Source organism: Tachypleus tridentatus, chromosome 11 (genome assembly GCF_004210375.1).
Source record: "Tachypleus tridentatus isolate NWPU-2018 chromosome 11, ASM421037v1, whole genome shotgun sequence".
In the NCBI taxonomy this organism is placed as follows: Eukaryota; Metazoa; Arthropoda; class Merostomata; order Xiphosura; family Limulidae; genus Tachypleus; species Tachypleus tridentatus.
The window spans coordinates 3,029,564-3,093,280 of record NC_134835.1 but is presented as its reverse complement, the minus strand read 5'-3'; the positions used below and the strand labels follow the sequence as shown (position 1 = coordinate 3,093,280).

At 36.7% G+C, this 63,717-nt stretch overlaps 2 protein-coding genes across 2 annotated transcripts; both read left to right on the top strand.

Annotated features, from left to right (window-relative positions):
* The first annotated feature begins 3,379 nt into the window (after positions 1–3,379).
* Positions 3,380–13,785, top strand: LOC143232636 (uncharacterized). The gene is made up of 2 exons (XM_076468295.1): positions 3,380–3,898; positions 8,799–13,785. The coding sequence occupies exons 1-2, from the start codon at positions 3,380–3,382 to the stop codon at positions 8,820–8,822; spliced, it is 543 nt and encodes a 180-aa protein (XP_076324410.1). The 3' UTR covers positions 8,823–13,785.
* Positions 8,938–10,273, top strand: LOC143232635 (zinc finger BED domain-containing protein 5-like). Its single transcript, XM_076468294.1, has 2 exons — positions 8,938–9,267; positions 9,959–10,273. The coding sequence occupies exons 1-2, from the start codon at positions 8,938–8,940 to the stop codon at positions 10,271–10,273; spliced, it is 645 nt and encodes a 214-aa protein (XP_076324409.1).
* Positions 13,786–63,717: the final 49,932 nt, after the last annotated feature.

The following is a 63,717-nucleotide window of genomic DNA, read 5'->3' as shown; positions in this document are numbered from 1 at the left end:
TCACAACAACTCATTCATGGCAACCAAACAAAGACATAATACACTTAATTAAAAACAGACGTATACTCCGCAGACAGTACATTCAAAATCGCAACCCCACACTTAAAACACAGATCAACACTATAAGAAATAAGATACGACATTTAATTCGACAACAAAAAACTGGGACACCTGTTCAGAAATAAATAACAAAACTGATCCAAAACAATTCTGGACACACTTGAAAAGATTTACGAATATAGGAACAACAAACACAATGTACCCACCACTTGAACTGGATGGAGAAACAGCGCACACTTACATAGAAAAAGCAGAGATATTTAAAAAACACCTAGAAAACACGTTCAAAACACATCATGAACCAGACATGAACAGATACTTTTATAATGCAGTCACAAACTTTATTGATCACAACAAAAGCTTTTACACACCTGTATTTCCAGTCAACACTATTATACACCTGAAAACAAAAGACTGGAGCACTCATCAACTGATTAAAGATATCACTGTAACGGAAGTCGTAACTGCTATTAACAACACAAAAAACAAAGCCCCCGGAGAAGATGGTATTCAAGCTATCCTCCTAAAACACGGCACTCAGAGATTATATGAACACCTAACAGCGTTATTTAATCTATCACTATCAGCAGGATATATCCCCGTTTCTTGGAAGGAAGCAATAATATTAATGTTCCAGAAAGAAGGAAAGCCAGCAAATAAACCAAACAACTACCGCCCGATTAGCTTAACCAGTTGTATTTGCAAAGTATTAGAGAGGATAATTAGTAATCGTCTGTCAGTTTACTTAGAAGAAAATTCAATATTACCAGAAATTCAAAACGGATTTCGAAAATACCGCCAAACTTCAGACCACCTGATACGACTTACAGAATCAATTTCTGACAGCTTTAATAATAATGAATGCACTGTAGCTTGCTATCTCGACATTGAGAAAGCTTTTGAGTCAATGCGGCATAATGGTTTACGTCATAGGTTACATGATATGGCTTTACCCCAGGAAATTATTCCTTGGCTGTCCAACTTTCTGGAAAACCGAAAGTGTATGTAAATGCGGCCCATTTATGGTCCTTTTCACCCGAAGCAGGAGTCCCGCAGTGAGGGGTTGTTAGCGCTATATTATTTATCAGGTATGTGAGTAATGACTCTGTCGGACCTAAATTTAGGTTTTGCATCACAGGTCGCTGACGATGTAGCAGTCTGGAAAAGTGACCCCACTCCGTTAATAGCAGCAACAAACCTACAACTAGTTCTAAATAACATCGAAGAATACTGCCAGAAATACAGAATCAAAATCAATATTCCGAAAACATAAGTGATATTATTCAGCAGACTGAACAAGCTGGAAAAAGATCCACCAAAATTCTATATGAATGGATCACCTTTACTGACTGTTACATCTGCGAAATTTCTAGGTCTAACCTATAAATTAAAATTAACGTGGTTACCACATATTAAAAATGTACTGATACGAACCAGGAAAAGAGCAAACTATGCAAGAAGTCTTTCAGGTAAAATCGAAGGAACATCACCAGACAACACACTCAAAATCTACAAAACGTACATCAGACCCATAATAGAATATGCATCACCTGCCTGGATTAACATAGCACCCACACATGTACAGAAACTTCAACGAATCATCCACATTCATGCATAAGTATGCGAACATAGACACAATGTCTGAAAGACTCTTGCACAATTCTCTAAAATATTTCAATAAGAATTGGCAGAAGAATAACTTAATGTGTGATCTCGACAGATACCATGTACATGATGTAAATAGTCCTAAATACCTTTCCCCTTTTAACATGTATTTAATAAATGTAACACAAGCTCGCCACTATGAACTTAACACTTAATCCTTGTTTTTCTTTTATTGATCCAAAATTTTTCTCAATTATTTTTTATTTCATTTTATTTTAATTATTTTATTTTATTGTTACTACTAGTAACAGTAGAAATTTCTCTATGGAGAAAACAAACATAACGAAAAAAGAAAAATACATTAAATGAAAATAAAAAAATAAAAATATCAAGATGAAAATGATGGACACTGAACTCAAATTTTCCTTGGCATTACGTTTAACAGGCAGCTAACCTGGACAAATCACTTTAAAACCATTCTCTCTAAAGTCTATAAACGAATCTACTACCTCAGAAGAATAAGTAATATAGTCAGGGGATGTAGATCAAAAACGATTCTCGCCATATACACAATTTACATTCGACTGATCATCGAATACGGCAACATGATCACGTCAAACGCACCCCCGTCCAATCTTAAGAAATTACAACAGGCCCAAAATCTCGATTATTTGATTGATGAGATAGACTTCAGAGAGTACTGACGCTGTCTGAAGACCCTGTTTGTAGCTACGCCTTGTCAACGAGGTTTTCTCCCTGCCGATTTCGCAAAACACGTGAGTCTGCATTAGCCTATTTTTCATCTAACTTTTATCCCTAAAAATTTTATTTCTTCAGCTAGAAGTCTGTTTTTTGTCTAGATCTAAGCCCTTTTCAGGGCTTATCTAGCAATCTCGCCAATGAGAACACGAGTCAACGGTCCGCAGCTTTCGCACAACGACCAACTTACTATTCTGCAATCTACTGTAGCAGACATGCCTTCCTCTGTAGGTGAAGTTTCGAGTGACCTTGAAACGAGCGGCTCATCGGTCACTAGCGCAAAATCCCCCCCCCCAAGATCGCCTGCCACTTGTGATGACACTAGTGATTGGGAACAAGAAGCTGTCGACCTTGAAGCAAGCCAAGTAGTTGGTAAATCCGCAACTCCTCTACCACCTGCGATAGTTGTAGAAGGAATTCCCGCAACGGTCCGACAGCCCGAGGTCGCGAAACACCTCCAGGCCCTTTTCCCTCGGTGTCTTTTATCGAAGTTCGCCGCCTTCCGCGCGGCGGACCAGTCATAAAATGTAAAGAGCCGAAGGATTATATTAAGCTGTTGAAACCTTGGCCTCAAGAAGCTTTTCACGGAGTAAAGCTCAACATCCACGTACCTGGAGATCGACCACCTTCCAAGCAAGTGGTGATTTGTGGGCTTGATAGCGATATCAGCCTACAAGAAATCCAAGATGAATTATCTAGCCAGGGCATTACTGCCACCAATTTAAGAGAGAATAAAATCAGCGAAGACAGGCCTCCCTACGCCGCTAGTTCGTTTTTCACTACAAGATGTCACTCTGGGTAATAAATTAATAAAAAACGGCGTGACCATGTGGTTTCTCAAACTCCGAGTTGAAGAGTCAAAACAACCCGCGGCAGTCACAGTACTTCAGTGCTTCAACTGCCAAAAATTTGGGCATGCAAGAGCTGCCTGTAAAGCTTCACCTAGGTGTGCGAGATGCAGCGGCATGCATGCAGTCAAAGAGTGCCCCAAAACAGGGAAGACACATGTTGCGTCAATTGCGGAGGCCCTCACGCGGCTTCCTACCGTGGTTGCCCTAAATATTCTCAAGTCCTAGCCATTAAACGGGAAAAGTTTCTCAAATCCAATATGTCGGCTAATCTCAATATGATTAAGTCGACGACCCTAAAAGACGATTTGATCACTCCATCCAGTAAGACCGTCAATCCTACAACCCAGGAGAAAGTCCAGCATCTCTCAAACGGACCTACGCCGAAGCTACAGTCCGCCGTCGTGAAACAACTCAGAATACGCAGACACAGACTGCTGATCTCACGTCTGGTAACGTTTGTTGCTGAGACCATTATCAAAGTCTGGGGAGGCCAATACGACTCCAAGCAGGAGTTGATCAGAGGAATGGCGAACTCTATACCCCTGTATTTTGAGTTTCAACCTTTTAGCCCTCGAGAATTCGAAGAGATCCTGTCTGAAAAGCTCATTCTTGACCCTAATGAGGTAAGTTCTTAAAAATTTTAGCTGTTAACATTCACGGCGACTTAAATCACAAGAAATATGAATTACTCCAATTATGTAAAAAAGAATGAAAACATTTAATAATCATTAGTGAGGCACTTCTTAATAATAATAGTAATTTCAATCCACCAGGATATCAATGTATTAATAAACCTAAAAGTCCAGGTCGTAGAGGTATCGCTATACTCCACTTCACCCAACTAAAATGTATCTTTTCCCGACTTCTGTATCGACACAACTAACGAGTTCATTCTTGCCTCCATAAATCTATCTACCCTAATCAAAATAGCAATCCTTGGTATCTATATTTCCCCTTCCACCACCCCCGACACGAATTTACTCCTCCATGTAGTTAATAACTTCCCGTACTCAATTATTATTGGCGATCTCAATTCCAAACACCGCAATTTCAATTGTAGGTCAATTGACCGAAATGGTGTAATTCTTAATTTGATTTCTCAGCATGACCTCATATTAGGTAACAACAATATCCCAACCCATACTCACCATGATGGGACTCAGGACATACTTGACCTTGCACTATACACGACTAGAATATCCCCCTACATTCAGGATTTCACAGTTCACCATGATATTGGAAGCGATCATTACCCCATATCTGTAACTTTAAATATCGCCGATTCTCGAACCCCAAATACTCAACCATATCTGTTTGATTTCTCTGCCACTAACTGGCACTCTTTCTGGGAATTTCTTGACCGAAATTTACCTCCAGTCATTACTCAAGCTAATGACCCTGAATCTATCAACGAATATTTACTTCACATCACTAACGCAACAACTGATGCTCTGCATAAAATAATTCCCAAACGTCGTATCGATAAAATCCAAATTCATGGAAACCAACTAGAGAAATACATTTACTGATCACCAAAAGGCGCAGACTAAGACGTCAATTTATAACTTCCCGAAACCCCAGGATTAAAACTCAAATAAACCGTGTGACCAACCTTATCAGACGAAGCATTAACGAACAAAGAGATCAAAACTGGACCGAGTTTTGTGAATCTCTAGATAATTCTTATAAAGACCCGGCCATATTCTGGAAAACGTTTAAAAGTATTTGCAACGACAACTCAACCAACAGGATTCCCAATTTAAAACATAATAACATTGTTGCAACTAATGACCTCCAGAAAGCCAACTTACTAGCTGAGTACTATAAGCAGGTTTTCGCCACTCCCAACTCGCCGTACTTTAATCATACTCATCTGTGAACTGTCCAAAATTTCATTCAAAATAATATGGCAGCATTCAGTTCGCATTTCCCGTGTTGTTTACCCCACAGTAACTTTGTCTACAGCACTGCCCTTCAAAAACTAGCCAAACCAATTACACCAGCTGAGATAAAACTGATTATTAAAACTTTAAAAAATAGTGCCCCAGGTGAGTATGGCATACGAAATATCATTCTCAAAAAAGCATCACCTTTATTCTTAAGACACTTAGCAGCTTTAATCAAACTTTCCTTTTATTCAGGCTACTATCCACCTCCGTGCAAATCCGTCATAATTAAAGTAATACCTAAAACAAACCCGGCATCCAGCAATCCCAAAGATTATCGACCCATTAGCCTAATTAACAACATTGGCAAATTGTTGGAAAAAATATTAGCTAATCGTATAACATGGTATTTGGAAGATGAAGAGCTACTCTCTGAAATACAAAATGCTTCCCGGAAAAATAGACAGACATCTGATCATTTAGTTCGGTTAACGAATCAGTTACGCAAGGTTTTAACAGAAATCACACCACAGTTGGCTTATTTTTAGACGTGAAACAAGCCTTTGATTCTGTCTGGCACCAGGAGCTTAAATTTAAACTCTTCCAATTTAACTTTCCGCCCACCCTAACTAGATGGATATCCAGTTTCCTCGATAATAAAACATCTAAAGTTAGAATCAAGAACGCTACATCTCACATTGTTCCCCTCTCAGCGGGAGTTCCCCAAGGATCAGTACTCAGCCCTCTGTTGTATATTCTCTTTGTCAATATCCCCTTCCCGCCGCTCAAATATACTTATGCGTCGCAATATGCCGACGATATCGCCGTATGGAGCATGTCACGTGACCCCATCCTCGCTGCCACGAAAGTCCAAGCCACATTAAATACGATTACCGCCTAGTGTAATACCTGGCGGGTAGAACTTTGCCTCTAAAACACAGGCTATAATATTTAAACGAAAAATTACGAGGAAAAATAAATCTTTCCAAAGTTAAACTGAAAATGATGAAACACCGAAATTAAATTTTCGTCTACTGTAAAATTCTTGGGCATTATATTTAATAGAAAGCTTACATGGACAAATCATTTTCAATATATTCTTTCTAAAGTCTTTAAACGCGACTACTACCTTAAACGTATTGGTAGTATAGTCTGTGGATGTAGATCCAACACGATTCTCGGTATTTACAGAACCTACATTCGACCGATAATCGAATATGGTAGCATGATCACGGTAAACACTCCCTCTTCCCATCTTAAAAAATTACAACAGGCCCAGAATCTTGCCATTCGTCTTGCGCTCCGCCTGCCCAGATACACCCCGTTAGCATACGTCAATAAAGCGAGCTCCATCCCGCCTCTCAAGAAGAGACTCACCCATCTTGCAGCCAAATACTACAAAAAAGCAAAGAACCGGACATCATTAACAAATCAAATTCCACGATTAGCAGCCACCCCACGCTCTTGGCAGAGATACCTCTCGCCTTATAATTACATACATGCCCTGAATGTAAACTTAAATGTCTAATCATTCATGTTCATTTTTTCTTTTCCAGCATCGGGCACTGGTGAGGTTGGTTTCTTTCGGCGCCTCACCAGTGAAAGTGGGTTTTCTCGGGGTACTCCTGTTTCCCCCCACAAAATTCTTCTTACTTTGGATTTATAGATTACAGCCCTGAAAAGAGGCCAGTCTGAGCACATCTTAGTCATCTCCAAATTTTAATATATTAGTATAAAATCATGAGTTTTTACCAAGCTGACGTACTGTTTGCATCTCTCTGCTCACTCCACGTCAACCATATTTCCACTTTCACTTCTCAATTCTTCGGACGCTTGTGAGTGTTGTGCTGAACTTTCCTCGTCGTCCTTCGTTCTCTCTCCGGCAGGCTGAACCGCCTCTCAGCTATTCTTGACGCCCTCTCCTATTTAGACAATAATCTGTCAGCTTCGAAGTCATTCGTGACCATCGCTCACGAAAAATAACAAACAAGTTACTCCAATTCACTTAATTATCTCCGTAATCATTTGACTAATTTACTCTCACCTTGTGTGGGGTGAAGAGAAACAATAGTTTCTGACCGCCCCTAGTTAATTTTTCGTTCAACATTTGGAGAACGAAAGGATAATTTAACCTAAATACCTACCAAGTATTCCTTCCTTCCACTTACCTGGAGCTAAACCAACACCTAAATCATTTGTGATACGGGGTGTGCATTATTCAACAGAGACAGAAGACAAAGGGTGCGTTAAGTGCACCAAACATAAAACATTTCAGTGGACAGAATAATCTCAAACATCACCAAAAAACCCACTAATTTCATCAAAGTAGTAACAGATAATAGCCAGATATTACACAGTTCATCAATAATGGTGTCACTATGTGGTACCAAAGGTACACGATTGAACAAACAAAAACACCAGCAGTGGTTGTCACACAGTGTTACCAATGCCAAAGGTTTGGACATGTAGCTGCAGCGAATGCGCGTTGTGTGGGCTGTGGTGAGAATCACCAAATTTCACAATGCACTAAACAAAATCCCAAACCCAAATGCTGCAATTGTGGGGAGAAACATACGGATAACTATAAAGGATGCCAAAAATACAAATCTATTAAGACACGTCAAAAACCAAGGTTTTTTAACCTTGAATCAATTATACAAGCTTTAGACCATGGATTCTCAACCGGGGTCTACATGGACCCTAGGGGTCCATGGAATATTTTTGGGGGTCCACAGGCAAAATATAACAAATTGGGGTCCACAATGATATTTTGGTGGTCCATGAAGAAAACCAACTCAGAATGGTTTTTATTATTAAAAATTCAATTTCTATTGTAATTTTGGTTCGACGTGAAAAAAGCTGAAGTAGACATTCAAACGAATTTGGATGTATTTTCTAGATTTTGAAAAATTTCCGGAAAATTGCCTTGAAAGCAATGAAAAAAAAAAAAAAGTGATAAGAGGTGGTTTTAAATATGCGCCTCAGGCAGTCGGTTCTTTTTTTTTTTTTATTATATTGTCTGTCTGACCTTCGCCTTCCCATACTAATCTCCTTACGGAATTTATTCCAGAAATACTTCGATCTGTCAAACCCTTCTAGGGGAAAAATCTATTAAAATTTCGACTTGACCCAAGCAGTTCATTTCAGTTTAACGGTGAACTCCATCGTGAAAAGGTAAGAGATATTAATAGTTCCTAGTACAGACATTCTTTCGTATTTTTTTTTATTTTCTGCATTTCAATAATAAAAAAAATTATTTCCCAGTATAAAAAGACTGAAGAGAAAAATGGCAAATTTTTCCCGTTTTGAAACAAATTTCAAATATCAATTCATATCTTGGCATTTATCTGATATAATTATCAGCTTTGAGGAAGTTAAAAATGTCAATGGTGACCCTAATGATAATAATGTATGACTTGAAAAGTTTTTTTAATCATTGAAGTTATTTTAACTTTTACATTCTATTTACGTTTTACCTCGAACTTTTACCATGCACTCTGTTTCTATATATGCGTTTTATTTGTCGAAAAATGTCTAAAAATTGAATAGCAATATATATAGTTAGATATTATGAAATGCAATAATTGTATTAGCAGCTGTATATATATATATATATATATATATATATTTTCTGCAGACATCCCATGGCTGCTCCAAGTAAAAAGAAGTGCCGACAGTACTCCGTTGAATATTTGTCTTACGGATTTATTCCAACACCACACAATGAAACGAAACCAATGTGCCTCATATGTATGGATGTACTTTCAAATGATAGTATGAAACCTTGTAAACTAAGAATCCATCTAGAAAAGAAGCACACAGGAGAGAAAGATAAACCAGTAGAATACTTTAAAATACTTCGTGATAATTTCCAAGCGAGAGAAACTGAGTCTCAATTCTTTAATAACAAAGTGTGTAAAATGAGTGATGGTTTACTGGCATCATATGAAATTAGCAAAATAATAGCAAAGGCAGGAAAACCCCATAATGTTGGTGAAACAGTAATTCTACCAGCAGTGTCTGTTATTATTTCGTCAGTTATGAAACAAAATGCAAGTGAAATTACTAATTCCATCCCTTTAAGCATTGATGAAGTGGCAGAGGATGTAAAAAAAACAATTGATAGCCCATTTGCAAGTGAAACAGTTTTCCCTTCAATTTGATGAATCCACTTTAAGAGATAATGAGGCCATTTTATTAGCATATGTTAGATTTAACAATGATGAAGGACCCAAAGAGGAAATGCCTTTTGCTAGAAGTCTTGTGACAGACACAAAAGGTGTAACAATTTTTAATGAAGTTGTTACTTATTTCCAGGAAAACAATATTCCACTCAAAAATATAATCGCTTTATATAATTGCTACTGATGGTGCACCATCTATGACAGGCAGATACAAAGGTTTTATTCCACATTTAAAAAAGCTGTCCTGGAAGTATTTTGTATTCACTGCGTGATACACCGTCAACACTTAGTTGCAAAGAAAATGAGTGCACGTTTGCATGATGCCCTTATTGTCGTAATACAAGTAGTTAACCATATTAAATCAAATTCTCTCCGAAACCTGCCTTTTTCATGAATTAGGTAAGCAAAATGTTGAAGAGTTTAAGCGGCTTGTATTACATACAGAGGTGAGATGGCAATCAAAGGGGAATTGTCTTCAGCGTTTCATTGCACTTTGGGATTCTATTGTTTCCTTTCTTGCTAACACACAACTTGGAGAACAGCTGCTTGCAAATAAATGTGATGTGTTTTTCTTATCAGGTATATTTGAAAATTGAATTCACTTAATAAACAGCTCCAAAGAAAAGATTCTGATCTGATATCTAGTAAAAGTGCTGTTGCTGCTTTTCTGAGGAAACTAAAGTTGTATAAGAATAATATCAGGCGTCGTGCATTTGAACAGTTTCCTTGTTTGGCCTCTGTTGACATCGATTTGCAAGATGAAGATCTTGCATTATATGGTGAATATATGGAAAATATGCATGAAGATATGCAAACTCGGTTTAGTGACCTACTCATGATGGTTATACCGACTTGGGTTTCAATTCCTTTCGAAGTTAATGTTGCCGATATAGACATATCTTTGCAAGAGCCTCTCATCGAATTATAAAGTGATGAAATAATGCGTGCAAAATTCAAAGATGGAAAGTACAATGTATGGAAGACAAATGATGTTGCTACAAAGTACCCTTTGCTCTGGGATAAAGCACAGCTCAACGTTATTGCTTTTCCAACATCTTATCTTGTTGAATCGGGATTTAGTCGTGTTTCTCAACTGTTATGAAAAGCTCGCAATAGACTTGACATTGTGAAAAGAGGTGATCTTCGACTATCATTAACATCGATGGAACCAGATATAAAGAAACTCGCCGAGCATCATCAACCACAGGGATCTCATTGAATAAATATGCCTATTTCTTTTTTTTTTCTTATCACACACTTAACTTTAACTGGTTTATCAAAAATTTTAACCAGTGTACATAAATAAATGCTCAGTGAATTCAATTGCCTGAAGAGCTCTGATCTCCATGGGCTTGACCATGGAAGAAACATGATAATATTGTAATACAAGATAATGGTAAAGAATTATTATCACAATAATTTTGATTATTATTATTATTATAATTGTTTTAGAATATTTTATTTGCTTTAAATTAGTTTTCATTTAAAAATAAAGCTTAATTATATACTATTTCTTTGATTATTAAAACCTCAAAAGTTATATTAGTGAAATATAGAATATTGTCTTCTTATGACCAATAGTTATGAAGGGGTCCACCAAGAAAAAAAGGGAAAAGGGGTCCATGGGTAAAAAAAAGGTTGAGAACCACTGCTTTAGACGAACAAGGCATTCCACATACCAATATACAGCGAATAATTTCAAAGAAAACATAAGCACCCACAAATCTTATACATATAAACATAGACGACAGTTACAACATTCTAAAACTAATTAATAATGGAATAACGCTTTGGTATCAAAAATACCAAGTAGAACAGCTAAAAACTCCGGCAATCGTAGTAACACAATGTTACAATTGCCAAAGATATGGACACGATTCTGCAGCCTGCTCAGCAACACCGAGGTGCTGCGGGTCTGGGGGTAACACCATATCTCCCAGTGTAAAAAAGATAAAGAAACACCCAAATGTTATAACTGTGGTCAAACCCACACAGTCAACTATAAAGGATGTGATGAACACAAATATATAAAACAACGTATATATCAGATAAGTACATCATCAGATCAAGAACAGCCAAGTACAAATAGGCAACCAAAAACAGACATATTAACAGCATTTATAAGACAATTAAAACCACAAATGCACAAATGTTAAAAGGAAAAAATCCAAAAACAGCACCAAGAAACAAATGCTAACACACCTGATAAAACAAGCATTATTACTACCATAAAAATTTCCAGAATTTGTAACAGAATACACAAAACCGAACCAAACAACCAACTGCATCGATTTGCTGATTAATATGTTAAAAAAAAACATTACACCTCATATTCCATACATAATAACAACACTTACCGGATACATGCTTACAACATAATGCTCACAGTTGCATATATCAACATCCAAGGTGCAACAGCTTCCAAAATACAGAAGATCGATGACCTTATACAAGAAACTAACCCCCAGTTATAATAGTAAGCGAAACTTTAATATAGAATAACAATAGTTTTAAAATACCCATGCACACATCAAGAAAGAAAGATAGAATTAACAAAAATGATAGAGGCAGTATGCTGCTCTACAAAACGGAACAATGAGTTATAGAAATTAGATTGAGCAGTAACAACGAACACGTCACAGTTGATATCCTGCAAAAAAAACAAAAGTATCTGTTGCAGGAATTTACTGCTCACCAAATGAACAATTAAACACAGCATTACTCAACATCTTTTTCAACAACCATAACTATATATAGTTATTGGAGACCTAAATAGTAAAAATGTCAATTTTGGATGCAGGTACACAAACAACAATGGAAGAAGTCTCCTACAGTTCATAGATGACAACAATATAGTCTTATTAAACGATACCACCCCTGACACTAACTCCAGTGACATACTTGACCCGTGCATTTGCACATATAATGTGAGCCAAAGGCGAATAAAATTCCAGGTGGGAAAAGATGTAGATAGTGATCACCTTCCAATATATTGCGTCTTCGATTAATTAATAAAGAAACAAACTATCCTCCTACTTTATTTTTGAAGCAAAACAAAACGAAAAAAAAAAAAAATTAAATACAATAGATAAAGCCAAAAAAATAATGTTAGGAAAAGACCGAAGAAAAATAATAAAACTCACTAATTCGTCAGAAAATTCAGAAAACAAAGAATAAGTAGGAGAAACAACTAATACTGCGGTAGAGAAAGCTCCCAATACTAACAAATTAAATGTAATAGTAAACCAAACAAACCCCTTGGATGTTGGCATTACAAGTACAAACATAAAGAAAATTTCAGTTATAAACTCCACAAACAACGAACTTGACACAGATGATCAAAATTGATTCACAATATTTACATCACAAAAAGAAAAAACACAAGGTAGCAATATAGCGCACAAAACCAAGCTTCCACAATACTCGATAATAATTGAAGGTATACCAGGGCACTATAATCACCCCTTCTTGCAACAGAGATTAAACGCTGCAACCCGCAAGCATCTATTGCTAGAACCAATGTCTGCCTCGGAGCAGCGTCCTTGTTCGAGGGTAAAAAGCCGCTGACCTTAATAAGTTGTTGAAGGAATAGTCAGAAGACGCGTTTATATCTGGTAAAATGAAAATTCACCTATCTGGAAGCAAGCCCCAGTTTAAATCTATAATCGTAAGTGGGATGCAGTCTATAAACCCTGACACCGTTACACATGCGCTAGAGAAACAAAATTTACCACAAATACACGACAAATAATTTCAAAAAAATCACAAGCACCTACAAATTTAATACGAGTTGACAACTAAAGACAAACCTTATAAATAATGGAATAATGCTCTGGTATCAAAAATATCACGACGAACAATTAAAAACTCCGATAATTGTAGTAACTGAATACTACAATCGCCATACTAGTGACATACTAGATTTGTGTTTCAGAACATAATGAGCCGGAAACTAATTAAATTTCAGGTGGGAAAAGATGTCGATAGCGACCATATTATCAATATGTTGCATCTTCGATCTCGCCGCCCATAAAAATACAACTTATAAAAGATAAACGTTTAATTACAATAAAACAAATTGGTAAAATTATGAAAAGGAATTAGACAATCAATTACCTAATAACGTTATAGGAGTAAAAATGAACAACATTCTGCAGCTTCGTGAAGAAGATTTAGCTGGTCTAAGTTGAATAATGCTTCACAAGTAGATCGGGTGATTCTTTTTCTGATCATCCTAGTTTGTTCTGACGTAAAATAAAAGTAATATTCAGAGTTAATGTTCAAAAATGCACCTGGGTATTCAGAATACCCGCGGACAATCACGTACATCCCATGAATAAAGGTCGAGATGAGATAAAGGCAGATATCACTAAACCGTTTTTTGCACTAACGCATAAAAATAAAACACGTCTGTTGATCACAACTTCTAAACTATAACTGAGTAAGATGCTTCAACAACTAAAACTGGTGCAAACTAGGATTGAGAATCACAAGTTTTCGTCGAACGACGTCTCGACTCTAAATCCGATCTAATGGTTAGGAGAGCACGCAATAGGCAACCAATGAGAAGCTCTTTGATAGAAAGCGAAGTTTGAAAAGATAAACGAAAAGCAGGTGGGAACGACTCAACTGACCTAAATAAGTTTCTTAAGGGGTGGCCGTAAGACGCGTTTAAACCACACGAGACTATTATACACCTACCTGGAAATAAACCACAGCCAAATCTGTAGTCACTCGTGGGGTCCATTACTCAATCACCACTGACGAGATACAAGAGAAATTAGAGGAACAAAATATTTCACACACACACGTAGAACACATTATATTTAAAATAACGCAAAAACTAACAAACCTTGTAAGAGTTGACACAGAACACAACATTTCAAATTTAATCAATTATGAAATTATACTCAGGTATCAAAAATACCAAGTAGAGCAAACACAAAATCCAGCAATTGTGGTAACACAATGATACAATTGTCAGAGATATGGACATATTTCATCAGCATATAATAATAATAAAATAGAGCAAAAGTAAAACAGGCCACCTACGTTCTAGACTTATTTAAAAAATTAATAGTGATAATGATAAATAAATAAATTAAAAAAATATGACAACGTACAATTTGACAACATACTAAAAATCTACAAAACATATATTAGACCAGTAATAGATTATGCAGCTCCAGCATGGATAACTGTAAGCGACAAAATAATTAAAACCAAACTACAAACAATCCAAAACACACTCCTCACAACAGCATTCAGAGTACCAAGAACTACATCATCTCAAATCATACACAAATATTTGAACATACCAACCATAGAAATATCTATACTATAAAGTAACAGATACTGTTGAACTCGTTAAAGTCGAGACAAAAATTCCTGGATAATTCTTTGCACACAACAAGTAAAAGAAACACTTCACGTCTTATTTATAGTTAAGTACAAATCTAAACGTTGGGCTATCTGTCATGTGCCCACCACGATTATCGAAACATGGTTTCTCACAGTATAAGTCTTTAGACATATCGATGTGCCACTGGAGGTACAATGCTTCACAAAGAAACGTCATTTTTATCTGTTTACTTATGGAGAAGTCTTATGGTTTACAAGTAATCTTTCAGCGACTTACGTGGACTAATTTATGATTCATACACATTATAACAATAGTAATTTGTAATTAAAATCTGTAATAGCTTGTTCTGTTTTGATTAAAACTATTGTATGTTACTTTATTATACTAATAAAAGCAACTTTCATTATAACGTTAAAAAAACGAAGTAGTATACGAACAAAGTGTCGATGTCATTCTCGTTATTTTATGATGACAGTAACACTTGGGAATAAAGAAGTGCTACATTTAGCAAGTACGTTGACGCAGTGAAGGGAGAACTCAAAAAAACAAGTGAATGTACTAGTGAACTGTTATATTTTGCTTTAAACATGACGTTTCAAGCTTGACAGCACTTTGTACCATGTCGAATTTTCTGTCTCCTGCAAATGTGGGTAAAAATTGACTCTATAGTAAAGTATTCATTAATACAGGTCACTTAAAGACAGACAAACTTAACAATACTGCAATTTCAAGTTTTGTTGTTATTGGTGGAACGAAAACCAACTGGCTAATTTCTCTTTATCTTCCATTTCTATCCAGTTTTTTCTAAATATCAGGTAACGTCGGTATTCGAGGGAACAAGATCGCACTTTAATTTGTCTGCTCTGGTGCTGTGACTGCCGTGTCTGTTCCATATATGGACTATAGTCCTGTGTTCAAGGTTCGGCTCTGCGCCATTTGACAGTCGAAATGGAGTAAGCGACGTGATAACAAGCTTTTCCAGATCAGACCTTTTATTGCTTTTTGGCCATTTTGTTTTCCTAAGAATTCTGATAAGGTTACACATCGGTTACAGTTTTTTTAACTCGTCGTTTTTCTTTATCTGCGACTAATACATCAATGTGTAGCCTTTGTGACACTCATACCACAATAACCACGTTTTACTGTCTTGTCGTCGTTACGACCGTGAATGACGGCACCATTTTAAACATGTTTTCCCACTGTATAGTGTCATTGGTGATGGTGACATTGTCCTCCTTACTTTTGCTTTAAAAATTTTAAGTGTTATTGGCCTTTTGAATTATTTACCCGAATTTTGGCCATTGCTTTATTTTAATTTGATATCTTTTTTACTTTTTATAATAGTTTTTATTTTATTTTATGCAAAATAAGTAAGTATGTCCACACTTTGAAACACTGAGATTTCTTTTTTACTGATGGAGATTTCTTAAGACGACCTTGGACAAAGTCCAGGGAGGTTGACTGGCCGCTTCCACTGAAGAAAAGTGGCATAGTCCCAAACAGAAGGGTTTTCTCCCATTTCTCCTTCATTTAAATAGAAATGGTCATTTTGATACAATGGAACTGTTGAGGTTTCCGTCTTAAGTTAGATGGCATTAAGGCCTTGATTGATTATTATTACACTAAAACACAACTTACCTCTCCGCAATAATGGTTATTTTACTTATTTTTATGTATATAGTCAGTCTTTAACTACTATTGATCTATCTATCTGTTTCCCTTTACTTTTCTCCCTTTTACCTCGGGTGAATAATAATTTCTTATAATTTTTATTGCGATTAGCTGTTATAAGTTCTACCCAATTCGAGTATCATGGAGATAGTTGGAGTGGTTCGTCTGTCTCTCTTTCATCTATCTCTTGGAACTCAATTCTTCTATTTGTTTTCATCTAATAACGACTTTATAAAGGCAGTAAGTGATTGTATTATTCAAGCAGCTGTTCACTTTCTTTCTAAAACCTCTATACCATTTTCATGGTACCTTTTCCATGGTGGTATCCCAGATGCTAGCAGGCATGTAAGGCTCAAATACGGGCTTTGAATACCTTTTGTATGTCACACTGTTTCAAACTGTATTATTTTCCAAGGCATCCATGTCCATGCTCGATAGGTGAGAAATAAGATGCACAAGAAATCTTGTATTACGTTCACAAGCAGCATCTCTTATTGTGCCAGTTCCAAACTCATTTGGAACAAAATTAGAAAGGTAAATGGTATGCATGCGTCCGACTATTTTTATGTGTTTCTCTCGGATGACCAGGATGCTGGTGACATACAGTGGTTTGCCAATAATTTTCAGAGCCCTTTGCTTATATTTCCAGAACTTCTATTTTTCCCCCACCTTCTTGGCCATCAAATCTTGGACAGAATTATCACCCTCTTCCCTTTGGGCTGATCATCTCTATGATTACAATTACCACGTGTACACTAAAGAAGCTTAAGCTTGTTCTGCATTAGTCTGAAAGTAAATCAGTTGAAACTGATGACATTTGTTTCTAGATGCTGTGCCATCTCTTTTTTGCCTCTCCTGTTTTCCTTCTGGTTGTTTTCAATCAGATGTGGTAGGAGAACATTTTACCTATCGCCTGGCGCAAGTCTATCGTCCTACCCTTGTGAGGATGCGAAGATTTCTTCCAATTATTTTCGGATTGCCTTAACTAGATGCCTTTCGTAGGCCTGACAGAGTTTGGTTAATGCTTGTCTTTATAGTTCCTTAAATGAAACAACTTCCTCTTGCAGTCACAGTGAGGGTTCTATCGACAGCACTCCACCATGGACCACCTGATTCTACTTTAATCCTTTGTTAGGGAGGGTTTACTCTAGAGAACATATTTTTTATGTTTTATTTTGTCTTAATAAGGCTTATTACATTACTTGAAAGTAGGAATTTTGCAGCACATACATTCTCATGGGCTGCATGGCCATTTGCCTATTTTTATTTATAATTGTTTATATGACAGTCGATTCCAAGTCTGTGTTCAATCCACCCATTACATAGCAATTTGTAGACCCTCAGGAATGTTGCCTGTGTTTTCAATGTGACAACCAATACTATGAATTGATAACTTCTTCTTACAGTTGCAAATGGCTTCTATTGTCAATGATTTCTACACACCGTGTCAGTCATTAAACACGATATTATCAGCCTTAAACTGTCCTCAACTGCTTTTGAGTATACTACAACAAACGGGTTTACCATTTCTTCTCACAAATTATTTCCATATTATTTGGCAACCAATGGGGCTTACACCCCAATCACAATGTTTCAGTGATTGTGTTCTTCCCATGGTCATTGAGGCAAATTTCTGAAGGTGTTTTCAACCATATGCTTACTTTTACTTCTTATATCAAGCAGCTATATATAAGTGTATATGGCCACTGAAAATCTCTTGTGTCCTCTCTTGCATCTCTTGGCAGTGGACTGATGTTCTATGCTTAAGATCTATCGTGCTCTGAGTTGGTTGTAACTGGACTATGCATCTCTGCTTTATATTTTTGCCAGGGCCTTTGCCTTCAAGATGTTTAGTCCTATTCACTATCTTAGACATGAGGCTTTCCACACTTTTATTGACCAATGACTGTATACTGAGTTAAATGAACTTTCTCTTCACCTCTGCCATTCGCAACTTTTACTCCATAATGCTATCAAACTTCGATCCTTACAAAAGTATCTCACCTGGGATTGTGTCTTCTTACATCAATGGGCTAAATTTTTCTACAATTTCTTATTTTGGCTCTGTCATTCGATTACTTTATTTTCTATAATAATCTGATATTCCTTTAGGACTAATTACAATCCACACATTTTACCTTTTTTTTTGTCATCTGAGGAAGACATGTTCCCGAATGGAAGTTCCATCTTATCTTTGTCAAATATCTTTTCAACCATTCTTCTGTTCATTCTTTATGAATGGTTTAAAATTAAGTGACTCTGTGGGTTCTTTCTGCTGTGGTTTATTGTGGCTCGATTGTTACTTAAAGGATCTCCTTTACAGTTTTTGTGTTCACCGCTTCCTTGTATGTCATCTTTCTTGCTTTGGATCATGTAGAAACCATTCAGTACACCAATTTTACTATATACCCTCACTCTCTTAGCTGTCCATTGGAATTTCTTATGTTAGTTCTTACTCCGTTCTCGTCAACATTCAACAACAAATTACCTATTTTTCTTTATCTTCTGTTTCAATCCATTTTTTCTGGATACGTGACCATTTCAGAATTTAAAGGAACGAGCTTACTGATACTGCAGCTAAGTTTGTCTACTCTGGTGCCATTACAGCCATGCATGTCCCATATATGGACAATACAAGGCTTAGTTTCTTACCAGTTGGTAGTTTACTAGGGTGAACAACATCAAACGTGGAACAGTTAAGTTAATCAATGACTGGTAAAAGGAAACCGACGTTACAACAGTGCTATTCAAATAGAAGACAATGTAAGCGGAGAAGTGCGTGTAGAATAGCGAAGTGGAAGGCCAGTGTAATAAGTGGATCCCGTAGTGAAGATATGGTGTTTAGATATTTTCGACGTGATATCTGAGAGAAGATTATGCAACAAATAATGGTATAAAGTCAGAGGAAAGAAAACGTCGCTTGATTTCTCCAGATAGCCTGCGATTTGATGTGATATATGAACTTAATATAATAGGGTATTAGTGTTAATCTCTTAATTTGTTTTAATTATGGAATTTTCTTTATTATGGAGTGTTATGTAGCTAATGAATATTGTGTATAATTCAGTATGAATGAATGCGTTAAGTAATAATTATTACAACTATGAACAAGTTTATAATGAATACATGGTACACATACATATTTAAAGAAGATTGTAAATGGTGATGGATGTAATATGGAAACAAAGAGTTTGGCGGTGAAATTTTAAAAGTGGTAAAGTGAGGCATTGCAAAACACCTCAGATGCTTCAGATAATATGCAATAAGGAGACGTGTCATAAAGTGTACAGCTATAGAAGTGTCATACAGTGATGTACAGCTATAGAAGTGTCACAGCTATAGAAGTGTATAAAAAAAAAACGAAATAATTACTTTGCGACAATGACTCAAGAGAAACATCTCGGAACATTCCCTGTATGTTTAGAATATAACGAGCTGACGCTGTCAATCTTAGTAATAAGGATATGCAAGTTATGGACACTGCATTAATCGAAGCAGAACCAGGAAGAACCTTTGACCACTTGATAATGCAGTATGGGTTAAAGCTTCGAAGGTTTGATAATTATTGAGCTTAAAATTCCCAAAAAGGTGTCATCCAGCACTTTGACAGAGCATCGAAAACAAGATTGTGATTTTAGAAGCAAGAGAATCTAACGATTCACCGTCTCCAGTTGTAACCAATAGAGTTGGTTTTCTTGTTCATTCTTGCCCACCGTCATAACGGAACTGTCCAATTAAGTATCGAAACTGCATGCCGGTACTTGTGCAATACCGTTTGATAAATCGAGAAGAAACTAAGGAAAATTTAAAATAAAACTTCATCACCTTAAACAAGACAAAGTAAAATATAGGTAAATTCCCAAGCAAAGTTAAATAATCTTTCACGTAAGGGGACGAAGAGGAACCACAACGTTCCTGACCACCCCTGATGGGAAGAGAATTCTTCAGACTTCTATCTCTCTTAACCTCTGCCAAGTTCGTTTGCGTTTCGGAACCGGCTTCAACTTACCTAACTTTATACGACTATAACCAGTACAAATTTTCGTGCCTCAGAACGTTTCACGTACTATGGCGAGTACCTTTACCATACTCTATCAAGGTGTAATTTACGTTTCGGCACTTTCTGAGGAATATGCCTTAGATGTATCCATTTAATTTTCCTACCAACTGGTTTAAATGAATAACGTTTTCTTTCACCGTAAATCCGCCCAAACTCAACGCTTTACCAGATAAGTTACCAGATAAGAACGTACAACAAATGGCTGTGGACATTCAATTGAACCCTCTTCCGTATCTTTATGTAGCGCCGTATTTACGTCATACGGTAAAACTCGTTTTCACAATCGTAAAGTAAACAGAATTTTTCCGACCAATTTTAATATGATCCATAAGTTCCAACACAAGAAAGGTGTAATATCTCCATAACTAGATATATTAACTCGCCAACTAACCGGTGAAAATAAATCGAAGGACAGTACACCTCTAAAACCTTCGCATCTAAACTTGAACACCACGAGCTGTGATCGATACGAGTTAGTTGGAAAAATGTGAGAATAATAAACAAACTCCGACCAAACAGTCCCTAAAACAAAACTACCACTGTTATTAACACTACATAATCTTAGCGCGGCCCTCTCGCCGAGCTTCTCGTTAACTAGCGAAACTGTCGCCCACAAACTAAAACCATACACTGACAACTAAATAACAATCATCGAATTTTGTTTCGTTCCTCCTTTTCTCACACGATTATTTTATAATACCCCATCACAAGTCATTACCTTAAACAAGAAAAATACTGGCAAATTTCCAAGCAAAATGAAATAATCTTCCACGTGAGAGGACGAAGAGGAACCACAACGTTCCTTACCACCCCTGTTGGGGAGAGAATTCTTCAGACTTCTTTCTCTCCAAACTAAACCCCTGCCAAGTTCGTTTGCGTTGAACCCGTGACCCTCAGACTGCGAGTCGAACACTAGTTTAGTATAAAATAAACCATTTCATAACTGCTTATTATTGTTCATTCTTAAAATATAGTACGACAAATGTCAATAGAATCATCCAACAGTTATCTTTAAACATCACTGATTTCAACAATTAATTGAATAATTACTTGTAAAAAAAATATGTATTAAAATGAAAGTCCTGGAAAGAAGTTCAACTTCTTAATGTTTATGATTTCATGTTTCACATTAGGAGTTTTCAGGTTTTCCGAACGTTTTCTGCATTACGAACATATCAACAGATGCTGTGTGTCTCAGAAACTTACGCACCCTGTATTAAAATGGAACCAAAGCCATCCGAGTAAGATTGTAGTCGGTTGGGAGGTCTGGCACCCCAGATGTTTTATAATACAGAAGAACAGGCAACTCTATCACACAACAGAATTTATATAAAAGGTATTCAAGACCAATTTCTGAGCTTTCGATGTCCACTGATAGCGGGAAAATACCATGGACGAGGATACTCTAATAAAGTTCTGGTGCTTTATCGTAAAAGAACAATATATTATCCTATCATAGATAGCAAAAGTATTTTTTTTTGTATAATTAGAATACAAAAGAATGGATTTCAACGGCCTGAAGCCTCTACTCGAATTGCTAGTTTTTGTTTTGGTGTTTTTATTTAATACACGTGATTATAGATATTATATCACAACGTATTTGCCTTTTGATGAGCTTTAACAGGAATGTAATATATTTGTGATTATTTAAGTATTTTTTGTTAGAAACTTGCAATTACTTGTGTTGTAACTAGCACACATTATTATCTCAGCGATGCTCAGGTGGTCAGTCGGCTCGGGAGTCACTGTGAGGTTCGCGCGTTCGACTTAAATACATTGTACAGTTCAGTCCTACTTCCATTCTGTTCTATCTTCGTTCGTTGTACGTTAGAGTTTTCAATAAAGACTGTATTTTAGCCTGTTGAGTCATCTGGGAAACAGATTCTAATTATGGAAAGCAAGGAAGATCCTGAGTTGACGGCCGACTTGTCAAAGAAAACCACATTCACATCACCCCAGACTCAGAATTAAATAATGGAGATGTTCAGCCATCAAATATTGAGAAACATAGCACACGAAGTGCAGCAAAGTAAAATATTTGCATTAATGGTTGATGGCACTCAAGGTGTTACAGGTGCTGAACAAGAAACAATATTTGTACGATACGTAGATGAGAACCTTGACGTCCATGAGACATTTCTTTGTTTGTACAATATTTTCAATACAACTGATGAAACAATATCCTCGACTATACTTGATGTATTGACTAGACTCAATTTACCACTGTCAGGATTGTAAATTGAACAGTCCACATAAGTGGTTGCAAAAATCATCTACCCATCGGGTGTAAAAAAGATACGCCTCTGCCTTAACAGGTACGTTCCTAAAGGATTTAACTTCAGGAGGAGTTTTCTAAGGTGTGGCAGTGATGTTTAAACTGCCATCTCTAGAACATATTTTTTTTATTTTCTCGGAAGAGCCAGCAGGCCCCTCTAATACCTTCTGGATAAAAACAAAAAAGACATTTTTCCGGAGGCTTTCTCAGTCAAGAGATGTAAATTTGGAAAACGAGATTCAGGAATATTTTTGAGTGTTGACTGTATAATAGGAACTATATTTGGTCACTTATTAATAAAATGTTTTATGTATATTTGGAGTTGGTGGATCCATAAGAAAAAACATTCATTGTCCCCTAACTCTACTGATAGTCTTATTATGGGCTGCATTACTATGCCAGACAAGGGCACTGAAGCAACTCCACGGCTTTGTGATCAATATACCGAAATACAAGCAAGAGACGTAATCTCCACATCACCTGTTGAAAACACCCAGTACTGGTACTCACTTCATTTTATCCCAACAGAGCCAGCTGAATGACCAGTCAAGAGGAATTCAAGGCCATAATGGTGTATTCAGGCATCCCCGACTAATTCCTCCTTTTAACGGGCCGTCCCACACGGAGAATACATAGATGGTTGTTCTGATCCCAGAGAGGGCAAACTGAAAGTACAAAATCTACGTTGGAGTTCACATTATTACATACAGGAATCCATCTACAGGAGAAATTGAAAGGGACGACTAACGACTTAGTTTGTCGAACAGAAACAATTATAGATAAATTAAAAAATAAATAAAGCACTCATCATTTTGGTCACCTTACAGAAACAATTTTATATAAATTAAACAATGAGTAATGCACTGTTTCATATTTAAATCGTTATTTCACATTGGCTATTAGGCTTCTCATAGCATTGTCACGTCAATGTTGCAATTTGAAAAATGCATCTATATCCTCAAGAAACTGATAACAACAACTAAATAACACAGTGGAATATGGCTCAAAATACCTAATCAAATTTTGTCCTCAAAATCAAGTAATAGTGTTCACAAAAGTAATAAAACTAAAACTGGACCCACCCAAATTATAAACGGACGGAAAACTGATCCAAACCACAACATCAGTCAGATTCCTAGAATTAGCCTATGATTCGAAATTGACGACATTTACTTATGTAAATAATATTTCTAAAAACGTTTATAGGAATAAAAATTATGTTAATAGTAACAGCGAAAAATAACAAAACCATAACAGACAGCATAATTAAAAGCTATAAAAGATACAAACGCCCAATAATATACTGTGGCTGTCCAGCGTGGCTAAAACAGCATCAATAACACAAATAAACTAAAGAGAATGCAAAACACATTACTCATTATATCAAACAAAGTAGCTCAAATCATTTTATCTAATTTCATAAAGGTACATAAATATCAAGAAAATACCCGACAGACTCCTACATAATTTACTAAATTATTTCACAAAAGAATGTAGAAATGGCATTGAGTTTACGAACTATGATATAGATAGCCCTAAATGCATCTCACAAGCTAATATTTGTATTACAAATGAACATTTAAATGCCAGACTTAGAAATACACATTAGTTTAAGGTAAAGAAGACACCATTAAAAAGGGTATATTTTTATAAATTCTCTCTAATCAGAATAAAACTAATGAATGTTAAAGATATATGAACTCTTGACGAAATGCGGGACTATACAATAATGAAATAAACGAAAATGTATTATTTACATGAATATAAATGTTGGTACCTACAAGGATAAGCTCGTAAAATGGGGTAATAATAAGTGCGACCCTCAAGTAGTTTATATTCTATGAGAAAGAAACAGACAACATCCTTGAATAAGGGGAAAGAGGTCATATGCACCTGGTCCTCAGAGATCTTCAAGATCTAAATTCCAATGAATATATGAAGGGATGGAATCCAACCTTAACACTTCTGGTGTTAAGAAAGGTGACAATTTACTGCATATTATTTTTCTCCAACTATTAACTATAGTTTGAATAATAGACGGCCATGCCGTACAATGTGAAATTCTTTAACATCAAGAAATGTAGCAACTGTTATATGTTTCCATGTAAACCCGAGATAAACTGGTTCATTAAGGCAAACCAAGTAATTCGCAATTTGTTGTTTACGTCTGGAATAATTCTGTATGTTAGTTATGATATTGTTTTTCTGTAGATAACAAGTGGTTTGAAATTATTTCTTCCAGGAATTTACCCATGTTATTTGGTCAGCTTTTGAGGCGGCAATTATTAGGGTTGTGCTATTCTGAATGTGTTTTAGGTATTTCATTTGTAATAGCTCATTTCCAGCAGATAGGATACTTTGTAATTATAAATAAGATATTATGAGTTTTCACAAGGTAATAAACATGTTCTTCTCGTGTAAAATTATTGATAATTGATCATCACTATGGCAGAGTTTTTGAGTGTTTTTATGGGTGTGTTTTTACCTGGTTACAACAGGTTGTGTTCTATTGATTGTAGTTGATGTTATTGTCAAGGTTTGAGTAGTTGAGATTAGGTGTGTATTGATGGAAATAAAATTGTGCAAAACTGTGAATGTTGTCAAACACAAAGACCATATTTGTTCCATTACTAACACGCAACTTGTAAATGCAATAACTGTATTAACAAATACTTTAATATAGAGAATATGTTTACACTTTTTAAAGTCTATCTTTCACTGCGTCTACTTATTTATTGAGCATAATACTTCTTTTTTCCCAAATGTTACTTATATGATAAATTAGCAAGGATTTCTCCGATATGCTGTTCGTTGATTTAACTTTATTATCTTATATGAAAGGTAACTTTATTATTATAACAAAATAACACACAATAAAGTTTAAATCCACCACAGACAGAAAAGGCTATCGCAGCTTTTTAATTGCAAATGACTATTATTGCAATATATATGTATCATAAATTAGTCCAAGTTAGTCGCCTGACGTTAACTTGTAAACAATAAGGCTTCTCCATAAATAAACACATAAAATTAACATTTATTTTTATGTGCAAAGAGTTATAGATTGGTTGATTTTTTGAAATTAAGTTCAAAGCTACACAATGGGGTATTTGTGATGCGCTCACCACGGGTATCGGAACTCGGTTTTTTAGCGATGTAGGTACGTAGATATGCCACTTCTCCACTGAGAAACACGTACTCCATACAGGTAACAATATCACGGATTACCTTTTCCAAGAAAACTTTCAAAACAGCTCGGGTTTCTTCGTAGATGAGACCAGAGATGCACTTCACGCCGCCTATTAGAGCTAAATATCTATGGGTGGCTTCGTGATCTCCTGAATATTGTCACTCAGTTCCTTATGGTGATGTCTTTTTTCACATTTTTGAAGCCCTTGCCATCTTTTCCGGTTGATTTTGTGTCGGGAAGAGTACTTACAGCAACACTGAATGCATTTTCAGTTACAATACTTAATTAACTTAAAACTAGTTTACCACAAAGGTTTATCGTATAAACCAGCTTACTGAATAATTGCAACAAGAGAAGGTAGGAAATCACCTTTTTCACTCCTGAACAATTGATTTAACTCTAAAGACACTAGAAAGAAATTTAGAATAGAAACACCATATTTTTATTATTAATTTTTCCTTTACACCGAATAAAGATATATAATTCACTTCTGTCGTCCTTTAACAGTGTACTTAATTTACCTGGCATGCTTAGATTAAACATATATGATATTGAGAAAATATGACCGAGAAAAAAAATGTAACTGATACTTTACTACACATCACAATAAATAATCACAATACTACTAATAAATCACAAGTGACTTATTTATAAATTGCAACCTCTGCTAGATAATAAACACCACTGGCGTTACGGTCATTTCCCATGAGTTCAGAACTTATGTCAACCATAAGTAACCACATAATACGCGTAACCAGACTCAATACCTCCAAAATTCTGTTGTCCGCCATGACTGACACAAAATGATGTGCTGCTTTTTGATTCAAAATTCTTCTGCTTGATTGGTATTTTCTATCTGTAGCCTCGTTTCTATCCCACCATATGTACTGCTCTTTAATATTTGGTTTACTCTCATTAGGTATTCTTCCATATATATCTTCGACAGTTTAACATGCCAACTTTGCGTTATACTTTATTTCATGAAGAACAATGTGAAGGGTATCAGATAATTAGCTGTTCACTATTTTTTACTGTTTCTCTTGCAGGTTCTTTTATAAATTACTTTACCTGGAACCCTAAATTATACCTTTAGAATAGTGAACTATTGTGTTTTGTGTTTAATATTTTCACATATCAGTTTTAATGACCAATCAATTATCCGCATTGCTACAGGGTGTTACTGTCGCCGAAGGAGGCGTTCTGCCAAGAATTCAGGTTGTCTTATTGCCCAACAAAACTGAAAAGAAGTAAGTTTGAAAATATCAACAATATATTTAATCAAACGGCCATTTTCAAGGCCACCACCTCCATCCTGCTGGAGAGATAGTACAGTTTCTTCACCATATATCTCATGTGAATAATTTGAAGAGAACACGTAACAAAAGGTATGTCTATTGTGTAGGAAAAACCTTATCCCACCTTCCATAATACACAAATATACAAACAAATATATAATCATTAAAAAATTTCACTGGGATTCATGCGTTCGTACGATATACTATAAACAGTGTTCACTTTCGTATATACGTCATTACACGACGGTTGTCTTTCTAAGTTAACTGAGTATGTATGGTTCATGAGATGGTGCCACGTCATTACAACAAAAGGAAAACATACCTCTATTTCTTTCTCTCTCTCCACGCCGTGGCCTGGCATGGCCAAGCGCGTAAGGCGTGCAACTTGTAATCCGAGGGTCGCGGGTTCGCGCCCGCGTCGCGCTAAACATGCTCGCCCTCCCAGCCATGGGGGTGTATAATGTGACAGTCAATCCCACTATTCGTTGGCAAAAGAGTGGCACAAGAGTTGGCGGTGGGTGGTGATGACTAGCTGCCTTCCCTCTAATCTTACACTACTAAATTAGGGACGGCTAGCACAGATAGCCCTCGAGTAGCTTTGTGCGAAATTACAAAACAAATAAACTCTCCACGCCGACACATAACTAGAACAGGCAGGATTTTTGAAAACCCTGTTCCATGTACATCGAGAGAGTGTAACAATTTAAAGAATGGAAAGTAATCGTTTGTTAATAAAGTAAAGAGATAGAAGCACGAGTAGACTTAATTCAAACATTATTGTAAGAGAAAAGACGTCTGCTTCTAAACTACAGCTCTTTGCATTTCTCATGTGCAAATTCAACTTGAAAAGATGTAAATTACTAACATAGTACAAGTAGCCGTGATGTGGTAGTGTGCGAATGGCATACTCTTTGTTCAGGATGTGGCGGGCCTGAAAAGGGCCGTTTATTTATTGGCGAGAGTAAGGTACAGTTCCTCTCTCCCCAATTAGGGTCGTTCTCCTTGAATTCTACGGGCGTGTTGGATGTCTTTCGGCCTGATGGTCACCCTCTTTGCATGAATGGCACACAGGTTAGTGTCTTCAGAGAGACCCACCCAGTATGCCTTACTGGTCTTCTGTAGAGCCATGAGAGCAGAGCTCTGGAATCTAAGGTCAGTCTTGAAATAATGGGCAATTTCTCTCACCATTCTCTGGAAAGGTAATTTTCAAATGAGCAGATCAGTTGACTTCTGGTATCGATGGACTTTATGGATGGTTACAGTTCCGGTCCTGTAACGATGGGTTTTTTTTCACACCTCCTCTACATGAAGGGCTTTTGCGAGCAGTTTGCTTGGTGTAATTGCTTTTGTGGACAAAAACAACAACAATTATTTATATTTTTACTAGAGATTATACTATGTAACAATTTTTAACACAAATGTTTCTTTTATGTTTAGTTGAGTTTGAATTGAAATGTGTTAATCAGTTACTCATTTAAGAGGACCTTTTGTAGATTTAGCCTGTTTCGCCTTCCTTGCGTGGGGTCATCTTTCTACGTGCAGGTAACTTGCAAGAAAATACTTATGAAACTTATGAAATTAGTTAAAGACACTTTGTGAATTAAAATATTTCTATTGTTCTCCATACCTTTTAAATTAGGTTTCAGAGTTCTCTGTTGTTAACACTGATTTGAAAGTTCGTATAACATAACAGTTGTTATTTCATACATTTTGTTGCTTCTTCAGTTCCTCAGTATTTAATGATGGGGCGATCTTTTTTCTTTTGATTCTCTTTCTTCCTCCCGTTCGTGCTGATTCCTGTATGTGCGAGGGAACCTCCTTGAGAGGGTTTCGTCCTTCCAGTTTACCTTCTTTAGGGTCTAAACACCTAATGGTTGTTGTACTTGGTGACAAGTTGAAGGTTGAGGAGTTCAACCCTAATGCACCACTTTGGTTTTCATTCCTGTAGATAGGCAGGCAGCTTTGTGTGCCACTCCCAGGGTCAATTACGTAGGATCGACCAAGTACCAGTGTTGAATGTTCTCAACTGGTGTTGTAGATAATTTATCTTATGCTGGTATTTTGGTATAGTGCTCACAAACTCTGGCATTGCTGCATTGTCCCTGTTTGGTAGTGTAGTGCATCCACTTATAGGACTCTATGGTGGGTGGGGTCAGTGGGCACTGAAACATTCTTTCTTTAGTGTGATCCTCCGAATCAATTTTATGAAAAAAAATAATGAAAATCAAGATATGGGTAAATGACCACATTTTAAAAATTCTGAGCAGCAATTTTCAACTTACTGAACACATGTACCTCAATTTCTGATACTACATTGTTTAGCAAATATTTTGGGCAAATGTCTCCCTTTTTTTATTTAGAAAGAAAATACCCTTTTGCTGGCTCTCCTTAGTCAATCAAAGGCTTTGTTCTTGTGACATAGTGGAGGAAGCATCCACTTGCAAATACAGTGAACTCCTCTTGTATTTAAGGGTCTTGGGGACATACCCATTGGTCTTACTCATCAGCTACTTTGAATTCGTCATGAAGTATTATTATTAGAGGTATTTAAGAACATCTCCGAGTCAGAGATCCTAGCTTATTTCACCGGTTATGTTCTGCTATGAGATGCATCTCCACTTGCAAAGATAGAATTATGATACCGATTAATATACTAATTTTAATATTTACATCACTATGTCCACCTGCAACCAAGTATGGCCACATATTCGAAACTATCTCAGATGTTTCCAATTTAAGCAGTTCATGTCGTGGTTCTTTGACATGTGCTCATTGAAATGCCAAGGATCTCGATGCCCATGAGTGTGAAATAGATCCTCATTGTGTTAATTGTAGAGGTTTCAGCGGTCTTACTTTTGTTTATGCCCTAGGTGGTTGGAAGAAGAAGATATACAATGGTTGACACAAGGCTCGAAAGTTATTGTCTATCACTCGATCTCAGACATGTGTTGTTTCACTTCATTTCCACTGTTACAATGGGAGTGTCTTCAAATAAATCATTCTCAAACTATGTTAAAAGTGTTTTACCTTCCATTATTATTCCATCCCTGTCCCTAAAAATTCTTTCATCAGATCTCCAGATCCACTTCCTTTCATTCCAGGTTTGGGTATTTTCTCTAATTCATCTCCTTCTCCATCTCCGAGATGTAGAACAATTATTCGATCATGCTCTCAGTTGCTGGAATCTTCTTTTAATGACAAGACCTGCCCACTCAATGCAGGATGGGATCCATGAAAGTTGACAGACCTCCTTTCAATAAAGAGAATAAAGAGAAGAGATGTCATCAATAACAGAAGAGGTGTCCACCTAATTCTTCTCCATGTAAATAAAAATGGCCGTTTTGATGCAGTGAAACTGTCGAAGTTTTCATATTAACTTGGATTTTATCAACGTGCTTATTTATTCCTATCATTCTCTGTGCCTTTTTTGACACAAAACACTTCTAAAACGTACTGATAGTCACCCATCAACAATTTTTTTTACAGAAATGACTAGTCGTTTGAAGTGTGAGGAGGGATGGTACTGCTTATCAATCAGGACGTATGTGCCTGCCCTGTACTTTGTCACTCGACACACCCTTGGAGGCTGTAGCCATTCATGTTTCCTTGGGTCACACAGTTACTGTTTTTTCTCTACATATATCTCCTGGAAAGACTTCTGATCAATCAGACATTGATGCTCTCAGTTGCTGTCTTTCTTTTTAATCCTGGGTTACTTTAACAGAAATAACCCCTCTGAGGAAGTGCTCTTACATCAAAACCTTTCTCTCTTCATTACTGGTTCTTATACTTAGTGTCATGCACCTAGTCAGTCCTTTATTCATATTAATCTCTCAATCTGCTCCCCTACAATATTTTACCACTTTTCGTGAAGGCTGACAGTAACCCACTGGGTACTGATCATTTTTCTTTGATTTTGAGAGATACTGGCCATGAGCAGTGCTACCTGACCTACTTGCACAGATGGAAGCAGGAACAAGCCATCTGGCCCTGTTTTAATTCTCTCATTAAATTTGATGCTGCAGTCATCTGTAAGCCATCATTAGACCATTGCGTGGCAGCAGTATCTGACTATATTATCCATGCAGTTGCTTAATATATTTTAATACCTCGACATGTCCTTGTCCATGGTGAAATCGTGCCTGTCACATGGTACGAAAAAAGCTAAAAAAGGGCCTAAAATACCTTTCTATGTATCCCACACTTTCAAATTGCATTGCTTGGCAGATAAGACTTCAAAGCCACAAGGAATCTTGGATTATATTCACAACCACCATCTCTTCTACTACAAGTTCCAAAGTCATATGGGACAAGATTTTCATGTTTACTTATCAGTATAATTCTGTCACCCTTTCAATCTTGCTTTCTGATGGCCAGGAAGTTCCTGCAACTCCGAGAACTTTCAGCAAGTATCTGGTACTTCTGCTTGATCCTCCACTTTCTTAGCCAACAAAACTCATGCATAGTGATTACCTATTTCCATTCAGAGGTTTATCGAATGGCAGCTACTGATTACAATAAGTCAGTTACGGAAATGAACCACACCAAACGGTTTTAACCTTTCTCTCTCCGAAACCATTTGCATGAACTTTTATTGCCATCAGTGTATTCACCTCAATCCCAAGCTTTGTCTTTGAGAAGTTGCAGTTGTTCTGGTTTCCGATACAAAGTTATTGTGGTTTATCTTTAATGTAAGCTGACATTTATACAACACATCAAGCAGCTATAAGTGAAATGTACAAGAGAAATAAACATCTTCCAACTCTTTGGTCGTGGATAATTGTTCTATGCTAAAGATATATCATGCTTTCATTTGGTTAAGCTCGACTATAGTCTATGGCTCTGCTACGGCCTCGGTCGTGAAGATGCTACACCCAGGTCATCATCACAGGCTTCAGCTATGCACAGGGCTTTCAGCACTTTCCCAATCAAGAGTTAGTATACAGAGCCTCATAAACTAGACCTTTGCAATTAGCAATTGCCTTTGCTGTATGCTTTAAAACGTTGACCCTTACCACAGATTCCAACTCAGGGTTGTGTTTTCAGAACATACGATCTGCTATTGTTCCTTTTGGCCTTGGTATCCAGGTACATTTGGATGCATTCGGCCTTCTTTGGATGACACTGCAGTATCCCCTGGTCATCTCACCCCACCATGGATTATTACTATCCACAAATGTGACCTTTCTTTCAGTCATCTGAAAAAACAGACACTTCTAATTGAAAGTATTATCTTTTATTTGCTAAAGATCTTTCAAACCATCCTTCTATTCCCGTTTCTACAGATGGTTCAAAATCAGGTGACTCTGTGGGCTCTGTCATGATTTTATGTAGTTTAGATGTTGCACACAAAATCCCCTCTTCAGGTTCTGTGTTCACTGTCAAATGGTACACCATTTCTCTTGCCTTGGATTACATAGAACCTAAGCAATGCCCAAGTAGTACTATTTATATATGCTAGAGGAGTTCTCAATTGGGCCTGGAATTGTTTCAGCTTAGTTCTCACCCTATTATAGACTGACCTATTTCTCTAACATCTACTTCTATGTAGTTCTTTTGGATCCCATGTAATGATGATATTCGAGAGAACAAGCTCGTTTACATCACAGCAAAATCTGTCTGCTCTGGTGCTGTCACTGCTGTGCCTGTTCCATACATAGACTGTGGTCCTGTATTCAAGGGTCTGCTCGGCGCCTGTTGGCAGTGGACTTGGTGCGAGTAACGTGAAAACAAGCTAAAACCAACCATTGGACTTTGGCTGTCTTTTTTCCATAAGAATTAGAAGAAGGAAGTTGTTCAACCTCGGCTGTGCAATGGTTACAGTTTTTAACCCACTATTTTCTTTTGTCTGGGACTGATGCACCAATGTATCGTCCACATTGTACGAAGTTAACGTCAGGTAAGTGTTAGGAATCTTGGCAAAGTCTGCAGATGTGTTTCGTTCATATGCAGTTTTGGAGGTTTTTTTATGTATGTTTTGTATTGTAAATACCGTTGCTGGGTTTTTAACAGTGTTTATTTTTATTTGATATTTTGGGCAGTAATCTACCAACTTATTGAAAGGTTTTAGGATTTTTGTAACTGTGCACTTTCCCATACTGCTATATCATACTCGAATTGTGATGCGTAATTTTGGTCTTTTTATGATCTATTACTCATATAAATGATGAATAGAATAGTACTAACGACCCTTCCCATTGGAAGGCCAGCTTCTGATACTAATGGCTTTGATGAGGCTCCCTTTACATTTAGTGGGCTATTTATCAGGAAGTTACATCACCAGCAAATAATTCCCTGGCGTAGTTCAATTTCTTTCATGTGGTTTATTACTTCATTATGCAATTCTAAATCGATTTTTTTTATATCGAGAAAGCAGGCAACAGTGCAGTCGTTTTTATTTAAACTATGGAGAATTGTTTCTGTTTATCTTACCAGGTGATATGTAAACTGTCAATTTTCTAAATCGATTACGAATTTCTGAAGTTATTTCTAAGTAATTTTAAAATTTTACTTATTATTCTTCCGACAATGTTTCTTATACAGCTGGTTAGGCTAATCAGACAGTAACTCTTTGGTTTATTTGCTGGATTTTCTATTCTTGTAACAAGCTATTGCTTGCATCTAAGAAACTGGGATATATCCAGAAATAAGTGATAAATTGAATATTTTTGATAAATGTTCATATAATCTCAGTGTCTTTTCGTTTTTTAGGAGGATATCTTGTATGCCATCTTCTTTTGGTGACTTTATGAATAGTTTAAATATTCATTTCTGTTATAGTTTTGGGAAGGTGTTACATAATTCGATTCTCTGTACCATCAAATTTGTTTGATATAATTTACTAGGAACTTAGGTGTATACATAATTTTTGTTCAGTTGTATGAAGTTACTTTTTATATATAAAAATGTGTACATGTCTGGTTCATGGAGTATTTTAAACGTATTTTGTAAATGGTTTTTTGAATACCTATTCCAAGTTAATGTATGCCGTTTTGTTGAGAGTTTCTAGTAGCAGGTATTCAGTGTCTGGGTTTCTAGTGTTAATGAATCGTTTCAGGCGTGTATAGAATACTTTAAAAGCGGTTTTCCAGTTTAGTTGTGAAAAGTTGTCCCAACTGTCTTGTTTCAGTTGTCAAACTTCATTTCTTAGAACATTTATTTGCGTCTTTAGTGCTGGATTTCTAATTTGTATGAATTGTCTTCGTAGATTCCTTCCTTTTATCATTGCTATTCTTTCTTTATGTTTCTTTTTTTTTTATGTGGTTGCCATGTTCATGTTCTTGTGACATTAGACAAAATAAGTGGTTGGTTCCGGTTAGCTTCGAATACTACTTGTCACAAGATTTATTTTACATGAAAATGTAGTGGCTAATGGAAAACAAACTTTATGCTTTACAGGTATAATAAAGAAATTTGAGATTAAGAATTCATTCATATTTTCATATACATTATAATTACATCCAACATACATACATAGTTAAATCTTTTCAGATGGATTAACTTTTTCAATTTTATTTACTTTAACTAAATATTCTTTTCACACTATAGTACTTAATATGATGACCAATGCTTAAGAATAATGGCATTAGAATATTTACAAAGAGTTCGTGCGAGAAAATGTAATGAAGGCACTGGACACGTGAAAGTAGTGTCGAGAACTTGTGTAGAGCCTACAGGCTATTTCTTTCTCAGGAGAGAATTCTTTGTAAATAATGACAACAATTTGTTGTTGAGGGAGAACTTGTTGAGTCTGGAAACAACTTTTGTCACGGGAGAGCCGATGTTACGGCTGTTATATGAAGTTTCATTCGAATGTTTCCTGACGATCCATCAAATAACATGCACAACTAATCGCAAGTAGTTCTGATACTTAACTGATCACTTCTATCATGACCTTGGGCAAAAACTAATGACAAAATCAACTCTGACAATACACCGTCATTAGTTTCACTCTTCCTGTTGCATCAATATTCTATCAAAGTGCAGCCTGAATTTCTTTTTCGTGAATTTTAGGCTCGACAATTATTAATCATTCACATCATTAGTACCAGCTGTCACGTTCTCAAAGGATCTTCCTGGTTCTAGTTCGTTAACGCAGCGTCCATAGCTTGCATATCCCTTTTACTGACATTGTTTAGAATATAACGAACTGACACTACTATACAGCAGAAAATTGTTCAACATGTTTCTCTTGAGTGATCTTCGTTATATAATCATTTCGTTGTTTTTTTTTTAAATATGCTTTTCTACCTATACTTCACTATAATCACATTTCTTATTACATACAATTATCCGAGACATTTATGACATACAATGTTTCACTCCTCCCTCTTTAAAAATAAAATTTTTTATTTCATAAAATTTATCACCAAATCTGTTTCCATTATTTACACACAAGTCATCATTTACTATACTTTCATTATACTATTTCAGTAACACGGAGGGGATTTGTAGACATAATTATAGTGCAAAGTGACAGTTCTTCCTAGTTCATCATCCAAGTTTCATTCCATCTTTTAACCTTGAGAGCATCTAGTTCTTCCATTCTAAATATACAGCAGAAGTCTATCGGAGACTTTCTCCGAATGTCTTAAATAACTATTCTTTACCTTGATAGCGTCAGTTCTTGTTAAACTAGAAGTCATTTGATCATTCGGCAACAACTTACTTGATATGGTTAGTTGTCAATATTCTATAAACAATTCTTCATAAACATATTTTGTTATTCTTCATTACTTCCCGTTTATTTGAATAATAATTTGAAATATCGAGATAACTAGCGATGCCTCACTGCTCTCTCCTTAAGGAAAAAAAATTCAACATTTCATCGCCAGAGCTCTTTGTTTCCATCCTTCCATTTACACATCGGTCATCGTTTGCTATTCTTCCATTAATATTATGTCTGTTACACATCTATTAAAAGCTCTACTCATTAATATTGATTAAAGTAACATATGAAATTACATATCTCTTAACTGCAACATTTAACAATATACTACTTAATAATAAACAACAACATTTAACGATATACTTTTTAATAATAAACAAAGGCAAATTAATAAAATTATAAATATGAAACAAATTAGTATTAGTGCATTTAATATCACACTAGCTTCAATTTTGACAAATGATTGACATTCTTTAATTTACATGTACTTTCCTCGATATTCTGGTCAGAAATGTTGAAATATTGCCTCGTCGCTATAAACAATCCAATCAAAAAGGCAGTCGCTCTCCATTTTGCACAATGTTCATGTGGATACGAATAGTAAATACACATAACCGGGTCATTGATTCTCATCCTTTTATATGCTGGGCACTAAAAGTTCTCCAAATCTATACACGTTACTTCCATTACTAATGTGAGGGAAAATAATTCTCACCATCTTTCCAAGTCGGTTCATGAAGATAAGTGGCACACAAATATACATCTTTGATCTTCACACAGTTTTTCCTTTGGAACTGGAGATTTCTAGCAAAACTTGTTGGTCCAACTGGTAGAACAGTCCAAAACAGATAGTTCTTTCAAGAAATATTTATCTTGTAATCGAAAACCTATCTACTATTATTGTGTTGGTTTTTCTGTAATAATTTAACTTGACTTCGGAGATCTAAAACAGCTTTAACTATGCCTCATTACAATATATCGGGTCACTAACATTTTTTTTTTTTTGAATTACTTGGATTTCGTCATGGACTGAACGCAATCAGTTACGCACTTCAATATTTTATACATACTTTACACTTCTGTTTATAACTCCCGCTAGAACAGCGGTTGGTCTACGGATATGTAATGCTGAAAATAGGGGTTCGATTCCTCTGTGAGCACAGCAGATAATCCCAATCTGGTTTTGCTGTAAGAAAACCAACACACTTGTCTTTATAACTCAATACTTTTCTGTTCACATTGTCTTTCTTGAACAAAACTTACCATAGTAATGAAAAGTTTCAGTTTCATCTGTCATTGATCAACTGTTCTGTGATATTTCACATCTCCTGTGGATAATTCATCTTGTTTCTCGGACACTGGTTCTCAAACTGATTTGAGTTCTCAAACATCCTTTGTCACATTGTATATCTTATTAATTTTCCTAATAATTTTGATCTACATATTTTATAATAAGCTCGCCTCGTCAATTGGTTAAAAAATAAATTTTGATATCAGCTATTATGAAATCACTCTACATCCTGATTAGATGGGTTATCATTACATAATTTAACCACTTCCGTGGCTTCTAACTAAGAAAGACAACTCTGTTGTTGCCTGGCTCTGTTCTAATTTCATTTTTATTTTTGAATTTACACAGCCCATTTAACTTCCAAAATGTGATTAAAACCAATCTTTCACGTGCTGTATATAACACCACATTTACTAGTATTACTACTAAGCATAATGTTAACTGAATTAATCAACTTTCATTTATCTAACCTACTTCCTACTGATGTAGCTCTCAAGTGGTTTATATGTTGTTGAAATTCCTTGATACTTAACCCTACTCTCGAACAGTGCAAGTTTTGGATTTCATCTAATATTTTTGACAGTCCTTTAATATCTGAAATTAGGTTTATGTTCCGAATTAATTGCGACTCTTATAAATCAGTAGCTCTTACCAATCAGGTAGTCTTATATTTAACGGAATTCCTGTATATTCAATTTTACTTCTAAAACTAGAGAGTAATGTAATTCCTTAGCTATGAGCAGAACAATTTCTAGTTAATATAAGATATCTACTGTTCTTTAGTTCAATTACTTCATTTCGATAATCAAACTGATCTGCATTTGATTTAGAGCTTACTATTAATAAGTTCATCTTGTACATGAAATAACGAAGTTCCTTGCATATGTTTTTTCAAAGTAACATGATTTAGGGATAGTTATCTTTTTTAGACAATTTAGCTATCTTTAATTCCTGCAAATACTGCATAACTCAAGCCATAATGGGAACTGAATAAATTGCTAATCTAGGGTAACATACTCTAATGGGTTCTTCTATACAATTTAGCATATCTTCTGTCATTTCCTCATAAATACGTTCACCACTTAACACTGCTACGTATGTGTGATTTTCTACAGTTAAGAGTCAATAAATGTTTAATGCTAATGATGACGGAATGATTTTATATAATCTTAACATCCTGTCAGTTCCTTTCACAGGCATCTAAACATTCTTAGCGTATCCCTCACTGCTGGCTGTCTTCACATCAGGTCATGTACATACAATTCTCTTGTGCAGAAAGAATTCTCTTTCAATTTCATCTAATAGTTTCTCTAATTTACTTGGAGCTATAAAGTACGAACTCAACCTTCTACCTGCAGTTTCATGTAATGCTTGTACTATATTAGTCCTATTTAACAGCTGTAAATAATATTTATTGTAAGTTATTCTGAATTCCAGAATTGAAAACTAATATTCCAATGTCTGCTTTATGAAGCTGTGTCTTATTCTAATATGTATCAAAGTGCTGAGTGCAGATAACATGTTTACAGCTTCGTTACTTAATTTTATTTTATTCGATATTCGTTTCACTATGGTGAAATTTTCGCTATTCTTTACCCCGCTGGACTAAGGAAGATGGGGCTAGTGAATAGCACAAATCTGTAAAATGTAAAAAAAATGTATAACAACGCAAAGACAAACATTAATTAAAATTCACGTTAAAAATTAAAATAACAATAAAATTATATTAATAGCAAAACTTCAAAGGGAATTATTTATTAATTCTCTTATACGTATTGTTTACAATTCTTGGATAATGATCAAATTGTCATTATATTTGATTGAAATATTTTTTAAATGATTTGATATTGTTGTCATAGTATTCCTTAGGAAGAAAATTAATGGATGGATTCATGGAACATCTGGTTGCCACTCATACATAATTTTGCAAGATTGCAATAAATTTCGTTTTATGTTCGACCCTGCTATCCCAGTATGAGCAATTAAAGATTTAAAGAAACTGAATTTTAAGTCTTATCAGAACATCCGTTATGTTTAGCAATTTGTTTTTAGTATTGCAACTCTCGTTCAACATTGTGGTTCCTTCAGTCCAGTGTTCTGTTCTAAATGGCATTTAAATATTTAATTTTTATACCTTTTCAATTTCATTATTTAAATTTTTAAGTTATATTTTTAATGTTTCTAATATACTTTTAGTAAGATATAAGAAATCGACCACAAAAGTGATACCTGCCAAATCCTCTGCAGCAGACAATGACATGTCTTATCCAGTCCAATCAACCTTCCAAGCAGCCCCCCCCCCATATCGTCTTCCAAGAATCTGCCAACCAGGTCTACATGCAGCCCGCCAGCCATAACCCAAGAAGGTGTACCACTGGAATACAGAGAGCATGACAACGCCAAGGAAATTAAATAGTCTTTTACAACAATTAAGTTCTTCGAGTTGAGACACCTTCCTAAAGGTGGCATTAGTCAAATGCTGTCACCCCCATTACAATGTTAAACTTCTCCAACCATGACCTGATACTCCATTCAATGAGACAAAAAATCATCACACATGTTTCAGGTGCCACTCAGTCCAGATGCCACATCATAAGGAGAATTGCCTTAGATATTTACCTTAAAAGATGATAAGCATTAATCCACTCAACACTGAAAGAGTCAAATCCATCAAAACTAGCCAGCTGACTTCTCTGAAGATCTCTACAGAAGACAAGAAAGACCCAAACATAATCGGTAATGGTATGTTACGATTCACCAAGTACCCCACTGAACCCATAAAAGTCTCTCCAGCAGCTTCTGTATTATAATGTCACAACTTCCAAGGGTTCAGCCATACCAGATCCCTGTATAGTCGGCTGCTGAATCGAGAGTTAACCATGCTATCTGGTATTGTGTGTACAGAGACGAATCTTACATTTTCAGTTCTGAAAATGAAGTGCTCTCTACGAGAAAGGAGACCCCAATACTCAAATGTATATTCCTGTCTCTTGTTTTGGCTTATATGGCTGGAGCACCAAACGAGCATGCAATATTGATGGGGCCACATACAGACCAAACCTTGTGAACTCGATAGTATGGGAGAATGAGCCAAAGTCTTTCACCTTACAACATATTTCAAGAATCACAAATTACTCAACAAAGAATGTAAATAAATAAATCCACGTCATTAACATGTATTCCTTTTTTTTTTTTTCAGATACCGGGCACAAAACAGGCAAAACTTTCGGCGCCTGTCCTGTGAAAGTGGGTTTTCTCGGGGCACTCCCGTTTCCCCCCACAGCAAAAAACTTAGGCATTGGATTTCTAGATCCCAGGCAACTTTATTGCCAGACCCTGAATCGCGCCGTTTGATTTGATTTGAATTCTATTCATGTTCACATTTGCTTGACTTCTTCCTTTCGGGACAGGTCTCGGCCTTTCTTTCCAGTGCTGCCTTTGCTTCCACCCAACACGACGTTTAGAGAGACATCCTTCACCCAAAGAGTTAAAAATAATAATAATAATTAATTTAAAAACAAACAAACAAAAAAACTTATTCCTAATAACAATTCACGAAAGGGGACGAAGAGGAACCACAACGTTCCTGAAAACCCCAGTTGTAGAGAGAACTCTTCTGATTTCTCTCTCTCTCACCTAAACCCCTGCCACGTTAGTTTGAGTTTTGAGTACTCTGGGTTGAAGTTCGTCGTCAAGTGGAGAGGACGTGCAAGTCGAGAGCTGCGAGAGACGTACTATAGAGACAGGGAATATTTTGCTTAAGTACATTATTTTCAAGTTTTACTTTAAAAGGTTTACCCTTAGTCCTTGTCAGGACTAGTAAAACGAATAGGATGAAGAGGAGAAAGATCGTAACACGATCTAATGGAAACGCGTTAACGAACGAAGAGATAATAGAAATGCTGAACGAGGTGATCGAAGGACTAGCCTCAGAATCCCCGGGCAGTTCGACAGAGCTTGGAGAGCGACTACTCAGGATCAGAAGATATATAACAAGACAAGAATCACAAGAAGCAAAAACTACCACGAACAAAAGGAGGCTGAAGAAAAAGGATAAGGTAAATAAAGTTTCGAACAATACTACTAACCTTAACTACTAACCATGGTACTAACAATACTAAACATTCCAGTGTCAATAACGCAACTAATGTAAGTAATATCAAAGCCACTAATTCTAATGATAACAATGCCACTATTTCTAGCAAAAATAACGCAACTAACCAGGACACTAATAATACCGCTAACAGTAATATGGACAACGCCACTAACAAAATACCACAATCCCTGGATTTATCACGCACAGCATACCTTACTCGGAAAAACAGAGGTATAATACCCTACTTCAGTACAGAAATTTCGTATTTAATCTCGATAGAAGATTCCTTTAGATCTAACATAAATGAAACAATTTTTTGTAATATACACTTCAACAACCGGCTAACTATTCCGATTCTAGCCATATATTGTTCACCATCTAAATATATATATTTCCTTCAAAAATGTGTTAATCGCAAACCCAAACCAATTATTATTGGGAATTTTAATTATCCGCATACAGAACTAAGGGGAAACAGAAACACACGCAGAGGATTGTGCATAAAAAAAATTTTTTTTTAGTAATAAAATGCACCTAATTAACGACCATACACCTACACACTTTTCAGCCGCCAACGGCTCATACGATGTACTTGATTTCATCATAGCACCCAAGGACACAGTAAACAGAACCTCTAACTTTAAAGTACATGATGAAATCACTAGTGCGTTTGGAGAGGGTAAATATAGGATATACCTTTCAAAGGCTCTTGAAATTCTACGTGTATACAACCTATATTTTGCTTCATATTTTGTCGAGTTCTTACTATTCACTTCGAGTTTCACGCCAGTAGATACAAAGACAGAAGATTTTTTACTATTTGAATTAGCCCGAGACAGCAAGTTCAACATCGCTAAACAACGAGGCGACATGCCGGCCGGGGAGTTGGAGACCAGGGAAAACGATATAGCGTCTGAAACTGAGGGAGCAAGCCCGTCTATATCAGGGACAAAAAGTAAGTCTAGTGACGGTGACCAAATAGAAAACGATAATGTAAAATTAAAATCTTTAATGTTTATAGCAGAAAAAGAATTAAAAGCAAAGTTAACGCCTATTAAAGAAAATACTGTTAGGACTAGAAAAAAAAGAAAACTAGTTAAAGATATTATACTTTCAGCATCTGAAGATAATGTAGCTAAGATTACGTATATATACAATTATATGCCAACAACTAGCAGTTCAAGCAACCCAAACCCCACCCTGGATATTCCACAACAAACAATTTCAGACAAAGACGAAGTTCCTTCTGACGACGAAGGCTTCACGCTTGTGCAGACTCGTAGTCAGAAAAAACAAATTAAACAAAGAACAACCACCACAGACACACATACACAACTCGTACCAAAATTTTCTAAGCACGCAATTATAATCCAAGGAGTTCCTGGTAGTTTCAACCAACCACAATTAGCTAAAGAAATATACAGGTGCAAACCTACCACAAAGATAACTAACATTAAGCGTCTGCCTAGAGGCGGTGTTCTGGTTCAAGGACAGGAACCCGCTGACTTAAACAGTCTACTGAAAGCTTGGCCTTCAGACGCGTTCAAAACAGGAAATATTACAATACACCTACCAGGAACTAAACCAACACCTAAATCTTTTGTGATACGAGGTGTACATAATTCAATAGACATAGAAGACATTAAGGAAGAGTTAAGTACATAAATAAAACATATTTCAGTAGACCGTATAATTTCAAATATTACTAAAAAACCCACAAACCTAATCAAAGTTGTCACAGACAACAGCCAGGATATTACACAACTCATTAATAATGGTATCACTATGTGGTATCAAAAGTACACAGTAGAACAAACAAAAACACCAGCAGTGGTTGTCACACAGTGCTACCGATGCTAAAGGTTTGGATATGTAGTAGCGGCATGCCAAGCAAATGCGCGTTGTGTGGGCTGTGGGGAGAATCACCACATTACACAATGTACTAAACAGAACCCCAAACCCAAATGCTGCAATTGTGGGGAGAACACATGGCAAATTATAAAGGATGTCAGAAATATAAATCCATTAAAACACACTTGTACGAAATTAAAAATCCCAACACGAACAAGCCGCCACCACCACAAACAATTAAGGAACCCACACCTACCACTCCAGCACCACAAAGCACAACTACACAAACAAACACTTACGCTGCAGTGGTTAAAACTTCATCATCCAGACAGGAAACACCATCACCATGTGAAGAGGAAATACCAAAACCACCTCAAAACACACAACCAACAACGATTGAAACCACACTGACATCTGCCATAACTTCCACTTTCTCGGAAATAATGGCAGAATATACAAACCCTACAAACACCAACAGTCTCACAAACATAATAGTTAAAATCATATTGAAAAACATACACAAATTCTTGCCGCAAATTTTAACCTCCTTCATAAACTCTACTAAACATGGATAACTTCACAGTTCTACACATCAATATCCAGGGTGCTCTTGCTTCCACGAAACATGAGATTGAAGATACAACAAGCTCCATAAAACCTGATGTAATTATAATTAGTGAAACTCTCCTATATAACTACCATCGATTCAAATTAAACGGCTACTCCATTTTTAGACATGACAGGAAGGATAATACAGATCCAAACAGAGGTATTTTATTATTGTATAAGACTGAACTTATAGTTCAGGAACTTAGTATCCCTTCCAGCAATGAATCTATAATTATTAATGTAAAAACGCAAAATCATACAGACGTTACTGTGGCGCGCATCTACTGCTCGCCGAGTATTGTGTTAGATGTAAATCTATTGAATATATTGTATAATAGCAATTCTAATCTTATTATTATCGGCGACCTAAACAGTAAACATAGCATTCAACTGTCGCAGTACAAACGCAAATGGCAATTTACTTTTTCAATTTATGAATAAATCAAACATGACTTTATTAAACGATGCAACACCGACACATCTTGTACGCACACGGCACCAGTGAAATACTGGACCTATGCCCGTGTTCGTCTAATACGAGTCGCAAATTCGTAAATTTTCATGTTGGTCACGATTTAGATAGTGACCACCTCCCAGTATGGTGTATCTTCAATCTCACTCCCCACTTAAATAAAATCAGTTAAAGACCAACTGAACTACAAAAAAGCTAATTGGCCAGTTTTCCAAACTATATTAAATGAAACCTTACCTCCAGAAGTACTACATATTGCCGCGGACGCATCAGATATAGATGCATACTGTCATATCATCTCCGAGAGTCTAAAACATGCAGCAAACAGTTCGATACCGAAACAAAAACACTTCACAACAACTCATTCATGGCAACCACACAAAGACATAATACACTTAATTAAAAACAGACGTATACTCCGCAGACAGTACATTCAAAATCGCAACCCCACACTTAAAACTCAGATAAACACAATAAGGAATAAAATAAGAAACTTAATCAGACAACAGAAACCAGAAAACTGGGACACCTTCTGTTCCGATCTAAATCATAAAACTGATCCTAAACGATTCTGGACACACATGAAAAATTTACAAATACAGGAACAACAAACACAGTATATCCACTAAAAAGACAAAGAAAAAATCTAGAAAAAATAAAATTATCACTTCGAAATACGCCCATTAACATGAGCAAACATCACATTCCTTGGCATCACTTTCGACACAAAACAACATGGATAAAACATGTTAACAACATACACTCAATCATAAAACCTATTTCACATGACAACCAGCAAACCTAAATTTACATTATCACTTACTAATAGAATGGATGCAAGTCACATTTGTCAAATAACACAGAAAATTCAAGTTCAACAAAATAAAATACTAAAATCTGCATTCAGTCTACCATCATTCACTCCTGTAGACTATATACATCAAATCAGCAACTTACCAACACTGAGAAATAGACTAACTGAAATATCACACAAATACTATTTAAAAGCACGGAACAAATTAACGGCATCACTCTTTAAACTAACTAGTGCACCAATAAAATTTATCTCACCATACAACATATTTCAAGAATCACAAATCACACAACAAAGCACTTAAAGGGCAAAACTCACGAAAATATTACGTATTTTCTCTTTCAGGTCTCGGGCACAGGACTGGTAAAACTTTCGGCGCCTATCCTGTGAAAGTGGGTTTTTCTCGGGGCGCTCCCGTTTCCTCCCCCCACAGCAAAAAATTAGGCATTGGATCTTTAGATCCCAGCCAAGACAACTTTATTGCCATGCCCAGAATTGGGTCGTTTGTGTGCATGTTCAAGTTTACTCTGACATCTGCCTTTCGGGACGGGATCTGGCTGTTTTCTCCGGTGCTATCTTTGCCTTGTTCATGGATAATAATAAGCATGACCAACTTCACTCCTTCACCCAAAAAGAGTTTTAAATTATTTAAATAAAAAAAGCTAAAATCAATAACCTTCCACGAAAGGGGACGAAGAGGAACCACAACGTTCCTGAACCCCCAGTTGGAGAGAGAACTCTTCAGATTTCTCTCTCTCTAAACTAAACCCCTGCCACGTTAGATTGCATATAGTTACTCTTGACAATCAAGAATTTTCGTTGCCAGCGAGTGAAAGTGAACGCCACAAGCCATCGTTAGTGCAGTTAATTTTGTGAAGGTTCTATACAATCCGAATTTCCTAAGTCCTTTTCAGGGCTACATATTGCCTTCTTGATCCTACTAGACTCTCAATCAAAGCTTTACCGCAGATGTTATTTTCCCTACCGAGTCTACCACCAAGCCAAACTTCCACTCTGTGTGTCTCACGGGAAAAACGAACGGCCATGAAGAAGAAGATACCTTGGCCGACCACCCGCTCGCAGGGTCCGTCCCTTACCAACGCCGAGCGTCTGAAACTGCTAGCCCCCGCAAGCTCGGCTCTTTCAACCGATGAAGGCCCGAATACATCAAGCGATTCTCTGTCCACCCTCACTGCGACTTCAACTAGTTTGGTGAAAACCAGCAAGTGCCTCGAACCATGTCCCATGGTTAACTCAAAAGCTACCAACTCTTCCTCTAACTCCACTACTACTAAAATGTCTTCTGCAATTATTGTAGACGGTATCCCCGCGACTGTCAGACAACCACAAATAGCAGCCGAATTTCGACGACAATTCCCAAGCGTCAAGTTCAACAACATTCGCCGAATACCCCGTTGTGGAATCGTTAAAGAGCGAATATCCCCAAAAGACTACGCCAATTTTCTCAAAGCATGGCCAACGGATGCCTCAACTCAACGAGAACCTTCAGACTACCCCAGGAAAACCATTCATCATCCGAGGTATACCTCTCGATGCCTCGGACCAAGAAATTGACGAGGAACTAAGAAGACGAAAAGTTTAATTTACCAACTTCTCTAGAATTAGATCAGCAAAACGCAGAAGGTCACGCCTCTTATCAAAATCAATGTCACTGACATCACCCAGGCCACCTCCTTCCTGAAAAACGGAATCATTCTTTGGTTCCATTGTTTTCGAGTCGGGGAGCCTAACTTACCAGAGAATAATATACTACAGTGTTTTAACTGTCAGCGTTTTGGACATACGAAAAACACGCTACGTTTGTTGTTGAGGCCATCATACCGTCAGCAACTGCCCGAAAGATAGGAACGACACCACGTGTAGTAAACTGTGGAGGTGAACACGCGACATGTTTTGGAGGCTACCCCAAATACCAGTTTGTTGCCGCGATCAAGGGAAATTTCTCAAAGACTCCACGTGTTCAAACCGCACCAGTACCTATCGGCAAATTCCCAACTCTACCTCAACAAACCTCATTTGTTCATCAACCATCTACAAGCAAACAACAACCCCGCAGTTATGCTGACACAGTGAAACATACCACGATACAGTGAACAAGCGCGAACTAAAGTAAAACCTGCCCCTCGGCCAGTCATTAAGCCTTCCCGAGTCATCGCATTCATCGTTACAGTTCTGGTTGCTGCTGCTAACGAAAATCTTGACGGAGATCAGTTCCTCATAACGGCATATAAAGCAGCTCAAGACCATCTGATGATCCTAGGTTTATCACCCGATATCCTCGACCAACACATTACCGATGGAGTTTTGAAGCCTCCGAATAGGTAAGCCCAAAAATTTCACCTTCTTACATATTAATATCCAAGGTGGACTTAAATACAAAAAATACGAACTTTTAGATTTAGCTATTAACTTAGATGTCTTTATTATTAAAATTAATGAAACCTTACTCACCAACAACAACTATTTCAGACTCCCCCATTATAAAGGTTATTTTTAAACCTGAAACCACTCTAACCAGAGGTATTGCACGTTTGCACAAACAGAACTTAAACATTACCCTGATTGACCACAACATACCAACTTCCCATGAATTTATACTTTGTAACATCAATTCACCATCACTACCCGACATAACCCTTTTAGCCATATACATATCCCCCCAGTTCGCCGCTGACATTACATTTCTCAACTCCATTATTAGCACATTTAACAACGCGAGTATTCGGCGACCTTAACGCGTCGCATCTCACACTCCGCGTACACACTATAAACACATCTGGCAGAATTCTAGCCAACTTTGTGCATACACACAACCTAAATGTAATCAATAACAACTCACCGACACATACACATCATAATAGAACACAAAGTGTAATTGATCTAGCGATCGCTACCCAATCAATCAGACACCTAATACATAACTTCAAGGTAAACGATAACATCGGGGATATAACCCCTTATCCTTCCAATTAAATAACCCCAATGGGAATAATTCCACCAGAACTACACTCAGTAAAGCACCAAACAACTTTTTTAACTTTTCTGAATACTTAAAATTTGCAAACACCAATGACGATAGAGAACGTTACGACCAAGAAATTTCCACTTCCATATCAAAAAACCATACAGCAAACAGTCCCAGCCAAACCTTTACAAAACAACCTAACACCTGGAAACTCACCCCTGAAATTCATTCTCTGATTGTTATAAGAAAACTCCGCCGCGAATACATCGTTACACGCAACCCACTACTTAAACCACAAATTAAGAGCCAAAAATAATTTAGAACGCCTCATAAGAATACAACAAAATGAAAAATGGAACAACTGTTTTATAAACATCATAACCTCAAACCTAACCCAGTCTCCTTTTGGAAAAACTTTTAAAAATGTATGTCGCGAAAATTCTGACACCGGAACAATCGCATACGATAATACTAACGCTGATAATATGACAAGGAAAGAAGTGACCTGTTCGCCACACACTTTCAGCATACCTTTTGCACTCCATTACATCAAACTTTAACAAGCATCACGAGAATAAAGTAAACTCTACCATTACAGACAATAACGTACTTTTTTCAGTCAATTTTCCAGTCGACCTCACTCACATCCATACGACCAAAAACATAACCCAATATTTACACCGGAGATCAAGCTATATATAGGAAAACTTAACAAAACACCTGGGGAAGACTGCATACCAAATATCATTCTTAAAAATGCTTCCAACGAACTCCTCTCACATCTTACTAATCTCTTTAACATCTCCTTTTACTCAGGTTATCTACCTAATTCTTGGAAATCAGCCATTATCACTCTAATTCCCAAGAATGGATCCCACCCCACACCACCCTAGCGGTTTTAGATCAATTAGTTTATTAAATTGTATTGGCAAACTAATAGAAAAAATCATTACTACCAGATTGCTCTGGAAATTAGAAAACAAACAGTTTATGTAATATTCAAAATGCAGGTCGCAAAAACTGCAGATCACCTTGTATGGCTTGTAGAAACAAGCTTTACAGGGTTCAATAAACTCCAAGCCACAGTCGCGGTATTCTCAGACGTGCAAAAAAGCTTTTGATACTGTCTGGCACAATGGCTTAAGATACAAACTGTTAAAGTTCAAAATACCCCCACTTTCCTTTGATGGATTTCAAATTTTCTAGAAAACCTAACAACAAAAGTTAGAATAAACTCAAATCTTTCTCAGTCATTCACCTTTAACGCAGGTGTCCCACAGGGATCAGTTCTTAGCCCCCTACTATACTCCCTCTTTGTTAACGACCTACCGCAGCCGACCACGTAATCCACCTATGCATCACAATAGGCCGACGACATTGCCTTATGGTCCACTTCATGGGACCCCACTAGCGGCTAAGAAAATACAAAAAGCTTTAGATTGTATTACTCCCTGTTGCAATAAATGGAAAATCATGCTCAATCCCTCTAAATCCCAGGCTATAATCCTCCTCCGTGGACTTAACAAAAGTTTAAAACGTGTAAAGCTTGCAAAACTATCTCTATAACACCCTATCTCTTTCTCTAACACCGCTAAATTCCTCGGATTAATAATCAACACGAGACTTACTTGGAATTCTCATTTCAAAAACATTAGGAAGAAAGTTTTAACCAGAATCTCGTACCTATGCAAAATTAGTCACTACACCAACGGTTGCAGGTCTCAAACTATTTTACATATTTACAAAACTGCACACCGCCTGCTACACTGCACACCAATTTAATATGTCCTACCAAATACTATAAAAAATCCACTCATCGTAACGTACTCACTTCTGACTTCAAAAACATAGCAGCTACTCCCAAATCCTGGTGTAAATAATTATCTCCATACAATTTTATCCTCAATCAGTCTAACACAACGTAACTCGTGTTTCTCTTTTTTACTAACATATCTTGCTGTTTTTTTAGTCTCGTTTCAGGTCCAATCCACCTTCCAAGACCAGCACATCTCAAGGGAACTAGGCGGGCTTCATTCGGTCCCGTTTAGTGAAAGTTAGTTTTCCGGTGTACTCCCGTTTCCCCACTCCTAAATCGTAGACATTAGATCTATACATCCCTACCAGGGCACTTTGATCCATCAATCCATGCCCGGCGCTGAAATGGGGTGCACCACTCAATAACCAATAACTAGTCTTTAGTGTTTACGGTTACTTTGACTAGTGGAGTTTTTATTGTTTTGTTTTAAAAGAGATAATTAGTTCTGATTTAAAAGTGTCGTAACCTTGTGTTTTCAGTTCTTTGGTGATCTCGTTATCTTCGATGTAGAAATCGACACCTCTGATAACAATAGTTAGCTGTGGAGTGTTCTGTTTTGATTTGTTGATCGTGGCTTTAACCCCAAAAGCATCCTTGGGCCAAAAGCTGTGCGAATTCTTGTGGTTCGGTGCATTTTATCATTATTCTTCCGTTGGGAAGTCGTTTTATGTCCTTCAACTGAATATCGTGCGATTGTGTTTTTGAGACAGTGGTGGTGTTTTTAAATTCGTGTTTCTTAGACCTATTGCTGTTAGAATTAGTATTGTTATTATTACTAGAGTTAGTGGCGTCATTATTACTAGAATTGTTAGGGTTAGTAGTAATAGGATTAGTGGCGTTGTTAGAATTAAAGTTATAGAAATCATTTGAAACTATACTTACCTTGTAATTTTTCTTCTTTCGGCTCCTTTTATCTATGGTTAGTTTCCCTTCTTTTGATACCTACTTGGTTGTTTCCTCTGGACCCGAGTTGTCACTCTCTGATCAGTCTGTAGTAGTGCTCGAAGTTTCCGAGGCTGGTCCGTCAATTACCTCGTTGAGTATTTCGATGATTTCTTCGCTGGTCAGAGCACTACCATTAGGTCGTGTAACGATCTTCCTCCTTTTGTTGTTCACTAGTTTTACCAGTCTTGACAAGAACTAAGGGTCAACCTTTTAACTAAAACCCAAGTTAATACACAAAACCAAAATATTCTTGGTCTCTATAATACGTCTCTCGCAGTTCCCGACTGCATATCCGCTTTGCTCGACGTCGACTGTGAAAATAGTATCATCTCTCTCTCTCTCTATATATATATATATCTATCTGTAGGTGTTTAGGTTAAAAATTAATATTTCCGAAGAAACATTAATCCTCTGGGGTGCTCGAAGATTAACTAGTCCTCCTTCAACCCCGTACCAGATAGGAATTTATAAAAAAATAGCGTTTGTAGATAACACAGATAGACAGATTAATGGATTGATTTAACACATGCAAATGCTTGTCTGGTGAGCGTGGCAGGCAACAAGGCGAAGGCAAAGCAAATCCCACCCAAGAAGAGAGACGGAGAAATACGACGAGAAGCAGGTAGGATAAATACAAACAACAACCAAACGGGCCATTTCAGTGCCGGCATGGATCGATGGATCAAAGTGCCCTGGCAGGGATCTAAAGATCCAATGCCACAAATTTAGGTTTGGCGGAAACGGGAGTACGCCGAGAAAACCCACTTTCACTAGACGGGACCGAATAAAGCCCGCTTCGTGCCCTTGAAGTATGCTGGACTTGGGAGGTGGACAGGACCTGAAACGAGACTGAAGATGTTATTGAAAGAGAAACAAGAATTACATTGTTTTAGACAAATTGAGGATACAATTAAATGGCGATAAATATTTACACCAGGATTTAGGAGTAGCTGCTATGTTTTTAAAGTCAGAAGTGAGTGTGTTACGATTAGTAGATTTTTTAAAGTATTTGGAAGCAAGTTTAGTTACACGTGTGGGAATTGGTAAGATTTTAGTGTGTGTCTGAACATATTCCACAGGTGTATAATGTGGCAGGCGGTGAGCGAGTCGTATAACTCGGTTTTGAATTCTTTGTAATAGAAGTATTCGATTCTTGTTCATATTACCATGGCTCCATACTCCATTAAGGGTCTAATGAATGTTTTGAAAATATGTAGAATAGTTTCAGACCTGCAGCCATGAGTGAAGTGACTAATTTTACAGAGGTATGAGATTCTGGTTAGCATTTTCTTTCTAACGTTTTTGAAATGGGAGTTCCATGTAAGTCTTGTATTGATTTTAACACCAAGGAATTTGGCAGTGTTAGAGAAAAAGATAGGGGTGTTAAAAAGATACAGTTTAGTAAGCTTCACACGTTTTAATCTCTTATTGAGCCTACGGTGGAGGATTATAGCCTGGATTTTAGAGGGATTGAGCATGATTTTCCATTTATTGCACCAGCGAGTAACACAATCTAAAGCTTTTTGTATTTTATTAGCCGCTAGAGGGGGTCCCATGAGGTGGACCATAAGACGATGTCATCTGCATATTGTGATGCATAGGTATATGACGTAGACGGCTGCGGTAAGTCATTGACAAAAAGGGAGTACAGTAGGGGGCTAAGAACCGAACCCTGTGGGACACCTGCGTTGAAGGTAAATGACTGAGAAAGATTAGAATTAATTCTAACTCTGGCCTTACGGTTTTCGAGAAAATTAAAAATCCATCTAAGGAAAGTGGGGGTATTTTGAACTTTAACAGTTTATATCTTAAGCCATTGTGCCAGACAGTATCAAAAGCTTTTTGCACGTCTCAGAATACCGCGACTGTGGCTTGGAGTTTGTTGAACCCTGTAAAGCTTGTTTCTACAAGTCTTACAAGGTGATCTGCAGTTTGTCTATTTTTGCGGCCAGCATTCTGAATATTTGATAAGAGGTTTTCATTTTCTAATTTCCAAAGCAATCTGGAAGCAATGATTTTTTCCATAAGTTTGCCAATACTTATGAAGGAGATCCTTTCTTGGGTATTAGAGTATAATGGCAGATTTCCATGCCTTAGGCAGATAGCCTGAGAGGTTAAACAAATTAGTAAGGTGTGAAAGGAATTCATTAGAGGCATTTTTTAGAATGACATTAGGAATGGAGTCTTCCCCGGGTGCTTTATTTTTGAGTTCTTTAATGTGTAGCTTGATCTCCGGTGTAGATATTGGGGTTGTTATGCTTTTGGTCGTGTAGGTATAAGTAAGGTCTACTGGAAACTTAACGGAAAAACGTTCGTTATTTTCTGTGACAGTAGAGTTTACTTTCATCTCATGATGCTTGTTGAAGTTTGTGTGTAGTGGAGTACAGAAGGTGCGCTGGAAATATTTGGCGAACAGGTCGGTTTTTTTCCCTGTCACTATTAGCGGTGGAATTATCGTATGTGATTGTTCCGGTGTCAGAGTTTTCGCGGCAAATATGTTTAAAGGTTTTCCAAAAGGTGGCGGGATTAGGTTTAAGGTGATCAAGATTTTTACAAAAGTTATTCCAGTTTTCTTTTTGTTTTGTTCTAATAAGACGTTGTAAGTTATTTCTTATTTTGTTAATTTGAGGCTTAAGTAATGGGTTGCGCGTAATGATATATTCGCGGCGGAGTTTTCGTCTTGCAATAATTAGGGAGTGAATTTCGGGGGTGAGTTTCCAGGAGTTAGTTGTGTATTGTGACGGTTTGGTAGGAACTATATGTTGTATGGTTTTTGATATGGAAGTGGAAATTTCTTGGTAACAGTGTTCGATGTCGTCTTTGGTATTTGCGAGTTTAAGGTAGTCAGGGAGGAGTGTATATAGGGTTCGGTTAAATGACGGCCAATCAGTCTTTGAGAAGTTAAAAAAGTTATTAGGGGTATCAGTGATTGCGGTTCTGGTGGAATTATTCCAATTGGGATTATTTAATTGAAAAGATAAAGGGTTGTGATCTCCTCCGATGTTATCATGTACCCTGAAGTTGTGTATTAGATATGTGATTGGTGGGGTAGCGATCACTAGATCAATTACACTTTGTGTTCCGTTGTGATGTGTATGTGTCGGTGAGTTGTTATTAATTACATTAAGGTTGTGTGTATGCACGAAATTTGCTAAAATTCTACCAGAAGTGTTTGTAGTGTAACCTCAGAGTGTGGGGTGCGACGCGTTAAGGTCGCCAAGAATAATTATATTGTTAAATGTGCTAATAATGGAGTGCAGAAATGCGATGTCCGGGGTGGACTGGGGGATATATATATAGCTAAGAGGGTTATATCGGGTAGTGGCAGTGATTTGATTTTACAAAGTATGTATTCGTGGAAGGTTGGTATGTTGTGGTCGATCAAGGTGATGTTCAAGTTCTGTTTGTGAAAAAGTGCGATACCTCTGGTGTTTGCGGTTTTTGGTTTAGAAATAACCTTATAATGGGGGAGTAGAAAGTAATTGTTATTGTTGAGTAGTGTTTCATTTATAGTAATAATAGAAGCATCTAGGTTAGTAGCTAATTCAAAAAGCTCGTATTTTTTATAATTATGTCCACCTTGAATATTAATGTGTAAGAAGGTAAAGAAGTTTTTGGTCTTACCTATTCGGAAGATTCGGAGAGTCCTTCAATGATGCGTAGTTCCTGGGCTGCTATACATGACGCGATAAGAAACTGGTCGCGGTTAAGATTTTCGTTGCCAGCAGCAATCATGACTTTAACGATGAAAGCTATTACATGTGACGGTTTAATAAATGATAGAGTGGCAGGTTGGACTTTAGATGGGTCGTGTTCCTTACGTCGTGGCAGTGATGTTTGCTTTACCGTGTCAGCATAACTTCGGGTCTGTTGTTGACTGCTAGTCGAAGGTTGGTTGACAGAGGTTGTTTGTTGAGGTAAAGATGGAAACTTGGCGGTAGGTACTGGGGCAGGTTGCTCGCGCTGAGGCTTGGCAAATTTAGCCCTAATAGCGGTAACGAACTGGAACTTGGGACAGCCACGGAAACATGCCGCATGTTGGCCTCCACAATTGCTTCACGTGGTGTCATTTCTTTCTTTAGGGCAGTCATTGACAGTATGTTCGCCTGAGCAAGGAACACAACGTGGTTTGGCTGTGCAAGCGTTTTTGGTATGACCAAAACGCTGGCAATTAAAGCACTGTAGGATATTATTGTCGGGGAAATTAGGCTCCTCAACTCGAAAGCGACGGAACCACAGAATAATACCGTTTTTTAGGAAGGTGTTGGCTTGAGTGCTGTCAGTGATACTGACTTTAATCAGAGGTGTGACCTGCTGTGTCCTTGCAGATTTTATTCTGGTAAAGTTAGAGAATTTGACTTCACGAAGGTTAAGTTCGTCGTCAATTTCTTGGTCCGAGGTATCATGAGGTATACCTCGGATGACTATGGTCTTCCTCGGGGATTCTGATGGTACCCGTTGTGTTAAGGGAATCCCACCAAAAGCATCAGTTGGCCATGCTTTAAGGAGAATGGCATAGTCCTTGGGATATTCTGTTTTAATAAGTATCCCTCCACGGGGAAGCCGACGTACGTTGTTGAATGTGACTGTTGGAAATAGCCGACGAAGTTCGGCAGCTATTTGCGGTTGTCGGAACGTGGCAGGAATACCTTCTACGATGACTGGAGGTGGTGCTTTAGTGGTGACTGAGCTAGAAGAAGAAGCACCTGGGTTAGCCGTGGGACGTGGTTCAGGGCATTTCCTGGGTTTAACCGAGCTCTTTGAGGATGCCGTGATAGTAGAGAGAGAATCACTAGAGGTATTATGGTCATCATCTGTAGACATCGCCGTGCTTGCGGCAGCAAGTAGTTTAAGGCGCTCGGCGCTGGTAAGGGACGAACCCTGCGAGCGGGTGGACGGCCGAGAAGTTTTCTTTTTCATATTAGTTCGTTTACGCCGTGAGACCCCCAGCGTGGGAGTTTGTTTAAGTGGCGTACTCGATATACTTGGTTAAATGAATAACACATTGCAGTAGAAGTAGAGTTTGAGTTAACAGTCAGGCAGGGTAGAAGAGATTTGTAGCCCTGAAAAGGACTGTGGAAATTCACAAAAAACTAAACTTTCACAACTATTACGCTGTTCACTTATTGTATCGATAATTAACCTCGCAATTAAACTTGCAGTGACGCTGTTCACTCACTCAGTTTTATCATACTTCAGTCAATTACTTTTGATACACTGTGGCTTACAATCCGAAGTTATTTCAGAAACTATATGCAAACTTGGATTGAGAATCACAAGTTGTCGTCCAATGGCGTTCCAACTCTGCATCCTGTCCAATGGTTGGGAGAGCACGCTTTTGGCGACCAATGAGAAGCTCTCTGACGGTAATACTATGTGCGAACGACTCAGCTAACCTAAATAAGTTTCTTGAGGGGTGGCCAGAAGAAGCGTTTCAACCATGCAAGATTATTATACACCTACCTAGATATATACCACTGCCAAAATCTTTTGCCATTCGTGAGGTCTAATTCTCAATCATCATTGATGACATAAAAAATAAATTAGACAAACAAAATATTCCACACACGCAAAAAACCAACAAACCTTATCAGAGTTGACACTGAACACACAACATTTCAAACTTAATTAATAATGGCATTATACCTTGGTATCAAAAATATCAAGTAGAGCAAACAAACACTCTGGCAGTTGTTGTAACACAATGCTACAATTGTCAGAGATGTGGACATGCTTTAACAGCATGTAAACATTAACCGAGGTGTTGCGGATGTGGTGGGGAACATAACATATCACACTGCAAAAAAGAAGAAAAACCGAAATGTTGTAATTGTGACAAGAACATACTGCAAACTATGAAGGCTGCGAAACATATAAACAAATAATTACGAAATAAGAAATACACCATTAAAAGATAACGAAGCAACAGATAACAAAACACAGCAAACAAAACCAACTCTGAAACAAGACAAAATAACATATGCACAAACACTTAAAAAAGGTATCTTACAAATACCAAAACTAAACACAGAGTAAAAAACCAACATAAGAGATAAACAACAGCACCGGGATAAAACAGAACAATACCCATATTCCAAAACCACAACAAAACGATAACTCTACCAAAGAAATAAACACAAATAACAAAATAAACTTATTTATAAATATGAGTTACAAAACCAACACAAACAATAAATTGCATGGAATTATTTATAAACATAGGAAAAAACACATGATACCTTACATCCTACAGTTATTAACAACGGTTATTCACCTATATGGTGTGTCTTCGATCTCACCCTCTACCCATAAAAATACTACACATAGAAATGAAATATTTGATTACAAAAAAAGCAAATTGGAAAGAATACCAAAACATTTAACCATCGACTGCCAAACAAAATTATAACAGCTAAAAATAAAATAGATATTGATAACTAGTGTTAAATAATCACGAAATGCCTACAAACTGCAGCAAATCAAACAATACCAAAACAACAACATAAAACCAAAAATAACACATAAGAACACATAAACAACTGTTAACATTAATCAAGCACAGACGACAATTAAGAAGAGAATACACGGAGACAAGAGACAGCGAATTGAAAACACAAATGAAGAGAATAAGAAACCAAATCAGAGAAGAAGTTAAATTGTTAAAACAAGAAAGAGCACAATAATAACACAGCATATAAATACAAAGTAAAAATCCAATATATTCAAACAACAACTTGAAAACACGTTTAAAACAAATAAAGACCCAGAGATGAACACATACTACTATAATAAAGTAAATAACTTTATAATAAACAATAGTGAATTTGTCAAACCACTCTTCCCAGTAGACTTAAATAATTATCAAACCAACAACACAAACGACTACACAAACACAATGCTTACATACACAATTTCAGCACAAGAACTCATAGAAACAATAACAAACACAAAAAATAAATCACCAGGAGAAGTTGGTATACTAGACATTTAAAAAAAAAAGGCACTCCGAAATTATTTGAACATCTTACAGCAATTTTTAATCTATCATCATATTCTGGTTATATCTCGGTTTCTTGGAAGCATGCAAATGTATTAATGTTCCATAAAGAAGGAAAGCCAGCCAATAACCCATATAGCTCCCGACCAATTAGCCCGACCAACTGTGTTGGCAAAATTCTTGAGAGAATAATCAGTAACAGACTCTCCGCATTCCTGGAGACAACATCAAAATTACCAGAAGAACAAAATGGTTTCAGAAAATTGAGACAAACAACAGACCACTTAGATTAACAGAAACAACTGTAGATAGTTTTAATAAAAGGGAATGCACTGTCCCTTGCTTTCTCGATATTGAGATGGCATTCGACGCTGTATGGAATAATGGTCTTCGGTTCTGAATGCAAGAAATGGGACAACCGCGGGAAACTATTCGCTGGCTGTCAAACTTTATGGAAAACAGATCATGTAGAACAAATGTTGACGGGACCTTCTCTGAGAGTTTCACTCCAGAAGGTTGTGTCTCTCAAGGAGGGGTAGTTAGCCCTATCCTATTGATCATGTACGTGAAAAATATGCCTCTAAAAGATCCAAATAATGGATACTCACAGTTCACAGATGATGTAGCAGTCCTGAAAAATGCACCAACACCAGAAATAGCAGCCACAAACATACAACCACAATTAAATAGAATAATAGAATATTGCCAAAAATATAGAGTCAAAATAAATACAACTACAACACAAGCAACAGTATTCACCAGGTTAACTAAACATAAAAAAGTACAACCACAGATCTATGTGAATGGAAAACTACTGCAGCCTGCTACATCAGCAAAATTCGTAAGACTTACGTTTGACTCAAAACTTACATGGTAAACCACATAAATAATATAAGAACAAAATATTAGCGAAGAACAAACTAAGCTAGGAGTCTAACTGGCAAAAATAGTGAAGCTACGGCAGACAATATTATGAAAATATATAAAACATATAATAGACCAGTCATTGACTACGCAGCCCCTGCATAGATAAATGTAAGCAGAAAACTACTTCAAACAATACTACAAACAACACAAAATACATTACTTACAACAGCTTATAAAGTACCCAGAACATCATCTGAATGTATGCATAAATACGCACACATGGAAACCATAACAGATAGACTCCTACATAGTACATAAACTATTTTAACAAAAATTGGAGAAAAAATGAACTAGTGAGCGAACTTGATAGGCATTGTTTACATGATGATGACAGACCTAAACACCTTTCCCCAGCGAATATATATTTTCTAAATAAATAAAATAAAAAACCAAAAGGCCGCCTATTAAGTAGACTCCACATTAGATTAGGGATTAATTACAAAACATTGAAAGTGTTTTCTATGTAAACGTTTTCTGCTTAATACCTAACTGATGAAAGTGCAAATAATCTATGGAACTATAAGATAAATGTTTTATTTGCACCAAGTGTATGTATAGATTGTGCATGGACATGAAAGGGACCTGAATAAGTGCGGGTTACTTTGGCCCTCGCGTACCATATATAAATACGCTTGACAATTGTAAAACCAAAATCTGAAGGGAGGAAGAGGGTAACATAACCTGACCCTCCTGAGTAGATGAACATCAATACTCAAATACCCCTACAGAGTGACAGAGAGAGAGAGCGATTTAAAAACCATTGCAAAAAATACAAAATTCAATCTTAACTTCAGCTTATAAAGTACCACGCAGTACTTCATTCACATTCATGCACAAGTATGCAGACATAGAGACAATATCTGAAAGACTCTTGCATAATGCCCTAAAGTATTTTGATAAAAATAGGCATAAAAATGACTTATTGTGTGATTTCGACACATACTACGCACATGATGAACCTATGTATTTCTCTCCCATGAATATATATTTAAGAAATATAAATCAAGCTGGCCACCACGCACTAGACGCTTAAAACTACTATAATATGTTTTTGCATTTTATTTTATTATTGTTATTTTTATATTTTTTCCAATATTTGTCTATGGAAAAGAGGGAAAAAATATATAAGAATAAAAATGAAAAAAATATAAATAAAATAAAAGAGAGGAAAAATAATAAATAGATAAAGGGAAAAAAAAAGGGCAATGTAAGACAATACACAGACATTGCCCTGAAAATTGCAGGAGTATTGTAGGATACTCTGGCCCAAAAGCACTAGAACAACAATATAATAGTAGCCGACATGAAAGCCTGGGATGAAGGAAGAGGTCTTGTGCACCCGACCCTTCTGGGTATTTAAAATTCAACACACCCAAATAGCTTCAAAGAAGAAGCGAAGCGAACAATTTTGCCTGACCAGCTGTGTAGGCAAAATTCGTGAACGAATAATAAGTAATAGACACTCCACATTTCTGCAGATTACTTCAGAATTACCAGAGGTACAAAACGGATTTAGAAACTTTAGAGAAACAAAAGATCATTTGATTAGCTTAACTGAAACGAAAATAAATAGCTTCTATAAAAATATAATGCACTGTCGCTTGCTTCCTCGATATCGAGAAATCATTCGACACTGTATGGCACAATGATCTTCGGTTCCGTATGAATGAAATGGGATACCGCGTGGAATTATTCGTGAAATTGTAGAATACACGTAGAGGGAACTTTCTCGGAGTTATTCACTCCAGAAGCTGGTGTCCCTCAAGGAGGGGTGGTTAGTCCTATTCTCTTCATCATGTATGTGAATAATATGCCACTTAAAGACCCTAATCTTGGATACTCGTCACAGTTCGCTGATGATGTAGCAATCTGGAAATGTATATGCAAAAACGGCTCGTTTGAGTTGAGAAAATATTTAACGTAGAAATTCGTAGAAATTTTACGTAAAATATTTTCTCAACCCAAACGAGCCGTTTTGCATATATATTTCTTACAAATGGGTTTTCTCGACATCACTGATTAATCTGGAAATGTGCCCCTACACCAGAAATTGCAGCCACTAACATACAACCTCAACTGAAGAGAATAAGTGAATACTGTCAAAAATTTTGAATCAAAATAAACACAGTAAAGACACAATTAGTGATGTTTTCAAAATCAACGAAACATTAAAAAGCACAACCCCAGATTTACATTAACTGAGCGCTTCTCTAGACAACTGCAAAATTTTTAAAACTAACATATGATTCCAAACTTACCTGGGTAAAACATGTAAATAACATAAAAACTACAAAATGGCAAAGAACAAACGATGCTATGGGTCTCATTGTTAAAAATTATGGAACAACACTTGAAAACATCATTAAAATATACAAACATAAGACCAGTATTAGACTATGTTGCTCTTGCATGGATTAACGTAATTAAAAATAAACAACTGCAAACCAAACTACAATCATTTTACAACATACATTAATTACAAGAGCATATAGATTACCCTTAGCGCTTCCTCAAAGTTCATGCACAAATGACCCGGCATGGCCAATCGTGTTAAGGCATGCGACTCGTAATCTGAGGTTCGCGGGTTTGCATCCCCGTCGCGCCAAACATGCTCGCCCTTTCAGCCGTGCGGGCGTGATAATGTTACGGTCAATCCCACTATTCGTTGGTAAAAAAGTAGCCCAAGAGTTGGCGGTGGGTGGTGATGACTAGCTGCCTTCCCTCCAGTTTTACACTGCTAAATTAGGGACGGCTAGCACAGATAACCCTCGAGTAGCTTTGTGCGAAATTGGAAAAAAAAACAAAACAAGTAATTTGCAATTAAAATCTGTAGTAGCTTGTTCTGTGTGGATTAAAACTATTGTATGTTACTTTATTATACTAATAAAAGCCACTTTCATTATAACGTTAAAAAACGAAGTAGTATACGAACAAAATGTCGATGTCATTCTCGTTATTTTATCGTGACAGTAACACTTGGGAATAAAGAAGTGTTACATTTAGCAAGTACGTTGACGCAGTGAAGGTAGATCTCAAAAAAAAGTGAATGTACTAGTGAACTGTTATATTTTGCTCTAAACATGACGTTTCAAGCTTGACAGCACATTGTACCATGTCGTATTTTCTGTCTCCTGCAAATGTGGGTAAAAAGTGACTCTATAGTAAAGTATTCATTAATACATTCATTCAAAGACAGACGAACTTAACAAAACTGCAATTTGAAGTTTTGTTGTTATTAGTGGAACGAAAACCAACTGGCTCATTTCTCTTTATCTTCCATTTCTATCCAGTTTTTGTAAACATCAGGTCACGTCGGTATTCGATGGAACAAGATCGCACTTTAATTTGTCTGTTCTGGTGCTGTGACTGCCGTGTCTGTTCCATATATGGACCATGGTCCTGTATTCAAGGTTCGGCTCTGCGCCATTTGACAGTCGATTTGGAGTAAGCGACGTGATAACAAGCTTTTCTAGATCAAACCTTCTGTTGCTTCTTGGCCATTTTGTTTTCCTAAGAATTCTGGCAAGGTTACACATCGGTTACAGTTTTCTTAACTCGTCGTTTTTCTTTATCTGCGACTAATACATCAATGTGTAGCCTTTGTGACACTCATGTCACAAAGCCACGTTTTACTGTCTTGTCGTCGTTACGACCGTGATTGACGGCACCCTTTTAAACATGTTTTTCCATAAATTTATTTTTGACACTGTTTTGTGTCATTGGTGATGGTGACACTGTCTTCCTTATTTACGCTTCAAAATTTTTAAGAGTCATTGGCCTTTTGAATAATAACCCAAATTTTGACCATTGTTTTATTTTAACATGATTTCTTTTTACTTGTTATATTAGTTTTACATTTATTTTATGCAAAATAACTAAGTATGTCCACACTCTGAAACACTGAAATCTCCTTTTACTAATGGAGATTTGTTAAGACGACCCTGGACATAGTTCAGGGAGGTTGACTGGTCTCTCCCACTAAAGACAAATGGCATAGTCTGATCATCTATTTGATTACAATTGCCACGTGTACACTAGAGGAACTTAAGATTGTTCTTCATCAGTCTGAAAGTAAATCAGTTGAATCTAATGACATTTATTTCTAGATGTTGTGCCATCTCTTTTTTTGCCTCTCTTGCTTTCCTTCTGGTTCTTTTCAATTAGATGTGGTAGGAGAACATTTTACCTATCGGCTTGCGCAAGTCTATTGTCTTACCCTTTTCTCAGCTTGTAAGGATGCCAAGATTTCTTCTAATTATTCTCAGATTGCCTTAACTAGATGTCTTTCTTAGGCCTGAGAGAGTTTGGGTAATGCTTGTCTTGTATAGTTCCTTAAATGAAACAACTTCCTCTTGTAGTCACAGTGAGGGTTCTATCGACAGCATTCCACCATGGACCACCTAATTCTACTCTATTTCTTTATTAGGGAAGATGTTTACTCATACATAACATATTGTTTCTGTTTTATTTCGTCTTAAGAAGGCTTATTACGTTACTTGGAAATAAGGAATTTTGCAGCACATACATTCCTATTGGCTGCATAGCCATTTGCCCATTTTTATTTATAATTGTTTATATGACAGTCGATTCCAAGTCTCATTACATAGCAACTTGTAGACCCTCAGGAATGTTGCCTGTGTTTTCAGTGTGACAATCAATATAATGAATTGATAACTTATTCTTACAGTTGCAAATGGCTTCTGTTGTCAATGATTTCTACACACCGTGTCAGTCATTAAGCACGATATTATCAGTCTTAAACTGCCCTCAACTGCTCTTCAGTATACCTCAACAAACGGGTTTACCATTTATTTTCACAAATCATTTCCATATTCTTTAGCAACCAATAGGGATTACACCCCAATCACAATGTTTCAGTGATTGTTTTCTTCCCATGGTCATTGAGGCAAAGTTCTTAAGGTGTTTTCAACCATATGTTTACTTTTACTTCTTACATCAAGCAGCTATATATAAGTGTATATGGCCACTGAAAATCTCTTGTGTGCTCTCTTGCATCTCTTGGGAGTGGACTGACGTTCTATGCTTA

What these genes read in the sequence shown, in the direction of transcription:
- LOC143232636 (XM_076468295.1), top strand. Translation starts at nt 3,380, where the DNA reads ATGCAGCGGCATGCATGCAGTCAAAGAGTGCCCCAAAACAGGGAAGAC. An exon ending in TCATTCTTGACCCTAATGAG is followed by an intron (nt 3,899 to 8,798) that starts GTAAGTTCTTAA and finishes TATTTTCTGCAG; the next exon opens with ACATCCCATGGCTGCTCCAA.
- LOC143232635 (XM_076468294.1), top strand. Translation starts at nt 8,938, where the DNA reads ATGAAACCTTGTAAACTAAGAATCCATCTAGAAAAGAAGCACACAGGA. An exon ending in TTGATGAAGTGGCAGAGGAT is followed by an intron (nt 9,268 to 9,958) that starts GTAAAAAAAACA and finishes CTTAATAAACAG; the next exon opens with CTCCAAAGAAAAGATTCTGA.